Genomic DNA, 66,107 nt, shown 5'->3' on the forward strand with positions numbered 1-66,107 from the left:
AGGCTCCCTTCCTCGCCCCTGTACATACAAGCTATTCTCAACCTAGTGATTTATTAACACGTAAATCAGATTAGCACCCTCCAGGCTCCCATCTTACTCTAAGAAAAAGCCCAAGTCTTTTCAGTGATCTGTAAAGCCCACCACAATTCCACCCCCCACGTTTCGACCACATCTGCTGCTCTCCACTTCGTTCTCTCTGTACTAACTACATTGCCCTGTTGCTCCTCCTGCAGTTCATCCAGCAGGTCCCTAGCTCAGGACCTCCGTTCTTCCTGTTTTGTCTGCCTGGACTGCGCTCTCCCCAGATCTCCGTGCGGCTCATTCTCACATTCTCCAGGTCTCTAGTCTAAATCACTGCAGGAGGCTTTCCCCGAACACTTATTTAAATCGTAGCCACCACCTTCCACTCTCTTTCCTGCCCTTCGTTTCTGGTTGACCTTCTTTCCTTAGTACTTTACCTTCTCCTTATATTTATTTCACTTGTTAATCTTGTTTATTTTCTCTGCCCACTAAAATATTACTTCCATGAGACCAAGGGTTTTAATCTGTTTTATTCACTGTTGTATCTTCAGAATTCAAAATAGTGCTCAAATCTATGTGTTGAATGTGTGGCTAAAAGAATATAGTTGGAACTTTATAGCTTAATGAATTGAACAAGTAGCCCACACAACTTAGATGTGAATTGTGTCATTACCTAGTTCTTTGTCTTCACATAGATTTTTGTAACCACCCACTTGATAGAATTATTTTATTCCATTTTGCAATGCTTTAACTCTTTGTAAAAAAAAAAAAAAAACTGTAGATATTTTTTACCTTTATAGTTTTGTATTATTTTCATGGATCTTTTTTCATGACATTCTTTGGAAATACGACTTTCGTAGGTTTTAAATCGTGTACTGTTAAATTCAGGACCTCTCAAGGCTTTCCTCAGCCATTTGGTCACAACTCGGAACTGGATGAAAATGGAGCAATCAGGAGCTAGATTATGAAGGATGTCATATCTATGATGAAAAGATTTTATCCCGAAAGAAATAGGATGCTACTGAAGGCTTTCAAACATAGTGACATGGTCAAATTTGCACATTAGGAAAGGTTACTCTGGAGGTGAGCTGGAAAATGGATTGGACAGATGAAGCTACAAGCAGGAAGACCAGTTAGAAGTCTCGGACAACACTCTAAGGGAAAGGTGAAGAGAGCCTGCACCATTGGTTCCAAATTTTATATTCTCAGCTCCGACCTTTCTCTTGAACTCCAGGCCCATATGTTTATCTGCCCATTTGAACCTTTACTTGGAGGCCTAATGGGCATCTCAAATCAACATGTTCAAAATAGGGTGCTTGCTTTCCCTGCTAATCTGCTCCTCTCCTAGTCTTCCCCATTTCGATTAAATCCGCCATCCATCAAGTTGTTCTCAGGAAAATTAGGAGTCATTTTGTTTTCTCTCTTCCCATCATTTGCCCCCACAAATCTATACACATCAAACCCTCTGCCAAATTAGGCCGGCATATCTTCCAAACACGGCCCGCTTTTTCCCGCTGCCTCGTTCCAGCCACTGTCACCTCTGGACCACTCCAGCGCTGTCCTGACTCACCGGTCTTCCCGTCCTTGCCTCCTCTCACCCTGCAACAGTCTGTTCTCCAAAAAGCAGCTGAAGTCATGATCTTAAAACAGAGTCCCATGATCCCCTGCTCTTAGCCTCCACTGGCTTTTCCTCACTTAAAATAAAACCAAAGTTCTTGCCCACCTAGCTGATCTCACCTCAGAGCACTCTTCCCAACCCCATCCTAAGGTTCCTTTCCATTCCCGAAACACACCGAAGCCACGCCTGCCTTTTTTCAGCCATTCCTTCCATCTGGAACTCTCCCCCTAGCTCTTAGCTTCCAACTCCTTTGCGTTATTCAAGTATCAGTTCCAATGTCACTTCATTAGAAAGGCCTTCTGTGACTTTACAAGCTAAAGATTCTCTTTCCTATACCACCCTGTTTTATTTTCTTCCTAGCAGTGACCACAAACCGAAGGCGTCTTTAAGAATCTGTTAACTTATTTATTGTCTGTCTCTCCCCTTGGAATGAGAGTTCCATGAGAGTGTGGTTTCGTCTGCCGGGGTCCAAAGGTGCACTGCAATATCCCCAGAGCCGTGGTCGTGGTGTCTGGCACACAGTAGATGCTCAGCAAGTCTGTAACCAGTGGTGGAGAACGGAGTAGACCTCAGTTAAAGCAGCGACCTTGGAGAGAGGGAGGAAGAGACTGATAGGAGACACTTTGCATTGCTGGGCGGGGCTGTGAACTCCACAAGAGCAGGATTCAGTTCACTGGTGGCTCCCAAGCACTGCCTGACCCATAAGTGATTAAATATTTATTCCACGAACGAATAAAATTAGTGCGTTCCAAGGAAGATAAGCAAAGGGGGAATCAGAGAGGACCTCAGGTTTCTGGCTTCAGCTGGCTACTCAGGTGTGAGCAGAGGAGCCAGAATCGAAACATCGGTCTGTCTCACTGCATCTTCTTTCTGTGCACTGCCTAGATGGCTGATTCCGACCCTGGGGAAAGAAACTATGACAACATGCTGAAAATGCTGTCGGACCTGAATAAAGACTTGGAAAAGCTATTGGAAGAGATGGAGAAAATCTCAGGTAGGCTGTTTTCCCAGACAAGGTGCCTTCCCCCTTCTTTTCAATAGCTCACATTCTCCCTATACTTCTGAGCACAAATCAAGTGCCTTCTTCACAAAGCCTTCCCTGACCACTCCTCAACTTCTATACCATGTAACTATTGTGAGTGTCAATATTCGGTGACACTTACCACTGAATATAGCCTTGAATTGTTTTCTGATTACTTTATGTGTGTTTGTATCTTATTTCTACAACTGGACTATTATCTTCCTGAGAGCAAAAATAGTGACTGTGTCTTTTGTAACTGGGCACAGTACCAGACCCAAGCTCAAGTACTCAGCAAGTGACAAATGATGTTAACCTAACACCTGTGAACAGAACTGGAACATTCTCTCTCTGAGTCATTTAAGTGAAAAAGAGTTCAGAGTAATAGTGCTGAGACTGGCTAGGTTCTGAAATGGGAGGTACAGCTCAGTGGAATAAAGCGGAGATAGAGTTGAACAAATTTCTCCATTTTTGGAAAAGAATCTTAGTCTTTTATTTTGTTTTACATGTTTCCACTAAGTGGTAACCAGCAATGGTAGTGATACCATTATAATTTCTTTAATATGTTCTTTATTAATTCAGAATATGTACAATTCTTATAATAGGTAAGCCTAAGTTTTGCTAGAAAAAATCATAATGTAAAACACACTTGAGAAAGCACACATACTCTACTCAAATGAAAACAGACTATTTTTAAAGACATTATTCGTTTGCAAATAATCACCATTTATTACAACAGGCTTTAGAAAATTTATATTTAGAAATGTTTGCAATATTTTGGCCTGCATACTTGAAAGTTTTATATGTATATATACCTATTTTTAACTACCTTTTAAAAAAGTTCTATAATTCATTTTCTACTATAAGCTGTATAATTCCATCAGTCTAGTTAAATATTCTCTTATTTAACGGCATTTACTAAGCACCTACTACGTGCTATTCTAGGAGTATAAAATTGAATAGAAATGCTCCTTCATTAAATAAGTAGGTGGAAGCTGAAACAGACAGAGATGACTATAACTTAAATATATGAATTAAAGTTGAAACACATTTTAATGTTATATTAAAATGGTAATCTGGCAAATGGCAATGACAGTGTACACCGAGTACTAGGAAGGAACCAGAGATGGAGGAGCAGCTGACCGAGTATTAGGATGGAATAGAGACCAGAAAGATGAGGTAGGGGTTCTCGGGGTCGGAGGCAGGGCAATCCCACAGAAGAGGAAGTCGAGGCCATGTGAGCATGAGGGAAAGCCTGGCAAATTCAAGAAGCCAGGTTAGTGCATGGGATTCACAAGGTGGCAGGCCACAGAGAGAAGAGGCTAAAAGATGAGAAGAGTCTCCAATGCCAGGCTAAGGAGTTTTACTTTTCTTGTGTAGGTGAGAGGGAGCCCTGTGGGATTTCAAGGAAGATGCATGTGTTTTAGAAAGATACCTCTGGTAACGGTGTGAGGGATGGTTTGGAGAGGGAAGACTGAAGGCGGGAAGACCAAGGAGGTTGGGGGGATGGGTGAAAAAGATGAGGGGATTAAGGAGTACAAACTGGCAGTTACAAAGTGTCACGGATGTACAGTACAGCATAGGGAATGTAGTCAATAACATTACAATAACTGTGTGTGCTGTCAGGTGGCTACTAGCCTTGGGGGGATCGTTTTATAAGTTATATAAATGTCTAACCACCATGTGTCCACCTGAAACTAATATAATATTGAATATCAACTGTAAAAAAAAATAAAATAATTTTAAAGAAACACATCTGGAACAAGAGCTACAGTTGGGGTCACCACCTGATTGAGTTTATGATAATCCACGGTCGTTCTCCAGGATCTGTCTTCTGCACAGCCCAGATGGCAAGTTGAATTGGAATGTGGTGGGAATTATCCCCTGCACCTTTCAAGTCCTCAGTGGCAGTACTGATCTCTGCAGTCCTCCCAGGAGTTCAGTGTTGCGCTTGGTGTCCCACTTTCTTTCATAGGTAGAGCCAGTTCTAGTGGTTTCCACTTGGCCTTTCCCACCATAATGGCCCTTACTCCATGGATCACGGAACAAATGTAGGTATTCTCCCAATTGCTGGAGTATATAGAGTATATTCTAGAGTATATAGAGTAATAGAGTATATCTATATCAATTACGCATGCTGGAAATGGGGAAATTACTACAAAGTGGACTCAGAGACCCACCGGGCCCACTGTGAGACAGACCTGAGCTAAAACTCAATGCATTGATAACCTGACCTCCATAAGCTCCTATTATGACCAGTAGATCACTACACTTATTGGAAATGATATTTTGGGTCTCCAGGAAGTAGTGTCAGTTCAGAGCCAGTGTTCAGCAATCCCAAAAAGGTCTGATTATTTCCCTTTCTCCAATGTATAGTCCTTCAGCAGTACTTTTGTGGGGTCCCTATTCCTGAAGCTGACTGTCATGTAAGGAGGAAAATAAATGAGTAATTACAATAGATTTTGATGAGCGTTAAGACTGAATAATCTATGTTATGCTATATGATAGCCAAAAAGGGAGCCTGATTTAATATAAGGAGCCAAGGAAGGCCTCCTAGAGTAAATGACTTCTCAGCTGAGACTAAAATATGAACATGAACGAAAGAAGGAAGTGGAAAAGGGAAGACGTGAGAGTTTGGTAATACAGAAAGAGGAGCAGGTTTCGGAAGGAGGTGGGAAAAAAGCGAGTTCAGTTATGGACATTCTGAGTTGGAAGTACCAGTTTTACAGAGGTGGTGATATTCTATATACTGTCAAAAATATAATCACAGAGCTACAGAGCTCAGTGTAAATTAGTACAGCCATTATGGAAAATAGTATGAAGGTTCTTCAAAAAATTAAAAATAGAACTACCATATGATCTGCAATTCGACTTCTTGGTATATATCCAGGAGATGCAGATATCAAAGAGGTATCTGCACCCCCATGTTCACTGAAGCATTATTCACTATAGCCAAGATATGGAAACAACCTAAGTGTCCATTGATGGATAAGTGGATGAAGAACATGTGTTATAATTATACAATGGAGTATTATTCATCCTTAAAAAAGAATGAAATCCTGCCATTTGTGACAACATGGATGAATCTGGAGGATACTTCGTTAAGTGAAATAAGCCAAGCACAGAAAGACAAATATCTATGATATCACTTATATGTGGAATCTAAAAAACATCAAACTTATAAAAGCAGAGAGTAAATGGGTATTTGCTGGAGCTGGGGAGTGGGGGAAATAGGAAGATGCTGGTCAAAGAATGTGAAATTTCAGTTATGCAAGATGAATGAGTTCTGGAGATTAAATGTGTACTGAATGGTGAGTATAGTTAATACTGCATTGTATTCTGGAAATTTACTAAGAAGGGTGATCTTAAGTGTCCTCACCACACACACACAAATGATAACTGTGAGGTGCTGGAAATGTTAATTAGCTTGATTGTGGTGATTATTTTGCAGTGCATGCATATACCAAAATATCACATTGTACACCTTAAATATTTTTTAATTTTTATTTGTCAATTATACTTTAATAAACCTGGAAAAATATAATCCCAGTATTCAAAGAAACATCTAGACTTGGGGTGGGCGGTGTTAAATTTCCATTCATTCATTCATTCATTCATTCAATGACTACTCTTTGAATGACCACCTGCCAAGCCCAGCACTCAAGTTGCTTATAAGCTAATGGGGAAATAAATGTGCAAACACAAAAATTCAATACACTATGTTAATTGCAATAATAAAAAGATATTAAAATTTCAATGAGATTTCAGATGGATTTCAAGGAACCATGGAGTATTTTTCTGAAATATTGTTAGGAGCTTTCCAGACAGACAGGTGATAGGGAAGACTGCCGCATCCTCTTTCTACCCTACTGCGTGACAAGGTCCGGAGATGGGGACAGAGGCTTCAAGGAATGCATCGTCAAGAACGAGGACGTGGCATGTGTTTAGGGATAATTGGTTTCTTAGAAATGATCCTATTAATAAGGGGAATTTGGGTAGCACAAATTCTAGTAAGTGTAAACGCTATACAAATGGATTTCCTCAAAATTGGCTCTGAGGAAAGCATAGTAAATTCCCCGCGTATGGAATCAGCTCTAGTCACCCTGACGTGTCCAGAATGCGTAAACCCTTTATTTGAACAATTATTAAGGGAAATTCCTTTTGATGCGCCTCTTAAAGATATTATGAATAAATTATAACAAGCTGAATTACTAGAACCAGTTTATACTCCTGTTCCCACGCAGTTAGTAGAAAAATTAGTAAGGATAAGAAATTTACTCATAAGCCTGTGCCTACTATAGAAGGGCCTCCTTTTGTGGCCTAGTGGATAAATAGAAAACTCTGGTATCCACCTAGGGGGGCTAATAGTATGAAAAGATTACCTGATCTTCCTTTGCCTTATTCAGAAGCTTATAATAAAGATAGTATACATGTAGTGAATAAAGATAGAATTCATGTGCCTTATAGTAGTTTAAGTTTCATAGAAAGGCTGGCTAGGTCAGGATCTCCTTGGTGCTTAAAAACAAAGGAACAGAAACTTAGCTTATGAAAGCAGCTTTGTAAAACTGATTTTTATAAATATTTTCCTCATTACTGCACCAAGGAAACTTTTGAACAGCTATGAGAAAGGTTCAGCTTGAACTTTAGATATAACATAAATCAAATAACATTTAAAAGATTTCTTCAGACAGAAAGAAGAACAATGTCTGCCCACAAGCCAATGCTTGCTGTTATGAATACATCTATCTATCACCTTTACTTAAATCAAACTGTATCTTACGTAATAGATATAATAATTAAAAGTTTAGATTGTTCCATCAGGTAGTTCTGTTCTAATGATTGAGAGAAAAATGTACTAGTTAATCATGAACATCAATAATAATATACTCTATAAGATTTTCTGCTCCGCCTAACCACAGAAATTTAACTCCCTGCTACCTTAACAACAAAGTATAATCAAATGCCAAATAAAAAGTATAAAAGTTGTACTCAAATCACAATAAAACGGAACAGTGTCACACCGCCTCTGAGCTGTGTAGTCGACTGTCTCCCGCGCTGACGCCTTGCCCACCTTCGGGGCCCCCTGGATCCTGTCGTGGCTGGACCGCGGCAGAAGACTTTCAGAAAGGAAGAACAATTTGTGCCAAGGAACAAAGATGTAAGAAAACTGGTTGGACTTAGGGTTCAAATACTGTGTAATAAGCAGAAATGGTAGAGAATAAATCTAAATCAATCAAAGAAATTGGGCACCACACCACGAAGTCATTCTGTAGTCAACAGGGAAATAATTGAAAAAAGTTAAGCAGGGGATGACATGAAGAGATATGTGTTTTAGAAAGATTATGTAGCAATGTGGAGGAGATTGGAAGCTCAGTGCTGACCTCACAAATAAATATTACGAAACACATGAGATGATAAGCCACTGTGAGTGAAAGTTTGCAGAAATAAAAATCGACATCTTAAGATCTCAAAGGATAGTAGATTATGTCCAATATAGAGTGTAAATAGCTAAGTAATGAATGCAGTTACAAAGATGAACATAAAAGAAACTCAGGAATGAACAGATTTGAAAAAACAAATGGAGCTTCTGAAAGGGAAAAGTATAATTGTGAGATAAAAGATAAAATTGACAACAGTTGAAAATATAATTAACCAATTAGAGAATAATGCATCAGAAAGAGATTTCTTTATCAGAAATTGAACATATGAAGAGATTAAGAGACTTGTAATATAGGTCAAGAAGGTCTAACATGTATCTAATTGGAATCTCAGGGAAAAAAGAGACTATGGAACAATGGCAGTATCTAATAGTATAATGTCTGTGAATTTTCCAGAACTGATGAAAAGTTGAATTACAAATCTAAGAAACAAAATAAGATGATATCTATACCTAAACACATAATAATGAAATTTCAGAACACCAAAGACAAACTGCAGGGAGCCAGAGAGAGAGAGAGCATACAAAGGAATGATAATTTGAATGAATTTTCAGCAACAATCACGGGAACCAAGAGTTAGTGGAAAAATATCTAAATGTCATAAAAACACTACTGACCCAGAATTATGTGTCCAGCAAAATTACCTTTCAATAATGCGGGCAAAATAAAGACATTTGTAAATGAAAAAAAAATCTAACTATTTCTTACAAAGAGCCCTGCTCTAAAGGAGGTACTAAAAGTTGAACTTCAAGTAAAAAGAATATCATCCAAGACGGAAGATCTGAAACGCACAAGTCAATGGAAAACAAATAAAATGTTAAATGTGTAGGTAAATCCTAATAAATAGTTCATTAGGTACCTTTTTTAACTTCCGTATTACTTCCTGTGACAGTGAGACTAAACTTTCTGCCAGTACGTAACAAGGGTCCCCTTGCCTGCAGCTTCTAATAGGATTTTCCTCACTTTAAATCCTTATTGGCACTTCCTCAAAGGCCAAAATCCTGGGAGCAGTGTATTCAGGCACTTTAAATTGTCACTGACGCTCTCCTCAAAATCCTTACAGCTTTTCCAGCTTTCATCCACTGGCCATTTTCAAAGCCACTCCTACGTTTTAGGCTTTTTTGCTATAGCAGCACCATACTCTCAGCACAGAAATCTGTATTAGTTATCTATTTGGTACATAACAAATTAACCCAAACTTAGCAGCTTAAAACAAAAACATTTATGATCATATAGTTTCTACGGGTCAGGAATCTGGGAGTGGCTTAGCTGGGTGATTCTGGACACAGTTTTCATGAGTTTACAGTCAAGCAATTGGCCATAGCTTTAGTCTCTGGGTACTTGATTGGAGGCTGGAGAATCTTTTTCCAAGTTCACGTAGCTATTAGCAGTGGGCTTTCTATGTGGCCTCTACATAGGGGGCTGGTCATGACATAGCTTCCCCCCAGAGAAAGCAATCCAAGAAATAAAATACGCAATGGAGAAAGAGCCCAAGAAAGAAGGTGGTCTTTTGCAACAATCTCGGAAGCGCCATACCTTCTTCACTTCTGCTGTATTCCACTGGTCACACAGACCGACTGCACAGTGTGAGAGAGGAAAGCACAAGGGCGTGGCTACCAGAAGGCAGGGGCCGCTGGGGCCAGTTTGGAGGCTGGCTACCACGTTTATGTAGAACATGCTTAACAAATATTATTGGAAATAATAAAGCTTAGCACGGTGGCTGGATATATATGATCAATAGAAAAGTTAATTTATTACCAGCAACAAAGAATTAGAATACATTGTTCAAAGGCACCATTTACAACAGCAACAGCAACACACACACACACACACATTTTGTTAAGAACTTCTATTCATCAAAAGATAATTTCAGTGTCACCTTCTCAATGAAGTTTTTCCTGAGGACCTTCCTTGAAATTGCAAATCCTTTTTTATTAGCTTTCTCAACCATCCTTCACTGCTTTATTTTTCTCCTTAGCACTTATTACCTTCTAACATACTATGTAAGTTACTTCTTGTGATTTATTATGTCATGGTCATGAGGGCAAGACTTTCTGACTTTTTTTTCACTGCTTTATCCCCAGAGTCTAAATAGGTGTTAACGCATACTAGGCGCGTAATAGATGTGTGTGTGTGTGTGTGTGTGTGTGTGAGAGAGAGAGAGAGAGAGAGAGAGAGAGAGAGAGAGAGAGAGAGAGAGAGAGAGAGAGAGAGTGAATGGGCATCTTAGCTCTCTGGCTTTTATGCATTTTGAGAAAGCTTGTGTTTTAAGCTTCTTGGCATCTCTATTACACTGGTACAGGAAATAGGTATGGAAATGTGCTTGTTTCCCTTGGTACCCACTTGCCTGACACAGTGATTAGAGTGTAGTACGTTTTCAGTTTGTGATCAGTAATGGGATAGACTTTGTTTTCTGCCATAGTACATCCTCATTTGTTGTCTCCTAATTATTTTGGTTTTGTTTGTTAGTTTGTTTCTCTTTGTGATTCTCTGTCAGAGAGGTTGACATCATGCTTCTCACTTCACAGCATATTACCATCATTGGTTTGCATAACAATCCTCACTGGTTTTATTTATTTATGTTCTTCTATTTTCATTCCTTTCTTCATATATCTCTTTTTTATGTGTTTTTGCAAAGTGCGTACTTTTGTTTTTTATGCATGTATTTTTAAGTTATGTAACTATATTGTGTTGTATCTCTGACTTGTACCTTTTTAAACTCAAGACTATATTATGAGGCCTATTTGAGCATCCATGGATCCATCTTGCCTATTACCTTTAACTGAACTGTGGTCTCCCAGTAAGCCACTACTCTCTGCTTTGCCATTCTTCCCAGTGATGGACACCTAGATTTCCTACAACTCTGTCACTAAAGACAGTGCTGCAGTGAACATCTTCATGCATTTGTGCTCATGGACCTGTGTGATACTTTTAGGGGTACCACCAGATTACTTCCCGGAATGGGTGTACAGAATCAGACTGTACTCCCAGCAGCGGTGCCTGGGGGTTCTCAGATCCCACAAGTTCACAAACACTTGAGATCCAGCTTTCTAATTTTGCCAGTGTAATAGTCATAAAGTGATATCTGGTTGCTTTAATTTTTATTCTCCTGATGAGTTCCAGACTCTCTTCGTATGCTTGTTAGTCTTTTGCGTTCCCTCTGATGGCACATAAGAGTAGTGAACCACAGTTAAAAACATGGACTCTAGTATTGGTTACCTGGGCCAAATCCAGCCTGTGCCACTTATTAGCTGTGCGACCCAGCAAACTATTTAATCGCTCTGTCCCTCTGTTTCTACTTCTGAAAAGTGAAGATGATTATAGTGTCTAAATATTAAAATTTAAATAAGTTTTTTAAAGGTGAAATTCACATAACATAAAATTAACTATTTTAAAGTATACATTTAGTGGCATTTAACACATATTGTGCAGCCAACAACATGTTTTCACTCTCTATGGATTTACCTATTCGATATTTCATATAAATCAGTCATATACTATATGACATTTTCTTTCTGGCTTCTTTCACTTAGCATAGTATTTGCAAGGTTCATTCATACAGTAGCATAAATTAGTACTTTATTCCTTTATATGGCTGAATGATATTCCATTGTATGAATATATCATATTTTATCTGTTTAGTCACCCATCGCTGGATATTTGGGTTACGTCCATCTTTTGGCTGTTGTGAATAGTGCTGCTGTGAACATGTGTGTACAAGCATTTGAGTACTTGTTCTCAGCTGTTTAGGATATTACCTGGGAGTGGAATCGCTAGGTCATATGGTCATTCTGTTTAGCTTTCTGAGGAATGTCAAACTGTTTTACACAGTGGTATACCATTTCATAATCCCACCAGCAATGTGCAAACTTCCAGTTTCTCCATATCCATGCCAACACTTGTTATTTTTGAGGTTTTTAAAATTATTATTATTATTGGATCTCCTCTTATTCTTATTGATTTGAAGTGATTTCTTATTTATTCTTGATATTATCAGTTTTAGGCATTGTAAGTTTCTTCTATTCCACCGTTTGTGTGAACATTTTGCCCATGTTGTCCTTATTTATGAAAAAAAAGCTTTTTTGATAAAAATAAATTCACCAATATTTTGTCATGGTTTATGGTTTTCAAGCAACACCTAGATCTGCTAATTTTTTATCTACAAATGTTATTTTATCTTTCATATTTATGTCTTTAATCCATCTGGAGTACACTGTCTGTTTTTCATTGATTTTTGGTGTTCCTTTCATCATGTACTAAATTCCCATACGTAGTTAGGTCTATCTCTGAGCTTACTATTTTCTTCCATTGGTCTATTTGTCTGTACCATACTATTTTTTAAAATAAAGATTTATGAGTTGTCTTGATATCTAATAGGGCATATTCCCCCCTTTTAATTTTTATTTTTTAAAATTGACTTAGCTATTGACCTTTATTCTTTCACATGTATTTTGTAATTTACAAACACTGATAGTTTTATCTCTTACCTTCCAATCCTTACACCTCTAATTTCTTTTTAATTATTTTATTTCATTTACCAGCATCTCCAATATCAGTAACATTATCAGAGGCATCCTTGTTTGATACTGGTCTTATAGAGAACGTATCCACAGTTTCTCCGTTATGTATGTTTTTGGTGTATCACCTTTATTAAGTTAAAGATGTCTCCTATTCCTAATTTGTTAGAGTTTTGATTTTTAAAATCACAAAGAGGCATTAAACTTTATTAACTGCCTTTTTTTTTTTGCATTAAGTGGAATATTCCTGTGATTTCTTTCTTTTTATTAATGTGGTTTATTACACTGATTTTCTGATATTCAACTATCCTTGAATTTCTTTTATATTCTGCTTAATCATATTATCTTAACACACTGTTAGATTTGTTTAGCTCATGTTATATTTAGGATTTTACATCTATATTCATGTGAGATAGACCTATAATTTTTTTCAGATTGTCTTTGGTTTTAGAATAAGCCAGCTTAGGGAAAATTATGTTTTTATTTTTGCTTTTCAGTGTAAATGGAATACTTCTATAAAATGCTTTTCTTAAAAGGCTACACTAGCCCATATAGTGAGACTATCAAGTCTTCCCTCTTTTCCTAATTTCTGGAATCTCTCATATTCGATCAGTATTAACTGTTCCTTCAAATCATGGTGGAACTCACCTGTGAGACCACCTGGGGCCTGCGGTCTGGGGAGGTGGAGCTTCACCATTTCCATCGTAAGTGTTGCTTCGTCTGTTTTGCCAGTGATGGACATTGGCCTGGGAGCTGTAACCTCCAGGCTCATCTTCACCCCTTTGCCCTCTTGTCGTGAAGTATGTATAGTAGCTGCAGTGGTTGGAGGTAGATAAACACACAAGACCGAGTGTGAAAGGTGCTGTGAGGGAAATAAGCAGTGCAGGTTGTGACAGAGAATGGTACGTGGGGGGCTGCGGAGCACAGGAATCTCTTTAACCCGTGATTACAGCCACAGACATAGAAGAATCATCTTGTATTTAAGGTAGGAGTGTCATCAGGGGCATTTTCAACTATATCGCACTTCTCCTAAAATATACCTAGGGACAATTTTCCTTTAGGATAAAAGCGTCTTAAACAATGGGCTTGTTTTCACTTTGTCATCACTGGGTCTTATAACTAACTGCGTGTACTTCCTTTCCTGCTCTGGTCTCCGGAGACGCAGAATAATAATAGTTTCTCCTTTCTTGAGCACCTCATATGTGCTAGGCAGTTCACACATATCGTTCATTTAATCTTCATGGTGAGTCATGAGATTGGGATATTGCCTAGCAAGTTTGAGGCTAGCAAGTTTAAGTCACTTGTTCACTGCTAGCAAGCGGAGGGCCAGAACAAACTCTGCTCTGCGCCCTGGGTCCACCTGCTGTCTAGCTGGTCTGAAACGGCGGTCGGTAGGTCCCCCGCAGGAGTATCCACATGCTTATTAAGATGTACCATTCCCAACCGGCTAGGCAGGAACCTCTGTGTTATAGGTGGGGCCTGTAACAGGTGCCCCAAGTGACTGCCATGCTTCCAAAGCTTTAGGAATTCCTGCACTCGCTGTGTCGCATGCCCTCTGTCTGCTGAGGAACTGTGCATACTTTTTCTAACAGTTTCCCCACCCAGATAGCTGTTTCTTTTAGTAAAACTTCAAGTTTGCCATTCTGCCACCCTCGGATGTGTGTAGATATACATGTGCATTTACCATTAATCATTCTGCATAGCTCCTCTTTGATTAATTTCTTTGAGGACGTGGTTTCCCAAAGTGCCCAGCAAAGAGGGATTTGAAGGGCATGTATTTACTGTGTGGCTGTCATGCAGAAGACTAGGACCCTTGTGTTTTGTGCATCTAGAGGGTAAGAACACAGCGGTGGGGCGGATTCTGTGGGGAGAAGGGTGTAGAGGTGGTTTCTCTCCCCTTCTATTGAATTTGTACACACAGCACATGCTCATGTGTAGGCCCCGGGGACACTGGGACAGGCCGTGGAAGTTGGTCGGTGCGGTGGTGAGGACACCTAACATGGGCTGCAGCAGACATTCCCAGAGGAGGAGCCCCTGGGCTGGTGCCCAGGCCACTGAGCACGAGGCGACCTGAGGGCCTGGCTGGAGTGGGAGTGGTCACCTCTACCTAGCGTGTGAGCTTGAGTGGTATTTTGACTCCATAGGGGTCACTGTGCAAGCACTGGCTGTGAACTGTGGAGAGGGAAGGACTTGTGTTTTGGGACTTTTCCTAACGGTTCGCGTCAGACTGGCCACCAGCCTTTTGATGCCATGCGCTGATGTGCACAGGGTTAAGGCTTGTGTAAAATCAGGGAAGTTTCATTACTGCTCCACGTAGGGAGGAGTTTTAACAGGGGCGTTTCATGAGCCTGCAGCAAGTAGCCGACCTGCTTCTTGTCCTTAGAGTAATCGGGTGACTCAGTGGAGTCTGGTTCTGGGGTGCCCCAGAGCCATGACCCACCTTGTGGCCTGACCAGGGCCTGTCTGGCTGTTGCAGTGCAGGCCACGTGGATGGCCTACGACATGGTGGTGATGCGCACCAACCCCACGCTGGCGGAGGCCATGCGCCGGTTGGAGGACGCCTTCCTCAACTGCAAGGAGGAGATGGAGAAGAACTGGCAAGAGCTGCTCAGGGAGACCGCGCGCAAGCAGTAGGCCCCTGCCCGCACCTCGCAGCCACAGGGTGCTGTCGGTGGGACAGAAGCCGCTGGTGGGGGGGCGGGATTCTCTGCTTGGCACGGAACTGGCCACCCAAGTATATGGCTGCGTGCACTCCTTATTTTTCAATAAATTTATTTTCAGCATTTTCAGCACAACCTGAGGACCCCTTTCTGTCCCACCCAGCTGCATAACAAATCAAGCCTTGTGAACAAAACATGGAGAGTATAAGATGCTGTCGGTGAATTGTGTATTTAGTGTCAAGCATTGAAGAAAAAGCAAAAAAGGCCAGAGAGTTGTGGACAAGCCAGGTCAGAGGGTGGGACAGGAAGCAGCACTCAGATTTATTTACCTCCTTATGGAGGGCTCCAAAGCGGGGAAAGGGGACATCGTTTATTCAGTTATGTATCCCGGGCTGTGCCAGGTGCTCACATATGTGACCTGTGTTCTTGCGACTCTCCTGAATGACATGTCCATTATTCCTGCTTCAAGGGTGAGAAAACAAAGTTAGATGCCTTGTCTGAGTCCGCACAGCTCACAGGGGCAGAGCTGGGGCGCAGCTGGATCTCACTTAAGGGGGCGGAATGTGGGGAGGGGGGCGGAGGCGCTGACAGGCGGGGAGGGACCTTGCAGACTGCAGAGGGCATGAGCCTTAGTGGGCCTGGGGTCATGGGCAGGGGTTCCAGGCCCTTGAGGACCGATCAGAGAAAGGTAGGCTGAGTTGTTTCTGGGGAGAGCCAAGCCAGGCTCCCCAAGGCCTCAGGACAGGCAGAGTCCCAGAGGGAGGGACATTTTCCTGGGGACTTCTTTGCTCCCTTTTCCCCCTTCATGGGCCCCTTGTCCAGCTTGGAGCCATCAGGAAAGACGATTGTGTTTCCAGCCATGTCCTTCCTCAGCAGGCCAAGTCCTGGTCCTTGGGGACAGCGTCCGTGGCTAGCTCAAAGGGCACCAGTGTCCTACAGCAGGTCATTTCCAGGCAGTGTGGTGGGTGCTGGTCGCGGGAGCCCACAGAAGGGGTGCTCTGCCTGGAGGAAGTGTCCGTGAGCGGCCCAGGCAGTGGGCAGGACTCAGTGGTGAAGGCAGGAGGACCTGGGTGTGGTAGAAACGCCCAGCGACTGCTTCCGGGGGGCCGGGAGCCCCGGCGCTCTCGGGTGGAGGGGAAGAGCACAGGGCTCATTGTAACAGAGGAGAGTCGTCGGCAACCAGCGGCAGCCGCCTCCCTGTGCTGCCTGCCCGGGTGTTCCCGCAGAGCAGCAGCTGCAGTCCTGGGGCCCAGCAGCGGCTCAGAGGGCAGTCTGCAGCGGGTCCGCGGGGGGCAGGGTCAAGATGAACGGACAGAGGACCCCCTTATTCCCCAGAGGGAACGGCTGCAGCTCCTCGGCCTGGAACTGGGCAGTCCCCTCAGAGACTGTGAAGGTGGCCGTGACCTGGTGGTTGAGGCAGTAGATGGTGTTGCCCAGCGCGGTGCAGCGCAGCGGCACGGCGTCGGGCAGGGGCAGGGCGGCGGCTCGGCTCCAGGAGCCGGTCACCGTGTTGTAGCGCATCACCGCGGCGCCCACGCCGCGCAGCAGGTCGAAGCGGTACAGGAAGCCCCCCAAGGCCACCATGTCGCTGGAACGCCGGTGGCTGGCACTGTAGGGGCACTCATCCCACGCGTTCTTCGCGGGGCTGTACCTGAGCAGGCGGTAGAAGAGGTGGCCCCCGGTGACGTAGATGTCCCCACGGCAGGCCACAGCCTCATGCGCCACAGGGAAGGTGCCCGCAGGGAGGGGCGCGCGTGAGGTCCAGGAGTCCGTGCGGGGGTCGTAGCGCTCCATGCTGTACAGGCACTCGCCCCCGATGGCGTAGAGCAGCCCGTCCAGGGCCACCAGTTTGAGCTGCGCACGGGCCTGCAGCATGGGCCGCACCTGGCTCCAGACGCCGGTCAGCGGGTTGTAGCAGAAGACCTCGTTGGTGCAGACGGCCTGGGCGCCCGAGCCTCGGACGCCGCCCGCCAGGAACAGGTAGTTGTGCATGGTGCAGAGGCCGCAGCCCCGCAGCGCCGCTTCCTGCGGCACCTGTGTCAGGGGCCGCCACCTGTTCTCCCGGGGGCTGAACACGTGCAGGTGCGATGGAGGAAGTAGGGGCGCGGGCCCGTGGGCAGGAGCCTCGTCGCCACGAGGGCCCCTGGGGAGCCCTGAGCGGCTCATCGGGTAGAGGCTGGGCAGCACGAGGACCCCCAGCACGGCCTGGCCGCGGCCAGTCCGAAGGCTCAGGATTCGCTCCCTGTCAGCCCCGCTCAGCTGCCGGTACAGGCTGGAGTCCCCCAGCACGTGCAGCAGATTGTCGCTCATCACGGCGTAGGTCTCCTGGGCCAGGCTGGGCTCCCCGTGCTGCTGGGCGAAGGCCAGCACATCCAGGCAGCTGCCCAGGTCCAGCCGCCGCTGCAGAGCTGCCGCCGAGACTAGCTCTCGGGCCTGGGAGCTGGGTTTCCAGGGTCCCTCCACCGCCCCCCAGCTCCCCGGCCTCTGCAGAAACACCATGAGCCTGCGGGCCTCTTTCTGCCTCTCTGTGAGGATGTCCCTGCTGCCCACAGGGCTGGGCCTCTCTGCCGGCATCTGTCCTGGGGCCACCTGGCTCAGCTTGCGCTCAGAGCTCTCGGCTATTTCGCACACGCTGCGCTTCCGCGGCCTGGGGACTGGCTGTGGGTCCCGCCTGGCCGCGGGGGCGGGGCCGGGGGCGGGGCCAGGGGCGGGGCCAGGCTTCGTGCGCTCAGGCGGCGGCGAGGGGGCCGCGAGCAGCGCAGGTCCAGGCAGCTGGGAGTCCTGACGCTCCTCCTGCGTTCCATCCCGTGGGCCTGCAGGAGGGCCTGGGGTGGCAGTCCTGGCCCTGGAGCTTCTCTCTTGTTGCTGACACTCAGCCTCAGCCGGGCCCCATGTGCCCAGCCCCGTGACTGCCCCACCAGGGGACCCATGCCTATCCTGCGGGCTGGGGACCGCCCCTTCAGGGGAAGAGCCAGTCTCTCTGTTCTCAGACAGTGCAGAAGTGCAGGGCTCTCTGGGGCTCCGCAGAGCTGCCCTTGGGTCTGTCTCCTGGGGCCTCTCTTGCCTGGGGAAGGGGTGACTCCTGAGAACCATTGAAATGAGGTTTCCCCAGCTAGTTGAGGTCTGCCCCTCCTGCTTGCCCTTGCGGAGAGCCACACTGGGCTCCTGACATGTGGGCCTTGACTCACTAGTGGGGGCAGGCGCTGCGGCTGGGGCTGGGGATGCACCTGGGGCTGCAGCTGGGCTGACTGGGGGGGATGCTGCTGTGGCTGTGGCTGGGGCCGGGCCGGGCTGGGGCTGGGCAACTCAGAGCGGGGATCATGGCCGGGGCCAGGCCGGGCTGGATGCTGCTGTGGCTGTGGGCTGTGGCTGTGGCTGGCTGACCTGGCTGGGGCTGGGCCGGGGCTGGGGCTGCGCGGGCTTAAGGTGTATGGCCGCGAAGGGGCAAGGGCAGAGAGTCGGGTAGGGGCTGCAGCTGGTGGCTGAGCTGGGGTCCGGGCTGGGGAAGGGCAGGGGCAGGTGGGGGGCTGGCGCTGGGCGCCTGGGCCATGGCCGGGCAGCATTGCGGCTGAGATGCGCAGATGCTCGGAGACCTCTTCATTAGCAGGACCCCGGGCAACCCTGAGGGGCAAAGAGCGTGAGAGGCGTTGCCATAACGAGGCCACGCAAGAGGCCCCGGGGATGTGCTGAGGGTGGGGGGGCTGAGGGTGAGGGCTCAGGGGTGTGTGGGGGAGGCGCGGATGAGGGACATGCGGAGGGGGCACAACTGAGCTCATCTGCAGCTGGCTCCCCTGGGTCCAGACTGTCAGCCACCTGCCCACTGCTCGGCAGCCCCTGAGACCCTCCCGCTTCTCCACCACTGTGGCCCACCTGCTTCTCTGGCCTGCCTGACTCTGAGCCCAAGAGAAAGTGCTCTCCAGAGCCGCTCGCCCCGGCCTTTCCCACAATGCAGGCCGCTGTGGTCCCGTGCCCTTGCGACAAGAGAGGGCGTCCCCATTGCCGTCCCTCTGGCCGTGGGCCCATGGAGCCTGGGGCCTGGCTGGAGCTCCTGACAAGGACCTCCCTCCTCACCCAGGGCCAGCCTTCCACGGAGACTGGGGACCCCTGACACTCCCTGGGGGCCCAGGGCCCAGCCTCTCTGCTCTCACCAGCTTTGGTCCCTGGGTCCAGAGCTAAAAGTGGGGCTGCTCGGGGGCCGCTCTTCCCACGCCCCATCTCTGAGACATCTGTCAGGGGCCCGGTCTGCACGGTGTCCGATGGAGGCAGCTCCTGGGGATAAGGGGACCTCTGGAAGCCTGCAGAGAGGCTGCCAGCTGCATCCACAGCGTCCCACACACTCACCACAGTGCCCAGGCGTAGGGGGTCCAGCTTTGGGGGGCAGCAGGTTCTAGCTCCTGAGCTGTCATCCACCTGCCACCGCCGGCCACCTGGGCCTCTCCCCAGGAAGCCAGGTGGCCCCACTCCTTGTTGCCAGGAGGTAGCATATTGTTCCACTGTGCGGACCTGGGCCTGGCGAGCTGGCGCCTTGTCCAGGACACCGCCTGCCTCCACCCGCCCCTCCACCTGTTTGCTCAGACTCCGAGGAGTGAAGTGTATCAGGACAGGGGCGGAGGCACCCCCTACTTGGCTCTTACCCAGGAGGACAGCACCTGGCCCGAGGTGCTCCCTTCCTTTACCTTGGGGGGCTTCTGGGGTGGCATCGCCATGCCGCTGTCCCAAGGCCCCTCCGCTGGCCACCTCGCCAACAGTCTTGGGTGCAGGTACGGCTATGGCAGCCAGGTCTCCGCTTCCTGGGGGCTGCAGATCCTGGGTGCCTGCTGTCGGTGAACTCCCCTGGCTGCATCCTGGAAGGTCTGGCTCCCCCTGCCCGGAGTTCTGTCCCTGGAGGCCACCACTGACCTCGGACTCTGGGGGCAGGGCTGGCCCAGCTCCACCCGCCAGGGGCTGGGCCGAGGGGCCTGTGGACGCTGGTCCTGCTGCCTCTAGGTCCTGCCCAGAGCCAAACCAGTGCAAGGCCAGTGCGGTGGCAGCCACCACAGCCAGTGCCAGCAGGGTGAGCACGGCGCTGTCCCAGTCATCATCCCCGTCCCCATCCCAGCCCCAGCCAGGGCCAGCAGGCTCTGAGAGTCCCTGGATCATGGTGCCGGGCCGCAGGCCAGGAGCTGCGTGTGCCCCGCGCGAGCCCGTCCTGCAGTCAGGCCGGCTGCTGTCAGCCCAGATGGCACCGCGGAGCACCCCGCCCAGCACGCTGCCGTTAAGGTGGACTGCTCCGGGGCTGTCGCTCCGCCTGGCCTGGGAGGGGGCTCCCTGAGCCCGGACCTGGCTTGGGGGTTTGTCAGTCAGGCCTAGCCGGAGTTATCAGGGGACAACCTGCAACAGCTTCAGGAGTTCAGGGGCCTCTCTGGGCCCCCCGCCTAGCCCCTGCACCCCTCTCTGTAGTGGCAAATAGCAATGTCCCTCAACGCTGTCCTGCATCCCAGCCCACTGCTTTTGCCTGATAGACCCTCATACCCCCAAACTCCTCCCACTCCCCAGTGTCCCTCCTCCAAGCCAGGGTCCGGTCTCAGGGGCCCTGGCAGGAAGAGTCAGCCACAGGGAGATGTGATCTGGAGCCTGAGCAACACGATGCAGCCTGATACAGTTACCGGAAACCGGAGAGGACGCTGGGGAGGGGGAGGTGGGGACACAGCAGTGGTGCCAAGCCCACGGCGGGGCTCAGACCAAGGAGGGAGGCCATGGAGGGCATGGGCCTGGCACCGAGCACTGCCCAGCACAGAGATGGGCTGCTTGGTGGCGTGACCTCCCGTCACTCTCGGTGCGAAGTGGGTCCTTACGCTGCTCTCCCCCGGGACACGCCCGGCTGCTCAGGACCTCCACCTGAGTTCAGCAGAGACAGGACAGTTTTCAACAGCAACTTTCTAAGCCATTAGGAGAAAAAAATGAATGAAATAAAGAAAATCCAAAAGTTATAGTTCTCTTTTTATAGGCCCGGCTTATGACAACCCACCTGGCCCTTCTAGAGCCTCCTGGGCCTCCTCCGGCACCCCTGGACTGTCTTGGCTGCCCAGATGCTGCTCTCACCAGGCCCCTGGGGAGCCCTGAGCCCAGCCTGACCCACTCCCATTGAGCACGCCTGCCTGCCAGCCAGTCCCGGCGCCCTTCTAAAAACCTCTGGCCCTGTGTGTCTCATCTCGGTCCCCAACCTTCCCTCACCCCAGCCTCATCACTCCACCCCACCCTCCACGCTGGGACCCAGGCCCCTTGCAGGCCGGCATGCAAATGCCTCTGCTGGGCAGGCACCTGGCTGCCCCTCTGCATATGGCGTCTCGGGAGGAGACTTGTCCCTTCCATCTGTGTCTCACTTAAGCTTATCTCAGGAGTGAGTCTTGGGACAGGCGCCAGGTGAGGCCTAGACAGGAAAAAGAGCCTGGAGTCCCTGGAACAAAGCAGCACTCCCCCCCGCCCCCAAACATGTGTTTGTTCCTTCTGCTGGGACACAGGACTTTTCACTGACTCAAGCAGCAAGGCGATGGCCAAGGAGTGTCCCTGGCACCCAGCCTGGGCTCTGCCGAGCTTCAGATATCTCCCCCATTTGGTCACCTCTTAGCTCCCCGAGCATATCAGATGACAGAGGGTGGAAGGTGGGCCATGCTTTAAGGTGGACCTCAGTCGGGGGCGGGCTGTTTGGACACTGCCCTTATTCTCCGCCCCAGTCGCAGGCTCTGCCTCTTGGTTAAGTTTGGGGTCCAAAGACCTTGAGAGGATGATGACATCCCCACATGCACCCCTTTATAGGCCATGGAGAATGCCATCGGGCATCGCTGCCCAGCTTCCGAGGGCCCTTGTCGTCAGTCTGAGCCCCAGGCTGCTTCAGAGAACAGGAGATATGTCCACCAAGTGATACCTTCAAACACTGCAGTGGGGAGAACCGAGCACAGAAACTCATCCAAGCACGTGTGTTTTGTATATGTATAAACAAGTCTAGAATAATGTTTAAGGCTTAGAAAGTATAAATCCCAAATTTAATAGTTATAGCCAACAAGGAATATTTCATAAAGAATTGGGAAGTTTTATGCAAAAAAAAAAAGTTATTTAAAAAAGAGAAACAATACAATATGATTTATAGAGGAAAAATTAAAACATGTAAATATTTGACAGTATGGGAATGATGAAGAAAACATGCACATCACTTTAAAATGTGACGTCGACAAACTCATTTAAATAATGATTGATAATGTGGCTGTGAAGTTTAATACAAATATTAAGGGGGAGTCTCCTAATGGAAGAGGCATACAAAAAAAATGTTAAATAATGACTAAGTATGGAAAGGAAAAGAAAGAAAGAAATCATAATGGAAGTCGCCTCTTATTCCAAAGGGGAGAACATCTAAATTCTGTCTAAACCATTGTCTAAATCTTGAAATCAGTTGCTATATTCAGTTCAAATGTAAGTTAAAATGTTTCTTATTCTAAGTTGTTATAGACATTTGCCACATTCGGGGATTGGATAACTTAATGTGACAAAGATGACAACTGATGAAAGACGATTCAGAGGTTCAGAGGACCCAAAGCGTCTCACGCAGGAAGAGAAAAGGAGCCAGGGCCAACATCCGGCAGGTAAAACCGCAGCGAGCGCCGCAGACGGGAGATCCCCAGGGAGATCCCCAGGGCGGCCGGGCGGCCGGGTTAGCCGCAGGGAATGGCAGCCTTACGGTCGGCTTCTCAGCGACAGAAAGATGGAGGCCAGAGGACAGCGCAATGAAATTTCCAACTTGCTGAAAGAAAATAACTACCAATCTAAGATTCTAGGCTTAAAAGATACAGCTTTCAAGAACGAAGGCAAAATAAAAAACATTTTCAGACAACTAGTCTTTTTGAAAAGAAATCCTAAACTCTGTATTTTTTCAGGCATAAAGAAAATCATAGCAGACGAAAGGACTAAGGATGCCAGAAGGACCGAGATCAGCAGCAACAAAAGGTGGGAGCATATTATAAATCTAAATGGAGAGTAACTTCGTAAAACGAGGATAAGGTCTTGTGAGTGTCTTCATCGTGGAGAGTTCAAAGAAAACAGCAGAACCAATGAAAGCAACGAACTGACTTCTCTTGGGCAGTCGAGCTAAGTGTCTGACAAACACAGCTAGACTGACCGAGAGAAAAAGGAGAAAGACACAACTAAAATCAGAAACAAAAGTGGGAACATTACTACTGACCTTACGGAAAGAGAAGGGTTGTAAGAGAACACTGGGAACAATTATACCTCAACCAATTAGAGAACCTAGAGCGAATGGAAAAATTCCTGGAAACATGCCAACTACCAAAAAAGACTCAGAAGAAATAGGAAATCTTAACAGACCTATAACAATAGAGAGATTGTGTCAGAATCAAAAGCCCCCAAGAGAAAACCCAGGACCAGCCGGCGTCACTGCTGAATGTTCTCGCACATTTAGAGAAGAGCTAACACCATCCTTCTCCAACTCGTTCCCAAGATTGAAGAAGCAGGAACATTTTCTAATTTATTCTATAAGGCCAGCATTCCCCTGATACCGAAGCCAAATAAATACATCACAAGAATAAAAAATTACAACCAGTATCCCTCATGAACATAGATGCAAAAATCCTCAACAAACCCAACAGCATATTAAAATATTAGACACCATGGCCAAATGGGATTTATCCCAGGAATGCAGGGGTGGCTCAACATAGGAAAATCAATTACTGTAATACATCAATTAGAATACATTAATTTTTCAACTACATTAATGTACTAGAGTACATTAATAGAACAAAGTGAGAAAAGCACATGATCATCCCAACTGACACAGAAAGTACACTTGACGAAATCTGGTACCCTTTCACGATGAAAATGCTCAGAAACCAACAATCAAAGGGGATTACTGCAACATGCTAAAGGGCATTTTTTAGAAACCCGCAGCTCACGTCATATTCAATGGTGAAAGACTGAGACCACGCCCTCCCCTAAAATCAGCACAAAGAAAGACGCCAGCTTCTGCTGCTGCTGTTCAGCATTGTCCTGGAGGTTCTGGCCAGAGCTACCAGTGAAGAGAAAGAAATGAAAAGGCGTCCAAATTCGAAAGGAAAAGGTAAAACTATCAATTCACAGATGACGTGATCTTACACCTAGAAAATCCTAAAGAATCAACAGGAAAGCAACTTGAGCTAGTGAACAATTTTAGCGAAATTGCAAAACATAAGATCAACACACAAAAACCAGTCGTGTTTCTACACACCAGCAACAAACGATTCGAAAGGGAAATTAGGAAAGCAATTCCATTTACAATACTATGTAAAAGAATTAAATACTTGGGAATAAATCTAACCAAGGAAGTGAAAAACTTATATGCTGAAAACAACAAAACACTGCTGAAAGAAATTAAAGAAGCTCTAAAGCAATGGAAAGACATCCGTGTTCATGGACTGCGAGACAGGATCATTACGACGTCAGCGCTATCCTAGTGATCTACGAATTCTACACGACATCTCTAAGAATCCCGATGGCCATTTTTTGCTGAAATGGCAAAGCCCATCCTCGAATTTATATGGACTTGAAAGAGGCTGTGAATAGCCGAAAGAATCCTGAAAACGAACAAAGTTGGAAGACACACGTCCTAATTTCCAAACTCACTACAAAGCTACAGTATTCGAAGCGTGCGGTACTGGCGTTCAGGATAGACATATGGACCAACAGAATAGAACTGCAAGTCCAGAAATCACCCCGTGCATCTATAGCCAATTGATTCTGACAGGGTGCCAAGACCATTCAGTGGAGAATAACAGTCTCATCAATAAAAGGTGCTGGGATATCTGGATAGCCACATGCAAAAGAATGATGTTGGACCCCTACCTCACGCTATGTACAAAAGTTAAATGGATCAATGATCTAAATATGAGGTAAAACCATAAAACTCTTAAAATAAAGCATAGGAGTAAATTTTTATGATCTTGAATGTGGCAATGAATCCTTAGATATAATGCCAATAAAAATGAGCAACAAAAGAAAACTAAATAAATTAGACTTCGACAAAAAGTAAAACTTTTGTCCATCAAAGGACATTATCAAGAAAGTACCGACTTACAGAATGGGATAAAATATTTTCAAATCACATATCTGATAAGGGTCTAGTATCCAGAACGTATAAAGAACTCTTGCAACTCAACTACAAAAAGACAAACGACCATATTTTTAATGGGCAAAGGACTTGAATAGGTATTTCACCAAAGAAGATGTATAAATGACCAGTAAGCACATAAAAAGATTCTCAACATCCTCAGTTATTAGGGAAATGCAAATCAAAACCACAGCGAGGTACCACATCACATCCTCTAAGATGGCTATAAATTAAAACAGTAGTAAATGAAAGTGCTGGCAAGGATGCGGAAAAACTAGAACTCTCATATAGTGCTGGTGGGGATGGAAAATGGAAAACGACTTGGCAGGTATTCATAAAGCTAGACATAGAATTGTCATATGACCCCGTGTACACCTAATTAAAAACAGGTTCTCAGACATGTACATGTACACTCAGGTTCAGAACAGCACAATTCACAATAGCTAAGAGAAAACAGACCCAATGTCCATCAATAGATGGAGAAACAAACTGCGGTAGGTACACACGTTGCATCAGACAGAGAAAGGAAGGAAACTCTGACACCCGCTACATCTATCAACCTCAAACGCATTCTGCTAAGTGCGATAGGCCAGACACAAATGGACCAACGGTGTGATTTCACTTGTATGAGGTACCCAGAGTAGTCACAGTCGGAGAGACAGGCAATAGATAGGAGGTCACTGGGCGGAGAGAGGAGTCCTGCTTAATGGGTACAGACTTTACGTTGGGGGTGATTAAAACGTTCGGGGCACTGAGAGCCGAGGCGAATGTATTTAATGCCACTGAACTGTACTCCTACGAATAACTTAAATGATGAATATTATCCGACGGTCCCCAAGCTGTCATTATTCTGCAACACAGGCCAGTCGTAGATGTTCCAAAGGCACCACGTAAGGTCCCAGCAGCGTGGGTGACCAGGAGCCCTCATCACATTTTACTTTCGGAGGTTTCCCCAAAGAGGAACTAGGTATATCTAGTTTCTTGAAGTAACAAAAAACGAATGAGTCAAAGAATTTCCAGGCCCAGAAACAGCCCTCAGGAGTATGCGGGTTCTGGTGACAGGACACCAGGGTCAGTCGCGGCCTGGCTGTCTCTGGCAGACTGGCTCCGCCCAGCTGAGTCTGTCCTGGGCTAAGCCACCTAAGGAACATCCAGACTCACATCTCAACCATTTAGAAGTTCCGTTAAGAATCACCAGGCCAGTCGACATCAGCAACCAATATCTAATAAATAAGTCAAGAAATAATGGTTTGTTGGGGGGAAAAAAAAGGCATCAGTGTGTTATTTAGAAGTGTTTAGTACCAGAGTTGGTGGAGGAGGCTGCCTCCACTGGTCCTGATGACTGTGGAGGGCAAGTAGAAGTCAAATACCATATGTATTTGTTTTAAAATTTGTGGAAAAATAAGAACAAAGTACATCGAAAGAAATTAAATTCTTGCCAAACATTACAAAAAATTTCCCCGATGATAAACAAATACTGACTAATAGACAAACTGTGCCATTAACGGGGGTGGGGGGCGCGGTGGTGCAGAGCATGCAGAGCGCCCACTGGTGGTGGTTGCTGTGCACAGTCCTCCAAACTCGCCTCGTTTGTAGAAACGGCTCCAATGTACTTAACGTGAATCCATGTAAAATCTTAAGTAGCTATTTTAAAAGTGGATTACGATTTATATCCGTCAAAGACGTATATCCATTAATGGCTCAAGGCACATCTGTGATTCATTTGTGACCCCCCACTGCACCTCATCTCAGTGGCTGTTTTCTGCTATAATCAGTGAAAATGAATTAATTAAAGCTACATTAACAGTGTGGATGACTCTCAGCAGCATAATGTTGATTTGCTGTCACATGGTGGGAATGTAAAATGGTTCAACCACTCTGAAAAGTTTGGCAGTTTCTTTAAAAAGCCAAACATACACTTACCGTCCACCCTGCAGTGGCGCCGAGCACTCATCCCAGGGGAATGAAAGCTCTGCCCACACAAACACCTGGTCAAGATGTTCATAGCAGCTTAACTTTTAATGCCTAAGCTATTTTTAAATCAATAATATTCTTGATAAGAAGAATTTTGTGTATCAAAAACTACAGGTATAACTAAACCGTATTTAGGGGGAAACCATGACCATAGCTTTAAATGTCCTTATAATTAAATAAAGAAGATTGAGAAATAAGTCAGCTAATCCTGGGTTCCTAAGAAAGCTGTGGCTAAGTCTCATGAGCGCCACTGTACAGGGGCCCGACCCCAGGCAGCAGGCTGGCGGAGGGAGACCCCAGCTGGGCGCAAGTGCCACCGCTGGCCCGGAACACACTGTCCCTTCTCATGGCACCGGCCTCCAAGCGGCCAGGTCAGCTCATTCTCTCTCGATCCTGTCTTCCAGGGGAGGAAGAGGGCAGAATTCCGCCAATCAGAGTTCACGAGTTTCCTGCACTTCCGGGCTGACTGAGGTGAGGAGCAAGGTGCAAGTGGCCAGTCACCACAGGAAGTGGCTGACCTGTGGCCCTAGAGGTAGACCAGGCTACGAAGACCTAAAATGAGCCTAAGAGTGTCTGATACACGAGCAAAACATTTTTTTAATTATCGAAAAGAAAAGAGGAATAATTAAAAGTGGAAAATAAACAAAGCAAAAATAAATGCTTTTATATTTCAGGATCTACAGATAAATCACTGAACATGAGAAATGAGGGCAATCACCCCTTTTCCAGATTTCCTATGCTTAACATGTGATCTTTCAAATATATCGGTTGAGAAGCCACGCATGAGTCTGCGAGGCTTTTCTTCTTTCCCTTTATAGCTTCTTCTCACTCCGCTCATCCAGTCCCACGTCAGCACCTGCCACCCATTCACATCTACTGTGAACATGATTTTATTCTATAAATTGTACTGTTTATAATTTTACGTTTTCCCCTCTTCTCTCCACCTTTATTTGCAGGTATTATTTTTGCTGCTCTGTTTTCTTGCTTTTAATTTGGAAACTCTCCCAAACTTTTCTATTCCACCGCTGCTGGATTTCCTTTCCCTGCTCTTTAATTTGACACTTACGACTCTATTCTTGGTTATAAACAAGATCCCCTCCGCGAGACAAAACCTCTAGATTCCCAGTCCCCACCTCTCCTCTCCATTTCTCCCCACCCCTATGAGAAGTCTGGGATGAGTTTACCTATCACTCAGCACCTGGGTTTTGCTGAAATAGTTTAATCTTCACTGGAATCTGGGGGCGGGGAGAGAGAAAGAGAGAGAGCAGATTCCTTAAAGCGATTCTTTCCCCCATCTTGGGGTCTGGTTCTGTTTGCTGTTTGTTTTCATCTTTTCTTAGTATCTTCCTCACAGCGGGACCTGCGTGATCTGCTCTCTGACTCCTTGCACATCCCAACACCATTCTTTGCTCAGACAGGTGGAGGCTGCTTTGACTGAGGAAATGACTTTAAAATATTCAAATTCTGTAAAATATTTCACACACGCGATAAAGTTCGCACCAGCCAAACAAAAATATTATGCCTTACAGTTTGCCCTATTTCAATATTTTTAATTTTAAACACAAATAAAAACTGAGGTGGTCATTACAGAATTGCAATAACTCAGGTTGTTTCTTCCTTGTCATAGTCACTCTGGTGTCATGGCTCATCAGACCTGCTGCTTGAAGGGAGAAACTTGTGTTGTCACAGGGAGTGGAGATGGGCAGCCTAGCCTGGAGCTCCACAAACATTTACAAGTCTGAACCTGCCAACCAAAACTGAAGTCCTCAGAATTAACTTCCACACAGAACACACTGCTTACTAGAGGGTAAGTAATATACATTGCTCATGGAAACTTACACATATGCTGCTAAGACCGAGCAGTAATCACAGTATTGTTTAAAACTTGATCAAGAAAAACTTTGGGTGGAGTTTTTTACCTCTGACCTTTAGAATTGCTGGGCTCATGAGGATAATAGAAAGCAGATCAACTTCAGCACACTGAGTATTGTTTGAAAATTCTCTACAGAAGATGCCCCTGCTTCGGGCCGCCTCGTTTCAGCCCTTGGAGGCCCCAGACAAGTGGCTTCCAGCAGTCCGCCTTGGTCTTCACGGCACAGCTGGCACACTGGGCTGAGCTCACTAGGCAAAGGCCAGGAATTCCTACCAGCCCACTGGACACTCCCCATGGCCCCCTTACTCTTCTCCAAGTAGGCAGGTGAGTGGCAGAGCTGGGCAGAGCGGACCCATTCTTTTAGTTTACTCGACTATTCTTTTTTCTGACGTTTGTAAGAGAAATATCGTTTAAAATGTTTCTTTATTGATAACAGTCATTTTAAGGCTGTTTCCCTCTGCACACAGCTTTAGCTATGTCCTAGTGGTCCCCAAACTTTTTGACACCAGGGACCGGTGCTCCTATGAAAATCTGATGCCTGACGATCTGAGGTAGAGCCAAGGTGGTGATGCCAGCGCTAGGAAGCGGCTGCGAATACAGATGAAACTTCGCTCACCCGCCTGCCACTCGCCTCCTAAAGGGCCAGGACCAGTTCCAGACTGTGGCCCCAGGTTTGAGAACCCCTGTATAGAACTGGGTATGAAGGCATCTACCTCTGCAGTGTTGTATATAAGTTTTGAAACTTCGCACTTGAGTTTCTTTGACCCAGGAGTTTTTAAAAGAGATTTCGTTAATTTTTAGGTATTTACATTAGTTTCGTATTTTAACATTATTTCGTTTGCTTAGAATTGTTTCGAATTATGATCCAATTATGTGTCCCATTACACCTCTTTATTCAACTTGTGTGAGCTGTGTGTGTGTGTGTGTGTCCCAGCACATGATTATTTTTTGCAAATATTCCATGAGCTTAAATAGATGCAAAGTTCTCTCTACACATAATAATTAAATTGAACTTGCTGTTTGTATTATGCGAACAGCAGTGTATTCGAATAAGTGTCTTCATTCTCACAATTGTTTTTTGTCTACAAATTTGTCCATTTCTGGAATGGGCGTATTGAAGCCTGGAGAAAGGTGAGGCCAGCGTTCCGCGTTCCGGTCCGCGGCCCAGTCCGGTCCGCGGCCCAGTCAGCGGGACGCCTGCCAAAACCCGGCTCCACCCAGGACAGCAGGGCGGGGGCGGAGCCAGGGGGCGGCAGGTCCGGTTGCCAGGAGGCGGGAACCGGACACAATGGGGTCCGGGAGTTGGGACGGGCGGGGCGAAAATCCAGGCACCCCACCTTGCCCTCTCGTCCGGGAGCCACAGGAGCAGGTTAGTGCTTCAACTTTGGGCCCCCCATGAGACTTCCTCTCCGTGGTATCCTCGCCTGATGCCCCTAAAATATCCTGGACCCCTAGAACCTCGGGAAATTCTCTTCCCGCAGGATTGAGTCCAAACTTGGCGCGCGCGCACACCCCCTTACCGAACTCACTTTGGGGATGGGGGATGGTAGCTGACCTCCCAGCTGGGTGCCGGGTCCCTGCCCCATGCCCCTCACAGAGCGGAAAAAGCTGCCGTTTGTTGTCCTGGCTCCTGGGAAACCGGCTGGGCCCCGCCCCTGCGCTCTGGCTGAGCTGGAAGGGGCCGGGATGTGTGTCCCCCGCCAGTCCGGGGTGGAGGGGCCGGGGTCGCCACCTTCTGTCCACAGGTGCTGCAGACCGTAGCGCACCCACAGCGCCATGGGCTTGGACGTCTGGGTCGGCCCTTGGCGGCCGCACCGGCCCCGCGGGCCTATCGCGGCGCTCTACAGAGGCCCAGGCCCCAAATACAAGCTGCCCCCCAACACGGGTACTAGCGGCGCGCGCAGGCCTGTGCGGGTAGGGGTGGGGAGGAAGGGGCTAGTGAGGTCTGCGCTGGGAGTGGGGTGCTGTACGCCGGGGTGGAGAGCAGGAGGTCTGTTCTAGGGGGGCCGGGGGTCGTGCCCGGGGCGAGAGCACCCCGGCCCCGAGGTGACGACAGGACGCCCCACAGGCTACATCCTGCACGACCCGTCGCGGCCCCGCGCCCCTGCCTACACCTTCGGCTTGCGCCTCCCCACGCAGCAGACGTCGTGCGGCCCGGGGCCCGGCCACCTGGTGCCGGCTCGCATGACGGTGCGCGGCCCCGACGGCACCCCAGCCTACTCCATCTACGGCCGCCCGCGCCAGGCAGCGCCCTGCCTCACTCCCGGACCGGGTCAGGACCCCTGGGCCCCTGGCTTCTCCAACGCCAGCCGCCACCAGAGAAACCCCCCACCAGAGCCCCGACTCCCCCTCGGGCACCCTAACACTCCAAATCCGGCAGCCCATATCGGGGTCTCAAAGAACTGCAAGCCCCACCAGGCTTCGACAAATCGTGGCTCGGTTTTCCCCTAATCTCAGAACCCCAGACCGGTTCTGACCCACACCCCCGGTCCGGCCCACAGGCAGGTACTTCCCGGAGCGGGCAGGGAACGCGACGTACCCCAGCGCACCTCGGCACACCATCGCCCCCCGAAACTGGGGCATCCACACGGTGCAGCAGACCCCAGGTGAGACCAGAAAGGCCCGTTCCGGCCCGGAGGCCCTTCCCACCCCGGACCGGGAACCGCTCTGCAGGCGCTGGGACTACCCAGCACTCGAAGAGGCGGGGAGACCCGGGGTGGGGTGTCTGCAAACACCCACCCACAGAGCCCACTCCTTGCTGGCTCCTTCCCAGGCCCCGGTACCTACTCAGTGCCCTCACTCCTGGGCCCCCGGGTCATCGGTAAAGTCTCGGCCCCAACTTACTCCATCTACGGCCGCCACGCGGCGGGCAGCTTCTTCGAGGACCTCAGCAAGGTGCGGAAGGAGCGGGCTGCTGGGCACAGGGGTCGACCGGGAGGACCGCAGCGGAAGCGAAGGGGTGGGAACTCACGGATAGCGGGGAACAGAGGTCGGACCCAGCGCCTCTTCTGCCTTCCTGCAGACCCCGGGTCCCTGCGCCTACCACGTGGTGAACCCTGGGATCTACAAGTCTCGAGCCCCCCAATTCACGATGCTGGCGCGGACTTCACTCCCCCAAGACAACACCCTGAATCCCGGGCCCGCAGCCTACAACGTGGACCAGGTGATCTGGAGTTCCAGGTCGAGGGTCAGAGGCGGGAGATGAGGGTCCCGGTCCAGGACTGAGGGTCTGAGATCTGAGGTCTGGGACCAGGCTCTCTGGGGGAATGCGGGTCTCGACGCAGAGCCGCATGGCCGGCTCCGCTGAGTCAGCGACGTCTCCTGGGTCCGCAGCACCGGAAGCCTCGCGGCTGGAGCTTCGGGATCCGGCACTCGGACTATCTGGCCCTGAACATGACAGATGCTGTTGACTAATCGGCCGGCGGGCGCGGCCCTAAAAATGTTTGCTTAAAGATCCCAGAGCCAGTCACGAGTCTGCCTCTCTGTGCGCGCGGCAGGGTGGGGCGCCGGGCGCGCGCAGCGGGATGGAAGCCTGGAAGGACGCGCCTGTCGAGTCCCGGAAATTTCGCGTTCCCGCGAGCCTTTGTCATTGGCCGGGACAAAAGCGCGCGCGGGCAGCCCCGCCTCCCCGAGGCGGCGATTGGTTCAGAGTTCCGCTTGCCTGAACCCCGCCCACCTGCCGTCGTGGGTCCGCCCTTGACAGTCGCGGAACTGTCCCTTCCCTTCCTTGCGGTCCTTACCCTGTGGCCACGAACACAACAGGGCAGAAGCAGGTTGGGATCCGTAGCAGGTCGAGCGAGGCCGCTGTGCGCGACAGGTACGGGCCGGGGTCAAATTATGAGGCTAAGAAGTGGGAGCCAGACACGGAGAGATGCACACGGCCGCCACACACACAGGGGACGGGAAGGGAGGGACGGACTTGAGAAACGGGAACTGGGTGGGGTCAAATGCACCTGGTCGCACAGACGGGCACAGGGCGGCGGCAGGTTCCAGGTTCGTCTCGCATCCCGCAGGCCCAGAGCCATGGCAGCTCCAGTGACCCCAGGATCCCCGGCACCCATCCCAGTTGCGCCTGGCGACCTCTCGCGGGGCGGGCCCCGGGGCCCTCCTGATCTCCCGGCAGAGCCCAAGCAGCTCCCTGAGCTGATTCGCCTGAAGCGAGACGGAGGCCGCCTGAGCGAGGGGGACATTAGGGGCTTCGTGAGCGCTGTGGTGGATGGGAGTGCACAGGGTGCGCAAATAGGTACGTGGGCGACCCCTGGGCACCCGAGTCCTGAGAACACCATATCGCCCCACCACTGTCACTAACCCCAGGATGACCCATCGCTGCGGGAACGCCCCCTCATGTTGTCTACACCACCGTCGCCCTTACTTAGGGGCCATGCTCATGGCCATCCGGCTGCGAGGCATGGATCTGGAGGAGACTGTGGCGCTGACCCAGGCCATGGCCAAGTCTGGGCAGCAGCTGGAGTGGCCGAAGGCCTGGCACCAGCAACTCGTGGACAAACATTCCACAGGGGGAGTAGGTGACAAGGTCAGCCTGGTCCTGGCACCTGCCCTGGCTGCCTGTGGCTGCAAGGTTAGAAGATGCTTTCTCCAGAGACCAGAAACCTCAGAGGCTCACAGTCAGCTCCCAACCTCCAACGGCCCAGACAGAGCCCCAAGGCAGAACCCAGGCTTCTTGCCCCCCAGGACAGAACAAGTCTCCCTCCCCATCAGCCCCCCATAACAGGGCCAAGTTATCTAGCACCCACTCCCCATTTGGTACCCCAGAAAGGACTCCCAAAGGAAAAGCTGAGTACTCCTCTGCCTCAGTCCCCAGACTTGCACCCCATCCAAGGCAATGTTTTCCTTTCTCCACTAGCTGGATACCCCTCTCCATCCTTAGTAAACTTAGCTCCAGCTGAAGCCCTAACCTGGAAGGGACAGAAATGGGGACAGCCATTCAGTTGTCCTCAGCATCCCTGCCCAGCAGGTACCAATGATCAGCGGACGTGGCCTAGGGCACACAGGGGGAACTTTGGACAAACTTGAGTCTATTCCTGGATTCACCGTTATCCAGAGCCCAGAACAGGTACCAGGGGACCACTGGGTTATTGATGGAAATATTAACCAGTATCTCTGAATGATCCCTGATGGGTTATTAATCGGGGTCACTAATGGGGTAATTGATCAGAGGTCATTGGGAGTCCTGATGAAGGGGTACTTGGCCAGATGCAAGGTCTGCTGGAGCAAGTTGGCTGCTGTATTGTGGGTCAGAGCAAGAAGCTGGTTCCTGCAGATGGAATCCTGTATGAAGCCAGAGATGTGACAGCCACTGTTGACAGCCTGCCACTCATCACAGGTGACCTGACCTGATTCCAGGGTCCACCTTCTCCATGTTGGACCCCTGACCTCCCATCACAGTCAGGGTCTTCTCATCAGGTGACTGTGGAGCCTCCCCCAACCCCAAGAGTAGTGTCCCCTCATCACAGGATGCCTGACCAACCCGAGAGTGACCAGACTGGCACACACATACCAGGCCCTGCCTCCCCCATCATAGGGACGTGACCCTCTAACCCTTGAATCTTTGGAGAACTCCAGGCTCTCCTTTACGTCCAGCCCCTCCCCCTTCCACCCCCAAGCTTCTATCCTCAGTAAGAAGGTGGTGGAGAACCTGTCTGCTTTGGTCATGGATGTGAAGTTCGGAGAGGCTGCAGTCTTCCCTAGCCAGGCAGAGGCCAGGGAGCTGGCGCGAGCGCTGGTGAGCAGCAGTGCCAGATGGGGCTGTGTGGCCTCTCTGTGGGATCCCTTGTAGCTGAGGCCTCCCTGTCGAGGCAGATCTGCCCCTCCCGGCCCAACCTTCCCTTCATAGTCGGACAGCCTGCTCCACTCTGCAGCCCTTTTACCTTGGCCTCTGCCAGGACCTTGTTTCCCCCTGGCAATCCTGACCTCACTGAGCAAGGCTGACCTGGCTCTGCCCCAGGCTTCCGGCCGCCCTCTACTGCCAACAGACATACCGCCTGCTTCAGGTCCCCCACCCCACCCCTTCACTCCTGGGCAACCAAGTGTACAGCCCTGGCTAAACTTTGACGACACGGCGGGTTACAAGAGGCCGTGCGGGAGGCAAGGAAGGGACCACAATGAACCGTGTCTCCACAGGTTGGTGTAGGGGCGGGTCTGGGGCTTCGGGTTGCAGCCGCTCTGACGGCCATGGACAACCCCCTGGGTCGCAGCGTGGGCCACACCCTGGAGGTGGAGGAGGCGCTGCTTTGCCTGGACGGTGAGGGGCCGCCGGACCTGCGGGACCTGGTCACTAAGCTTGGTGAGTTGACAGGTGAGAGGTGTCGGGCCTGGGGCTACAGAGCCGCTCCAGCTGCACTTCAGCTCCGACCTGCCGGCAGGTGGCGCCCTCCTCTGGCTCAGCGGACAGGCGGAGACCCAGGCCGAGGGCGCCGCCCGGGTGGCTGCGACGCTGGACCACGGCTCAGCCCGGGGCTGCTTCGAGCGAATGCTAGCGATGCAGGGCGTGGACCCAGGCCTGGCTCGAGAGCTATGCTCCGGGACCCCCGCGCAGCGCCACCAGCTGCTGCCGCGCGCCCAAAGGCAAGAGGAACTGCTCGCGCCTGAGGACGGTGAGCAGTCGCAGACCTGCGTCCCTCCTCCCGGCCCCATTCCCCGTCCAGGTCTCTCCCCTTCCTGAGCCCCGGGCCCTGCCCCTGCCCCAGCCCCGCCCAGCACCCTCTTCCCGTAGGCACCGTGGAACAAGTCCGGGCACTGCCGCTGGCGCGCGTGCTGCACGAGCTCGGCGCCGGGCGCAGTCGCGCGGGAGAGTCGCTCCAGCCAGGGGTGGGCGCCGAGCTGCTGGTCAGCGTGGGCCAGAGACTGCGCCGCGGTGAGCACCGATCCCGGCCCCTCCTCGCCCGCGCTGGCCGCCCTGCCTGCTGGCCTCCTCTCCCGCTGACCGCCGGTCCCGCTGCCTGCAGGGACGCCGTGGCTCCGCGTGCATCTGGACGCGCCGGCGCTCAGCGGCCCGCAGCGCTGCGCCCTGCAGGGGGCGCTCGTGCTGTCCGACCGCGCGCCCTTCACCGCCCCCTCGCCCTTCGTTGAGCTCATCTTGCCGCCGACCGACACGCAGCAATAAAGCCCGAGAGCCGCAAAGCCGTGTCCGTGTCTGTCGCGCCGGCGGTCGGGAGCGGGAGGGCGGGAGGGCGGGAAGCGATGGTCGGCGAGGGGCGGGGCGCCCGACACGTGACCTCTGCTGGGCCCCGCCATCCCCTACGCGCACTGCCGGGTCCAAGCCCAATGGCGCATGCGCAGCGCCGTTGACGCAAGTGCACAGGCGCCAGCGCGGCCGAATTCCCGGCGGCTACGGATCCTTAGAGAACGCGGCTGGGTGCGCGGTGCCGTGTTCCCCGACGTGAGGCACAAACGTCGGACCCCTGGAGGTGCAGACGCCGGGACCCAGAGAGCCTGGGAGGACCCCGGGTGCGAGGGACGCAGGGCGGGCGGGTGCCTGGGGCGTGCTCTGTGGCCCGCGCTGGCGTCCAGATTTCTGACTTCACCATTGGGCAGACGGGCGCCTTCCTAGAGGGCACCCAGAGAGGGGTGCAGGAAGCCTCCCCACTGCCTTCGCTTGCAGGCACATCTCGTGCACTGCTTAGAGCCCATTTTGTAAAGGAGGGAGCTGGTAGATTAGCAAAGAGACGTGCCCAAGGTCACGCGGGAACCGTCCGGACCGGAGTGGGTGGGGTGGGGGCCACACGTTTAGGAATCTTCGGTAGGCCGGCTCAGCACCAGGTGGACAGGTGAGTGGGAGTCCTCAACACTACCTTGCGGTCCTGCAGAGGCCCCTGCAGAAAGGCACGGAGGTCACCGAAGCTACAGCAGGGCGTGGGCCGTGAGCCACCAGAGTTGCCATCAGAAACCTGGATGTGAAGAGGGTAGGACTTGGGGCAGTGGAGTCCTTGTTTCTGCACCAGGTTAGTGAGAGAAACTTCAGTGGGGATTGGGCGAGGGACGGAGCAGCATCGGAGTTGCCTGTGCTTCCTGTGGGCAGACTGGTGTGGATGACACCAATTTTGGCTGGAGGTGGGGGAAGGTGCCAAAGACCATGGTTGAAGTAGTCTCTGAACTGGAAGGCTGGCAGGCTGCAAAGGGCCACAGAAGCCAGTCTCTGGGGGTTAAAGCCAGACTCACACGCCTCCTGCCTGAAATGGGGGCTTTATTGCCGACAGATGCGCATGCTCAGAAGTCCAGGTAAGTCAGGCACTATAGGTGCAAGAGGGCAGCAGGATCACTGGCGGGCGGGGTGAAAGAGAATGAAGCTCTCGGGCTAAAGAACAGTTACAGGCATGGACGTTTGAGGATACCTAAGCTGGAGTTTGAGGCTTCAGAGGTGAAGCGGTCCTGAGCTCAGCTGAGAACTGGGTGAGCAGTTAGGGACAGCTGTGAGCCTAAGTGCGGGGTTGGTCCTTCGGAGCGATGGGGGATGCAGGAGGCCAAGGCACCTTCTGGCTCCCAACACCTTTGGTTTTTTGCAGAAGCATCAGGCCCATGCTGCTGCTGACTCGGACACCTGAGGCCTGGCACAGGCTCTCTCAGCTCAAGGCCACAGCCCTCCCTGGGATTCTGGGAGGCAAGGCCCTACATGTGAGGTGCCGGCTCTGGTCAAGGCAGGGCTCTGCGGAGACTGGCAGGCAGGGCCAGCCCCAGGGCCCTGGGCTGCAAACTAGGCTGCTAATCACAGCTTTGTTTGGGGCTGGCCTGGGTGGGGCCTGGCTGGCTCTGAGGGCTGAGAAGGAACAGTGGCGGCTGCAACGTCGGACAGAAGCCCTGCGCCAGGCCTCTGTGGGCCAGGGTGACTTCAGCCTGACGGATCACCGGGGCCAGGCTCGCTGCAAAGCTGACTTCCAGGGCCAGTGGGTGCTGATGTACTTTGGCTTCACGCACTGCCCTGACATCTGCCCTGACGAGCTGGAGAAGCTGGTGCAGGTGGTGCAGCAGCTGGAGGCCGAGCCGGGCCTGCCCCCAGTGCAGCCCATCTTCATCACCGTGGACCCCGAGCGGGACGATGTTACAGCCATGGCCCGCTACGTGCAGGATTTCCACCCACGGCTGCTAGGCTTAACCGGCTCTGCTGAGCAGGTCGCCCAGGCGAGCCGCAGCTACCGTGTGTACTACAGCGCCGGCCCCAAGGACGAGGACCAGGATTACATCGTGGACCACTCCATTGCCATCTACCTGCTCAGCCCTGATGGCCTCTTCACAGACTACTACGGCCGGGCCCGGTCTGCCAAGCAGATTGCAGACAGCGTGCGGGGCCACATGGCTGCCTTCCGCAGTGTCCTGCACTGACCATTAAAGCCGGTTTGAAGAGCTCTGTGTGCGTGTAAGCTGTCCCAGCAACCCCGAGGCCTTGGAAGGGCAGGGCCCAGGACCCGGTGGCTTGCTGGGGGTGCAGGGAAGGGGCAGCCACTGTCTCTGCACGGGGCGGGAGTCTTTTTAGGGACAGGTGGATGGCAACACCACTTTATTAGGCTGGGCCAGCCAGGAGGCGAGGGCGGAGTGAGCAGATGTGTGCCCATCCCTCAGCTCAGCGCTCCCCACTCAGGGCTGGGCCATGGAGGGGGCAGTGTAGGTCTGGAAGCGCGTGTGGGCCCGCTGGTGTGTGAGCAGTCTCAGGGACATGGTGTCCACAGCCGCCTCCAGCCCTGGCTGCTGGGTGATGTCCACCGTGTAGTCGTTGGCCTGGAAAGACAAGGCATTGGCAGAGTCCAGGCACCGCTTCCCTCCCAGGCCCCGTGGGCTACTCACCAGCTGCAGCGAGGCCAGCATGGAGCGGCACACCTCGAAGGCAGGCTGGCCAGCCACCAGCTCTGCAAAGGGACACCACTGGTTGAGCTGGCTGAACCTGGAGACCAGCTGGTCCCCATAAGTGTGAATGTCAAAAGGCACACGCTGCTCCTGCAAGGGGGAGAGGCGAGGTGCTGGGGCGAGGCTGGGGCAGGCAGCGGGACCCTGTCCCCCAGCAGAAGCCCGCCCGCCTCACCTGCTCCTGGAGCAGGGGCTGGACAGTGCCCTCCCATTCGCGGATGCGCTGGCTCAGCTCCGTCTCCTGCACGAACTTCTGAGAGGTGCTGATGAAGAGCTCCTGCAGGAGGACCGGGGCGGCTGCTGCCTTCTGTCGGGCCATGCCCAGCCCCCGCTGCCCCGACCCAGGCCTACCACATTCCTTCGGACCAGCTCCTCGTAGCTCAGGGCCGCCGGCATGGCCTCTGCTTCTGGAAGACGGGCAGCCATGAGCTGTGGGCCATCACCCCCCTCCGCCCGCAGGGGCCCCTCGTGGTTCCTGTCCAGCCCATTCCTAGACCTACCCAGGTCTGCAGCTTCCCCGGGCTCGGCACCCTCAGTCTCCACGTAGTCCTCGGCCTCTAGGAGGTCGTCTGCTGGGAGATGGAGTGGCCGCAGCGGGAGGAAGGTCAACAGGCGGAAGGTCAACGGGCCACCCGTCTTAAGCCACCAGCCCAGCCCACCACAACAGCCGCACCTGCTGCCCCCAGGTCCTCCAGGGAATCCTCCAGGTGGTCCTCCACAGGCCACAGCCCCTCCTCAGCCCTCGGCAACCATGGCTCAGCCACCTGCGCAGAGAGCATCTGTGAGGGGCACTGCTGTCCCCTCAGGGCCGCATGGGGTCCAGACTGGCAGGCACTTGCCTGCCTCCTCTGCAGCTTCCGGAGGGCCTCGAGTTGCTCCCTGACGTGCGTCCAGTACAGGACCTCCATGTCTGCACAGAAAGGCCTCGTGAGGGGTGCCGCATCCTGTCTAGTCCACCCAGGGACCAGAGCATGGCACTGTCACCCAAGAAGGGCACACAACGGCCCCACTCACCTGCAAAGGACGGGCCCTTACGCCGGGGTCTCCTTCCATCCGTGTGGTCAGCGTCTACAAGAGCAAGTGGTGGGCACGGGCCGGGCTCGGGCCCCGCCCGCCCACCCGCCCCAGCCCCGCAGGCCACTCACAGGCAGCCAGGTACCACTGGTGGAAGTCCTGCAGCTTGGCACCGCCCTTCCTCTTGCGCTTCTGTCCTGGAGCCTCCTCCACACAGGCGGGCACAGAGTAGGGCCTGCCTGAGGACACACCGATTGTGTCTGGACAGATCCCACGGGAGCACAGTCCCCACCAAGCTGCCCATGGGTATGGGGCACACCTCACCCACCACTTGGGCCCCAGCAAAGCCAGCCCCGATACCAAATGGAAGTAATCCTCCACCCAGTTACCTTTCTTGAACGGCCTAGAGTCCAGGGAGTTGAAGGGGTCCAGGCTCTCCCAGGGGTCTGGGCTCTCCTGAGCAAAGAGCACAAGCAGACACTGGGGAAGTGGGGGACGTGCACCCTCCCCCCACAGCCTGACACTCAGTGAAGTGACAGCCGAGGACTGGCCACTCAATCCGGGATCTGAGGGCGGCACACAGGGGCCTCAGGCAGGAGTGAAGGGTGGGTGGTGGGGCTGCCAGTGGGGTCTGGGCCCCCACCTCTCACCTTCAGCCGGCACGCGGGATCTAGGGCTTCTGGTCGCTCCCGCAGGGTGCACCCCATAGGCTGGGCCATACTCTGCAAAGAAACAGCCCAGGATGCCCCTCCTCTACCCGCCCCTCCTTCACCCAAGGCCCTGGGGGCGCAGCTCAGCTCTAGGGGCAGGAGGTTCAAATAGTTCAAGGACTAAAAAGTAACAAGACCTGTAGGAGAAATGTCAGAAGAACACACAAACTGGTAAATGCGTGGCCACGTGGAAAAACAAATAGTATGAACATTCATGCACCTGCCAACCAAAATTACCCATTACCACTGTTGCCTGTATGTGCTGGGTTTGTCTTTCAGTGACAATTTCTTAGCTCCAGGCTGGAGCAGAGCCTACCTGCTGGAACTTTAGAGGCTACCTGCCATCCTGGGTGGCACTGGGACAAAGGGCTGGGCGCAGGGCAGGTCTAGGGCTGGCTGGGGAAGCACCCACTGCCCTGACGAGCAAGGAGGGGGTCTGGGGGCACAGACCCGGCTAACAGCTCAAGCTCAGTAGCCTCTGTGGTCCCACCTGCTGCGGGCTCCGGGGCTCCTGGGGCTGCAGAGGGGCCTCAGGGTCCGTGGCCTCAGGGAGCTCTGCCACCCCCTCTGCATCCTCATCCTCAACCCCGCCTCCGGGCATCGGGCCTTCTGGAGAGGAGCCTGGGCAAGGGAGCAAGACACCTGTCAGCCCCAAGGAGCCCGGAGACCAGACAGCAGGTGGGGCGACACTCCCGCCCCAGGGAATGCAGCCAGCATCACGTGTGACACCCAGAGGAGGCAGCAGTGGTCCTCTCAACGTGCTACTGCAGTTTGGTGGGTGTTCTTAGCTACTTTCCTCTTTAGACGCTGCCACCTGCGTGTGCCCAGAAAGGACAGCTAGGTCCAAACCTCGGAGGCCCGAGACGGACATTCAGCACGGCAGCGAGGTGAGGGTGAGGCCTGGGTGCAGTGGGGCCAGCTCCAAGGCAGGCTGGGGCCGCTGGGTGCAGAGTCCCGCCCCCACCCCACCTGTGGGTCCACCAGGGTGCTCTCTCCTCACCTGGCTCCTGGGAGATGCCAGGCACAGGGACCGGACTCCTGCACACAGGGGCTTCCACTGGCTGCTCCTCCGCCCTCCCCGCCTCTGGGAGAGATGAGGGTTCGGCAGGACCAGCCCCATCACCATGACCCGCCTCCCAGAGGCCCACCAGAACCTGGGCACAGGACTCAGAGGCCTAGGACTGAGTCAGCTGCGGGCAAAGGTGAAACAAGGGGACCAGCTCCAGCAGGCGGGTCCACGGGGCAGGGACCAGGGCTTCTGGACACGGGACCAGGGCCACTGGACACAGGGCACACTACGAGGAGCCCAGCCTCGAAGACCCTCTCTTCACACCAACACCCACATGCGAGCCCTCACCCTTCCTCGGCTGCAGTGCCTCCACGGGTGACATGCCCACTGGCTCCAACATGAAGGCTCCTCTGGGGTGAGGCGTGCACGTGTTCATCCTGAAGTCCTTCCGGCTGGCCAGCACCTCCCCTTGACAGCTGTGCTTGCGGCAACACAGCAGCTGCAGAAGCTCTTCCCAGGCCAGTCCTGCCCCCACCCCCTGCAGGCCCAGGCCTATACCTGTACAGGGGGCTGGCATTCCTCTCCATCTCATCCAGGGCCACCAGGGCCATGGGCAGGAGGGGGACGATGAGGACCTCCTGCAGAGGCCGAAAGTGGGTGAGCTTTGGGTTCATGGGCTTTGGGCAGGGACCCCCATCCACGACCATCAGCCCCCATCTGCGGGGGGGGCGGCCGTACTCACACTGGGGGCCTGGTCGGTCCTCAGATCGACGTTAGCACGGGAATCAGGCAGGTCATCCAGCGACAGGAACTGCGGGGACAGTGAGAGCTCAGGGGCGGTGCCCAGCAAGCACGCAGCAGCCTCAGCCCGAGAAACCTCACCTCACTGTCCGCCTCCCGGGGGGCCCCGGAGCTGATGTCCCCACTGGCCCCATCTTCTTGGGCCGAGGAGAGCTGCTTGGCCCGCCTGCGAGAGAATTGGTGCGTGGGCTCCAGGAGGATGCGTGGGCTTCCGCCTTCCACGTGCGGACGTGCAGGCCTCCCCCCTGGGCTCGCACTCCAGGACTCACCTCTTGCCAGAGATGAAGTCGAGGGCCTGGTAGACCAGCGAGTAGAGGTACTCCACCTGGCGACCAGAAGCAGGAGGTAAGGACACAGGAAGGAGACGCAAGGTGCTCCATAGCCTCCCCGGGCCCCCCCAGCTGGACGTCGTGCACACGCAGGAGCCCGGCTGTCATCTCCAAAAGCACAGCACAGGCCTGCAGTGTGAGCTCCAGGAGAGCAGCACGCCTGGGAATTCCTCCCCCAGCTGGGCCCCCCACTCTGCCCGCACTTCACCGCGGCAGGTGGGGCCCTCCCCAGGCCGGCGTCCCCTGGCGCCCTGCACCACACCAGTGCCCTTGCGGGCTCCTGTCCCTTCAGCAGGCTCAGCCCGCTGCCACCTGTCCCTTCAGCAGGCTCAGCCTGCTGCCACCCCGCCTCTGGGCCCTGCGTCTCTGGCCACAGTCTGGCCCCACTGGGTGAGGGTCCATCCTCGAGATGCTGACCAGAGGCAGCGGGCAGTAGCATGTGTACGTGTGCTGCCTCTGGGCTATTTCCTCTGGGACAACAGGGACAGCACCCAAGGGCACACAGATCCCTCTTTCCTTGGCCCCGCCTTTCATTCATGCAACAAATGTCTGCTGTGCGTCTGTCATGCACAGCGCTCTGCACTGGACACCGGGTCCAATGGCCCCTGACCACATGGATCCTAATTACAAGGAACAAGAAGCATTAACTATTCGAGTGCTAGCCACACACACAGGGCCGAACTTGGTGCTTCCTGTCATGCAGAGTTTGAATTAGGTGCCATAGCTATCCTCATCTTATACAAGACTAAATCCAGACTCAGACACACAGCCACCTGGGTCAGCGGTGGGGCCAGGACCTGCGCCGGGACCTGGGGACCTGGGGCCTCCTATGCAGCACAGCCACAGGCAGCCACAGCAATTTAATTAAAATTAATGAAACTCAAAACTCAAAATCCCTTAGTCACACTAGTCACCTTTCCAGGGCTCAGGAGCCACATGTAGCTGGTTGTTACCCTCCCCACCAGCACGGACCGCAGACCCCCCCACCTCAGAAAGCCAGGCTGGTCCAGGCCGGCTCGCCCTGCCCACTCCCGCTTCCTGGCTGTGCCCCTACACTTGCCTCGGCCCCATCTGCCCACTGACTCTGCCCGCCACTCGGCTGTCAGTCACCTCCTGCTGTGCGTCCCAAGTTACAGCAAGGCATTCCTCCTTAGGACAAAGGCAGGATATGCCCACGGTGCGAGGACACGCGAGGTGCATTTAACCCCACGGGGCTGCCGCGGCGCTCCGGCACTCATCCACCTTGCACTCCCTTCGGCAAACGCTCCAAACTGCGGGGAATCCCTCCCCAAGCTTCCGACGCAGCGGCTACCTTCGATCCCCCACCTGGAAGTGCGGCCGTAGGCATCGCTCCACGTGTTCGGGGCCCGCACCCTCGCTTCCCTCCCTCCGGCCAGACAGGAGGCGTCTTCTTTGTCTTCTCCTTCCCTCAAGGCAGCCCCTGGCCGTGTCCCTGACCCACTCCTCACTGTTTCCTCCGGGACATCTCACAGTCTTCCTCTCCCTGCTCCTTTTCCTGCCCGGCCCCCATTCCCAGCTGCCCTTCTACCTGCCACCCCCGCTTTCAGTCCTTGCTGTCACTGCGGATCTGCACCCCAGCCTGCCTGCCTCAGGGGTTCCGATTTGATCAGTCTGGATGCAGCTGGGCACTGACGATGGTTTGGGTTATAGGTTGGGCTGGGAATGCTTTAGTGACACCCAGGCTCTCTCCCTTCCTTTTCAATGACACCTCTTAGGAAGAGTCCACTGACGATGGGTCCCTTCCCGTGTCTCAGTATGCCCTACCGGCGCCAGCCTGGCCCTCCTGTCACCAAAATCCCAGGAGACCTTCTAACCGCAGGCCCAGCAGATACCCGAACACCTTTGCCAGTGGGTCCACCTCGCTGGGCTCCACACTTCTGGCCTTTTCCTCCCGCTGGACGTTCTCTACTGCTCTGACTTTCCCGACGGGACATTTTCTCAACGCACCTGTCTGTCTTCCCTTCCTGCGGGCACTCCCTAAACACTGCCTCCCCGGGCACTTTCTTCCTTCTGCCGTTCCTCTTTCTCTACAGCATGGTCTCCTGGGGACCACCGACTCTGGGGGCCGGATCCCTCTCTGCACCCTGCGGCTCTCCTGCACACGGTCGGATGTTATAAGCAGGCCCGGCAGCTTTAAACCCAAGTTTGTTCTTCAGTGGTAAAGGGCAGTGAGGAATCCAGGAAGGGGATAGAAGATGCTCGCAAGGCAGGTCAGAGATGGGGTGAGCCGGCCACCCGCCCCAGCAGGACAGCGGACCGAGTCCCGCTTGGCACTCAAACACCAAGAAGAGCGCCTGGGAGGCAGGGCGGGGGCCCACCTTCTTACTGTAGACACAGGCCGAGCCCTGGATCAACAGCGCCGCCTCGACGAAGTTCATGGTGGTCTTCCCTTCGTCGAAAGAGATGCAGATCTGGTCCAGCTGCAAGACAGAGCGGGTGAGGGGGCCGGCGCGCGTCTCCTGGGCAGCCCACCCCCTCCTCCTAGCACCTCAGGCCCGGGGTGCCCGGTCACCCTGGGTGGCCCTCAGACCAACAGCTCTGGCTCTGCTTGGCACTCGCCTGCTGTCCATTGTTTTTGGACGGTCTCTGTGACCTCCTCCTTTCTGTAACCTCTGAGACGCGATATTTGGAAGAGGGAGACCCCTAGAGTTCGCCATCCACAGCCAGAGCCGCACACCCCGTCCTGGGGATACTCCCCACCGTGCCCACCCACGTCAGGCCCGACCCAGACAGATTCCTGCAGAAGGGTCCCTCGCCCCAGGAGAACGGGGGGACCCCAGGCGTATGGAAGACAGACACAAACACTGGGGGCTTGGTCCTTTGCGCAGAAAACTCAGTGAGCACTTCCGAGTGAGTCCTCCTGCTTCCTCAGTAAGGCTCCCCCAAAGCCCAGCTCCTGTCGCCTCTCAAATGTCAGGGCCCCTGACCAGGTGCCGGCCCTTCCGCACCCACCCGGACCAGCTCTCTGCACAGGTGCAAGGCCACGCGTGTGGCCGTCCACTGGGTCTGTCGGTCAGGACATCCAAACGCCCCACGCGTTGTACCTCCAGCTACTCAGGGTCTTCCCCACGGCCTGCCCTTCGCCAGCACCCTCTCACCAATGGCCCTCACATCTTCCAAGTTCTTGCCTTTGCTCCCACCTGCCCACCCTAGTCGGGCCATCTCCCTTGGACACGACTCGGGGTGTCCTGCCACCTGGGAGGGCGGTCTCGTCACACTACTGGAGGCCCCTCACTCAGCACACCGTGAGCGGACTGTGAGCGGCTGGTAACTCCAGCCCTGAGCTTAGCACCTGATGAGCCCAGCAGACGTGACGAACAAAACGGTGACGTCAGAGCTGAGCTAAAAGACGATGGACAGTTCTGCCGCCTTCCCAGGTGAAGGCGACGGCTTCTCGGGGAGGGCAGCCCGCGCACAGGGGCGGTCTGCGGACACAGGACGTGCGCAGCAGGCAAACCTGTCCAAGGCAAAGGCCGCCCGGGCAGGGAGGCAAGGCGCCAGGCATTCCTCCTTGGGTGGCACAAAGGAGGGAGGCTGCGAAGAAGCCACCAGGGGCCACTTCCACTACTTCCTGAAGGGTGGGGGGGTCAGGTGGTCAGGTCAGTGGGGGAGGGAGGGGTCAGGAGGAGAGTCAGAGCGTGCAGAGCACCTGGACTCAGCCTGAGAGGAGAGGAGAGCTGGCCGTCCCGACCCCGAGCTGATGAGGTGGCCCTGCTCTTCGATGGCACTCTTGGCCTAGGCTGGTCACACAGTCCACTCTCCTTCTAATGACTCCCAAGTGCACACTCCCAGATGTCCCCTCCCCAAACCGCAACCAAGAAACCCAGGGGCCTTGGCCGGTCCCCCCTGACCAGCTGCCCCCCCGCACGTGCCACTGTCACTCCACCGACCTCGGCACTGACGGGGTCCCCCAGCGCGTCACTTCCCTCCAGGCTACTCTCCACACACCAGCCAGTGCTGGCAGCGAGACGCTGGCTGAACTCCATGAGTGTCCTCAGACCCCTGACGGCTTTCGGCCACTCCTCTGTGGGGCGGCCACGCAGACCGGCTCCCCTCTCCGGCTGCCCGCCGGGCCCGCTCGCCGCACAGCGGTCGCACGGCCGGCACCCGGTCCTCCGCCTCAGAACCCCGGAACGGCGCCGTCTGCCCCTGCAGCCTTCTCCGGCTACGTCAGGCAACTCCTTCCATCCCCGAGTTTGGTCTCCCAAACTCTTCCTCGCAGCAGTTTTTACACGAAGACACACGGTGGGGAGGAGGGTGAGCTCTGCTCTGCCACCTACTAGCTAGGACTCTGAGCACGTCACTTAATCTCTCCGTAGCACCTGAACTAGCAGGGCTTCTGTGAGGAACACGTGAGTTTAAACGTATAAAGCATGCCAAACAGGGCTCGTAGGAGCAAACGCTGAACGCATGGTAATTATTAGAGCTCGGCGTGGTCACCTCCTTGGGACCCGTCTTCCCACAGGAGTGAAGCAGGAACTCAGTGCTTGCTTGCCACTGTCTTCTCAAGGCTTAACACAGTCCTTGACGCGCAACATAAACTCAACAACGAATAAATAAATGGATAAGAGAACAGCAACAACAGACACGATCTGTTTTTAAAAAAAAAAGAACGTTTTGGAAGATGTGTGGAAAACGAAAGAAGAATGGCAAATCTAGAGGCGAGGAGCTCAGGGCTTAGGGGGCAGAGGTTTGGAGGAGCAGAGAGACGAAGCCGGAGGGGAGCTGACCCGGCCAGGAAGCAAAATTACCAGGTGTCCCCAAGTACCGTGCTCGACATGGAAACCTGAAGCCACAGCAGCCCCGCCCAGCACAGCTCTCTGCAGTTTCTCAGCAGAGAGCACGTCCAAGGAGAGATCTATCGTCAGATCGAGTTCCTTTAACGAACATTTATTCCGCACCTACTAAGTGCTGGCCAATCTGTTGAGCAGAAGGAAGAGAACATAAACATGGTCCCTACCCTTGAAGAATTTACATTCAAGTGGAAACAGACTATAAACAAGTAAACAAGCTAAAGAACACCTTGTGATAAATGGGCTAAAGTACATAGGCATTATGTGACGGAACTATTTTACATCTAAAATAGTAGTTAGCTGACGTTTAAAACTGAGACATAAAAGACGAAAAGGAATGAGACGTAACAAAAACTGAGTGAAGAACACTCCCCAGTAGGAAACATAAATGAAAACATAAATGTTCTCAGCCAAGAATAAACTTGGGTGCTGCAGGCTGGCTGGCTCAGAAGAACAGGCAAAGAAGCCAAGTGAAGGCTACAACAGTGAGCAGGACCAGACTCAGGAGGGGAAGTCTGCACTTTATTCTGAAAGCAACAGAAAGCCACAGAGGTGTTTTAGGCAGGGCAGTGCCGCAGCCTCGTTTTAATTTTTAAGAGCCACCCTTGCTGCTGGATGGAGCATGGGTTGGATGGGACCAAAAACAGAGGGAGGGAACCCAGGAAGGAAAGTTTTACATGAATCTGAGCCAGATGGTGGCCTGGGCCACAATAAAAGGAGAAGAGATGAATTCAAGTGAAATTCTGGTGGTTTAACTGACCTGAATTCATGGGTGTACTGGGTGTGGAGCCATTCACTGGAATGGCTCTTAGCTTTCACTTTTGGTTGAATAGTGGTGACATTTACCAAGATCAGGAAGACTGGGATTTGAGCAGAAAATAGAGCTCGTTAAACATATTAAATCTGAGATGCTTTGTCGCATCTAAGTGGAATGTCAAGTGAGCAGCTGGATACACAAAATAGAGCCAGAGGAAAGATACGAGATGGAAATATAAACCTGGGAGTTGTCCTCATACAGGTGGCATTTAAAATCCTGGATATAAATGACTGTTGAGGGGAAATGTGCAAGATGGCCCAGGACCCACCCTGAGGAGCTCAACGCAGAAACTGGATATGAAAGAAAAAGTAGGCGATGAAATGGGAAGAAAATCAGAATACCAAAACCTGTTTCAAAAAGGAGGGAGTGGTCAACCCAACGAATGCTGCTGAGTTGAATAAGATGCTATGTCCAGTGTCCCCTGAATTGACAGGATGAGGGTTATTACTGATCAAGACAGTAGCACAGTAGCAGTCCAAATGGACTGAGGAGTGAAAGTGAAGTACAGAATTCAGCGAACGGCTCCTAAAGATCTAAACACAGCTGTGAAATATAGAAGATGAGATGCAGACGGGCTGAAACATGGCAGTAGCCTGAAAACGGGTTTGAAAATCCAAGACAGACATTCTTCTGGTCAATTACGTTGTAACAACTCTGTATGGTAACAGGTAACGGTTACTACACTTACTGTGGTGACCACTTTGTAAGGCACATGAATGTTGAATCACTACATTGTACTCCTGAAACTGACGCAATGTTGTATTTCCATTATATCGCAAAATAAATTTCAGAAAAAGAAAGAAATCCCTTTTGCACCGTGATCCAGATCTCTCAAACACTCAAACATGCACATAAATCCTCGTCTATCGCATTAAGGAAAAATGCTGGTCATCACCCACTAAACCGATTTCACAGCTCACTAATGGGTAGAGACCTGTAATGACCGCTCCGGGCTAGTTTAACACGGGGTGGTTTCAGGAGGCAGCGATGGAGCTGGGAAAAGAGAAGCGAGCACGAGGACCAGCGCAGCCGAGCGCCGACGGTACACAGACCAGGAGACCGCGGAGCCGCCCAGCAGCGCTGGGCCCGGCGCCCCGCCCGCCCGACGCCACTCCCCCGGGGCCGTCCTCACCTCCTCCAGATACTCGCCCAGCTGGGCCGCCACGTCCACCTCCCAGTTCTTGGTGAGGTCGCGGATGGGCTGCAGGAGGTGGGCGAAGCGCGCCTCCACGTCCTCCATGTCCAGGGAGGGCCGGGGCGGCCCGGGGACCGCGGGACTGGTTTCGAAGGGGGCCAGGGTCCTCAGCGCGCCTCTACCTCTGTCGCCATTTTGCTGTTCCCGCCCAGAAAAGCACGTAGCGCGGGGCGCCGCGCGCACACCTATGACGTACAGGGCCACGGCCCGCGTGGAGGGAACCCGGGTGCGGCGCAGCCGACGCGCGCCGGAAGCGGGGCCCGGCGGAGGGGCGGGCCCAGGAGGGGCGGGGCCAGGAAGGGCGGGGCCAGGGGCGGGGTTTGCAGTTGCCGCGGGCGCGGCCCCAAGGACCCGCGGGCTCCCGTCCAGCGGACAGCGGAGCGGACATGGCGGGCTCTGGGCTCCCGCGGCAGCTCTTCCTCCAGGGCGTGGCTGCCGTCTTCTTGTTCGCCTTCGCCTCACTCTACACACAGATTCCGGGTGAGGACGCCGAGCGCGGGACACCCCGCAACCCGCGTCTGTGCCCTCCCGTTTCCCCACGCGACACAACGCTGTTTTAGGGCGGGAGCGAGGTCCAGGCCTTGATTCGTGCAGGGTTCAGAGGGTTGGAGGGCTTACAATGGTCCCTTTCCCGAAGGGGTCCGAGTTCTGACCTGGGGCGGTGGCAGAACCCAGAGGGAGGTGGGCCCAGGCCTGGGGGGACAGGTAGGAGATAAAGCTCTGACCTGGAGGAGAGTGGAACTGGGCTCTGCAGGGTGGGAGATCCAGGCCTGGGGGTCCGGGTAGGCCTTCTGGGGCCTGACCTGGGGGAGGGGGATGGTCAATAGGTTCTGACCCGTTGGGAGTAGAGTCTGCATCTCTTGACCTGGTGGCGGGGTGGGGGCTGCAGGTCTTGACCTGAGGAAGCAGATATGCAGGCCCTGACTGGTGGCGGCCATCTAGCCTTTGAGGGCAGTGTTCAGGGCATGGCCCTGACATGCCCTCCCACAGGTCTCTATGGCACGGAGGGCATCCTACCTGCACGGAGGACACTGCGGCCGCAGGGCAAGGGGCGCTGGCAGCAGCTCTGGGAGATCCCGACACTGCTGTGGGAGGCGCCACGCCTGGGACTGGACACAGCGCAGGGCCTGGAGCTGCTGAGCCTGCTGGGCACCTTGCTGGCCCTGGGTGCGCTGCTGCTGCGCCGGCTGCGCCACCCCCTCGTCTACCTGCTGCTCTGGGCCGCCTACCTGTCAGCCTACCAGGCGAGTGGGGCTATCCGCCGCCCCCACACACCACTGGGGAACTTGTCACCAACTCGCTCCAGCCCCATCCACACTCCACTCCACCCCTGTCGCTGCCTTGCCCGCCTCCCTAGGCATACATCTCCTGCCCCCTGACACTGCTTCTCCTTGCAGGTGGGCCAGGTGTTTCTTTATTTCCAGTGGTGAGTGAAGATTACATGTGGGCCTGCAATTGGCCTGGGGGTGGGGCGAGGGTGGGGCAGGGTGTGTCTGCCTCTTTCCGGAGGACCCTCTGACAGGAGCGCCTTGATGGGGGGCCCGGGCCTTTTGTGCTCTTCCTGCTCCCCGTAGGGACTCCCTGCTGCTGGAGACTGGCTTCCTGGCCGTGCTGGTGGCCCCCCTGAAGCAGCCCCCCAAGGGCAGGCTGGCGGGGGCCTTGCCTCACGAAGACCTCCCCTTCTGGCTCGTGCGCTGGCTGCTGTTTCGCCTCATGTTCGCCTCTGGTGTGGTCAAGCTGACCAGCCGTTGCCCCGCATGGTGGGGGCTCACTGGTGAGGATCCCAGACCGGACCCAGGGCAGTCTTGGGTCCGCACAGCCCTGACCGCCCACTGTCACCTGCAGCCCTCACCTACCACTACGAGACGCAGTGCCTGCCCACACCTGCCTCCTGGTTTGCCCACCACCTTCCCGTCTGGCTGCACAAGCTCAGCGTGGTAGCCACCTTCCTCATCGAGATCGCCATGCCACCTCTGTTCTTCGTGCCCGCTCGCCGCCTGCGCCTGGCTGCCTTCTACTCCCAGGTGGGTGGGGCCTCAGCCATCAGGGAGACAGGTGGGACATGGCCTTCTTCCGCACTACCCAGCGGGTCTTGTTGGGGACAGGGTGGCTGCTGCCTCGTGGGCAGAGGGACGAGCTAAGTCACAGTGCGAAGGTGTGTCTGTGGGGCAGGGAGCAGCTTCGCTGGGGGGCATCATTCTCTGATCAGCAAGAGCACAAGACGTGCTGAGCTCGGGTTTGCTCCAGGTGGTGGTGGGAAGCCATGGGAGGTATGGGTAGGGAGTAGAAGACAGATAGATGGGACAGGACAGAGGCCAGGGGGTGCTAGAGAGGGGGCAGGAAGCCAGCAGGAGAGACTGAGGCATGCGCCATGGCTCCAAAGGGCTCAGGCGAGGGCAGCCTTGGAGCGCTGAGTGCCGACCCCTGCCCAGGTCTTGCTGCAAGTCCTGATTATCATCACTGGCAACTACAACTTCTTCAACCTGCTCACCCTGGTGCTCACCACTGCTCTCCTGGATGACAAGCACCTGGCTGCCGAGTCTGGCAACAGCCACCGCAAAAAGGCACCTGCCTGTGAGTGACAGCCTGCCCGAGACAGCCAGCCATCCTCACTTGTGTCCCCTTCCTTCCATCACCCCAAGTGGCCTCTACCCTAGGTACCCCCAGCTGGCCCTCTACCCTCTTCCCAGCTGACCACGACTGCCCTGCCCTACAGCCTGGCCCAAAGCTCTGATAGGCCTGCTGGCCTTGCTCCTGGAGCTGACTGTCCCCGGGGTGCTGGCCTATGGCACGGTGCACTACTTCGGCCTGGAGGTGGATTGGGAGCAGCACACTGTCCGCTCCAGAACCAGTGAGTGCCAGCTGGGCACCGGGGGGCGGGGCCGGGCCGCCCATCCTCACACCAGCTTCCTCCCACAGCTTTCACCTTCCACCAGTTCTCCCAGTGGCTGAAGGTGGTGACCCCGCCCACCATGTGGCTGGGGGTGGCCTCCCTCACCTGGGAACTGCTGAGGGCTCTCTGGAGGTGTGTGCCGGGGAGGGGAAGGGGGCGGGGGCGGGGCAGGGCTGGCTGTAGAGCCACCAGAGCAGGGCCGACTGCACTTCATCCCCCGCTCAGGTGGACCCAGGTGTGGGGGTGGCTGCAGAAGTTTTGGGCTGCAGTCCAGCTGTTCATTTTCGGCATTGCCACAGCGGCCTTGTTCGTGATTAGCCTGGTGGGTACCACTTCGCAGGGGCGGGGGAGGGGGCTGAAGGGTCAGCACTGAACCTCCACCCACCTGCCTCCAGGTGCCATACTCTTACATGGAGCCCTCCACCCACGGGCACCTCTGGACCGGCGCCCACCGCCTGTTCGGTGCCGTGGAACACCTGCAGCTGGCCAGTTCCTACGGCCTCTTCCGCCGAATGACCTGTCTGAGCGGGCGGCCGGAGGTGGTGCTGGAAGGCAGCTACGACGGGCACCACTGGACGGTGAGTGCTCCCGCGGGCCCCTGCTCGGGGCGCCCAGCAGGCTCTGTGGGGGTGGGGGGCTCAGGGGACCCGGGTGCAGCCGCCCTCATGAACTTGGCTGGGTACACAGGAGATCGAGTTCATGTACAAGCCGGGGAATGTGAGCCGACCGCCCCCCGTCGTGGCGCCCCACCAGCCACGCCTGGATTGGCAGATGTGGTTTGCGGCCTTGGGCCCCCACACACACAGCCCCTGGTTCACGAGCCTGGTGCTCTGCCTGCTGCAGGGCAAGGAGCCAGGTGAGGCCGGAGCGGAGGGGAGGGCAGGGGTGGGGCCTTGTGGGCGGGGCTGAGGGCGCTGGGCACTGAGCCCCGCTTCCTCGCAGTGATCCGCCTCATCCAGAACGACATGGCCAGGTACCCCTTCCACAAGCAGCCACCCACCTATGTGCGGGCCCAGCGCTACAAGTACTGGTTCTCACAGCCTGGGGAGCAGGGGTAAGACTGGGGCGCCGGGCAAGGGCCTGGGGGCTGGACTTGGCACTGCATGAACTCTCCCCCACCCCACTGCAGCCGGTGGTGGCGACGCCAGTGGGTTGAGGAATTCTTTCCACCCGTGTCCCTGGGAGACCCCGTGCTAGACACGCTGCTCAGGCAATTTGGCCTCCAGGTAGGAAGGCGTTAGCCAGGCTCGAGAAGGTGGGGATGGGTGGGTAACCCCACCATGGACCCTCCTCAATCCTGCGCCCACAGGACAAGAGCCCGCCCCGGGCACGCAGCGCCAGCAGCACCCTTGCCCGGGCTCTCCACTGGTTACGGAGACAGCTGTCGCCTCTGGAAGCCCCCACCTTGCTCTGGGGGCTCATTCTCACAGTCGGGGCCATTAGGGTCATGCAGGCCCTGCTGGGGCCCCAACCCTCCTGGTGGTCTTCTCCAGCCAGAGAGGAGAGGCCAGCCCCCAAGGACTCAGCCCGTGACCAGGCTGCCCCAGCCCCCAACAGCCGCAGCAGCAGCTCCCAGACCTCCCGGCGGAGAAAGTAGCTGTGTCCTGTGAGCCGCGTGTCCCAAAGGGCTGCGGTCCCCGGCATATCTGGCCTTCTGGAGCAGGACATGGCCTTAGCCAGCTGTCTTGGCAGACATGGGTCAGGGTGATGCCCTCGGGGAAAGGCTATGGCTGCCATGCTGTCTCGAGGGCCCACTTTTCCCCCGCGTCACCACGTCCCTTCCCGGGCACCCTCTGCCTGGATGACAGCCCAGGAGGCGGACGTGAGACCAGCTCAAAGTCCCTCCCAGGATGCTGCAGTCAGAGCTGTGGGAGTTTGGGATCTGATGCTGCAACCCCAGCACCTGCGCATGCGCAGGACGCGGACAGACAGAGGAGCCATTTGGGGTCAGGAGCCAATAAAGGCGGCTCTGTGCTTAATGTGTGCCTGCTGTTTCCCTCTCACTGGGGGCCTGTGGACAGTGGGCCTCCCTGCCTCCGGCGGGGAACCAAGCCCAGATGCTGACCAGCCGCCACTGTCCTGGCTTCTGGGCATCTGCTGTCCTGTCCTCAGAATCCCCTCTATACATAAAAAGGGTGCTCATCGAATCATCTCAGCAGCTTGTTGAAAATCAGCTGACCACATGCAGGGCTTATCCCCACGGTTTCTATTCTGTTCCATGCATCCATGAGTGTGTTTGCATCCTGGACCACTGTGGTTGATTACTGTAACTTCCTAGTAAGTAGGAAGTGTGAGTCTTACAGTTTGATTCTTTTTAAAGATTGTTTTGGGTCCCTTGAGATTCCATACTAATTTTAGATTGTATTTTCCTATTTCTGTAAGACAATCCATTGGGATTTTGATAGGGTCACTTTGAATCTAGATGGCTCTGGTAGTATTGTCATTGTAGCGATACTAAGTCTCCCAATCCATGAATTTTAATTTCTTCTCTTCATTTAAGTCTAGCAGGTTTTAGCAATAACTCCAAGTGTTCCGATTGTAGGTTATAAATGCCTAAAATGTTTTAACTACTTTACAAGTTTAATGTTAACTAATTTTTTAAATGTTCAGTCATCTGACCTAACAATCTTTTCAAGCTTCGAGGGAAAAAAAAAATGAATAAGCAAACAAACACATTGAGCCAACAATTCTCTCGAATGTCTCCCTGTCATGAATAAACTTACTAAGCTGACCGTGAGCAAGACCTTGCCACAGCTAGGCCTGACAAGGTCACACTGTGGACACAGCTGTGTCGGGCCAACTCCCTGGTTCATCCAGTGGCAGGTTGTGTCTAGCTCAAGGGAAGCTGTGTGTCTAGGAGGGCACGCTGTTCCCACGCTTCACGAGGCAGCGTGACCAGTGTCACTGGGACAGGCAGCAGCAACCTCACCAGGAGTCACTGGTTGCAGGAGTGAGAGGCCCTCACCCACATAGACCCGATGGCTCCTGGACACTGGATTCTGGGCTCGACGCACAGGGTGTTTTCTGCATCCTGACTCACAAGGGTGTTGTCTCCAAGCAGGCCCCACGGCTGGGTCTTCAACTGGCCAAGCCACCGTTCCATCGGGTCATGAGTTTGGGGGTCGTAGGGTGTGGGGTCTGCAGATACCAGCCTCTGCTTTGTGTCTTGCTCTGTGAAGAAGGACCTTAGACAGACACAGTGCTGCGCAGGCCACCTCCGTGACGGGCATCCTCTGAGTTGGTGGACAGCGGTGCTGGAGGAAGCACAGGCAGGGACAGCAAGTCCAAATACACACGAAGGGCTGCTAATGATGACAAATCACTGCCCAACGGGACAGACGGTGCCCACCATGGTGGCCGACTCGCCCCCTCGGGAGAGGTGCATGCTATGGCCATACTGAGTTTGGTGACAGCTAGCTGTGGTTGCACTCCTACGTGACCCCCTCCTCTGCCCTCATGGGGCAGAGGGCAGGGTTCCTGCAAAACGAAGTTGGCTGGGTCACCCGGCCGCAGGGCCTATTTACATTCTTTACGCTTATGGAGGACCCCAAAGAGCTTTCATTCACAAGGACTATCTCTGTCAACATTTACCACACTGGCAATAAAACAAAAAATTCTTTAAATACTTATTAATTGCATTTAAACATAATAAATTCATAACACATTACAATAATAGCAAATTTTTTAATGAAAAAGAACTATTTCCAGAAACAAGAAGTATGAAGAGTGGCATAGTGTTCTGTTTTGTTTTATCAAATATTTTATTTGAAATTGACTCTGGCAATTTTTAGAGTGTTCCAGCACACGGCTCTTGAGGCTTGGACTGTGTATCATTCTGCATTCTTTAGAGGCTGGTTGGTTTTAGGAGTGAAATCATTTTTCATTTCGAAGAGGCAAATTGACAAGTCGTGTGTGTGTGTGTGTTAATTATGGCCAGTTACACACTTAAAACAACTGGAGCAGGGCCAGGAAAGGAGAAGTAACATCCTAGGAAGTGACCGATCACTTCTTTTGCGAGACACAGACAGCAAAAGAAGGTCCTTTATGCAGGGACAACAAGCTCTGGTCAGCAACGGCGCTGCTGAAGCAGGAGTCTTTGGAGTGAAGCAGATTCTCTCCTATCCCGGTGGTACCAGAAATGCCACACTGTGCCACCGTGTGCCCCTTCCAAAGTCACAGATCCTGGTGCAGGGACCACAGACCTCTCCTGACTCCGGCTAACTGAACCAAGATGAGCATGTACCCCAAGAGCAGCCAGTCCGAAAGTTGGCTGGAAACTTTCTGTGGTCCGGTATAGAAAGAGAAGCTGGGCCAGATCCCACACCTTAGAATCTGAACTAAGAAAAACAGGAATCAGAGCACACAGCATCACAGGAACTTGTGGGAACTTGGAGGCACAGAAAAGAGGATGAGAACAGGCTACACAGAAGCAGAAGGTGGTAGGCGAAAAGCTGAGACATCAAGCAAGCGTGTGCTTCCATAAGAGTGGCACAGTTTTTCATTTTTGCAAAACCTCCTTAATGCCTGGATTCTCACAGGTGCTTCTGGTCAATCTGTTGCAATATGTTTTGGGTTGAAATATATGAAGAAAATCCGGCCTCACACAGATATGGAGTTGGAAAAAGGAAGGATGTTTAGAAAACGTTGCAAATCATTGCGAATATTCCTTTAATACCTCATCAGAACTGAGTGGTAGTTTCTTAGGGGTTCATCGCAATTTGGAATTTGAAACCATACCACTGAGCTTTTTGTCCTCTGTTGCATGAAAACCCTTTGGGGACTCTTTTGTGATTTTGGAACATCATATATTGTCATGTGGAAAATATTCGCTCATCGAATTATGCAGATCTCCTAAACATTGAGACATTCCATTGTACAGTCTCCAAACACTCACATTCATTACTATCACCATCGAGCTCATCAGAAAAATCTTTAAGTGCGAGTAAGGTGTCAAGTTCACAGTAGCAGAAACAGTGTTTCCTGTGGGCCTCAGTCGATCGCTAGTAAGGCTATCAGCTGGAAATGCTGGGGGGGAGGCACCCACCTGGACCTCTGGTGAGTTTCCCACAGACATCTCCCCTTCCCGAACCAAAGTTACCACTGGACCGATCCTTGGGGCTCTTTTATGATTGCAAGATGCCCTTCATCAATAACCATAAGGAAACTTTGAAAAAAACAGTTTGTTACGTACAGGCCCTCGGGTGTACAAGGCATGTCAGGGCACACAGTGAGGTCGGGGTAGAGAGTAGAGAGGAACACGGGCCTGGAGTGATGCCTTCATTGGTGTCCTGGTTGGTCCCAGAGTTGCATGGATTTGTTCTTTATTGGTGAGTTTAAAACTTAAGTGGGGTATTCGGAGTGCAGGAAAAGAGAAAAAAGACAAGTAACCAAAATAGTCAGTTATCAGAATGAACCAATATCTCTTAAAACAAAGGAAACTCAGTTGGGGGTAGATGGCCTGGATTTGTATCTGGTCCTGTGGCCACAGTGTGTTCGTTCCCCCCGATGGCCTGCTTTGAAGCAGACGCCTCTCAGTCAAAGCTTAAGTCAGGCACTCACATCCTGAAGCCAACTGTCCGGCTTCCAACACACACAAGTTTTCCCAAGTCCTAAGTTTTACTTAAAGGTGGAATTTTATCGGCAACAAATGCTGTCACTGTTTTCCTTGAAGCAACAGTCTTACTTTGTTAATTTTTAAGAAAGTACCTGCTGAATACCCAAGACAATATAGTTTATCACCAGTGGTTCTTCTAAGTAAACCAGACTGGTTGAGCTGAAAACTCAGTCACCCCGCGAAAGCTTAAAAAGACCATACTCAAGGATGGAGATGTAATAATATTAACAACTTTTACTACTTCAAAGACATTCTTGAGTAAAACTGACATTTTTTAAACTGGGCGTGTAGCGTCGAAGGACACGGGACCAGCATCCGGGGCCACCGTCTCGGGTTGTGCGTCTACCCAATCTTACATTCACGCCATCGTGTCAACTCAGCGAAAAAGGCTCGTAATGTCTCCGTATATTATGAAAATACCATTGACTTCACAGTCTCCTTAAAGGGTTCAGGGACCCCCTAAGCAACTGCAGACCATACTCTGAGAACTGCTGTTTAAGCACAATCACACACTCAGCCTTGAACGTGGGCTGAAATTGAGGGATTTGAACTTGTCATCGTGTTTTCTTGGGCCATTTGTGCCTTTAGAAGCAGCCACCCTTCCTCTCTTGCCTGCTCATTGTCCCCAAAGGTTGGCCTCTGTCAACCTTAAGCAAATAGATATTTCTTCTTGTGTATTTGGGAAAAAGGAAGAATTGCCATCCTGAACCTGGGATCTCAGAGCAAGCCCAAAGATCAAAAGAGAGGAAAGTTCTTTTATAGAGGAAAGGGAGCGTTTGGAGGGGCCGTTTTTTAACAGAGAGCCCATTGGAGGAAACTGGGAGCTAGAAGTGTCGTGGCTTTTCATTGGCTGAGCTGTAACCATCTCTCATTGGCTGAGTGGTTGCCAGGGAAGAGAAGCTCCTCCTTTTTCCTGCTGGAGGTGGAGAGTAGCCTCTTCCTGTTGGGGGTTCCCCCGGGCAGGCCCCTCTCCGCTCCAACCTAAGCGGGTTTCTGTTCATTAACCTTCCGTTCAGAGTGGCAAAGGCCGGAATTACCTGTTCTGCTTTGCAGGCCGTGGGCGGCTGGGTTTCCAATAGCAGCCGGCGTTCCCAACGTTCAGCCCCAAACAGGCCTGAAAACAAATTCTGGATTTCTCCATCTCACTTTCTCAAGGGAAACTGGCTCATTTAAAGAGAAACATTACTGATCAGAAAGGTGCTGGAAGGCCTGAGCCCCAAGCCAGGGAGACTGGTGGGGACGAGAGACTGCTGCCGGATGGCACAGGAGGCGCTGTTGTAGCCGCCAGCCCCCGATAGACACACAGAACACCAGAAACCAGTGAGTTATAGGAAACACACTCTTTATTCAGCCAGCTGGGTCTGCCAGGGGTATGCAGACCCCAAATTAAGTAGCCCTGAAATGTAGAGGTACAGGGTTTTTAAGCCCTAAATCCCATTTCTCATTCTGTCTGAACACAAGGGTCTATTTTGCTTCTATTTACTAACTCAACCCACAGGTCGGATGTGCAAGCGGGGGTACAGAAGCAGAAAGCTTATTGTTAGAATGTTATGTTCCCGTGGGCAATGACCTATGTTCTCATGGGCGATAGCCAAGCAGTAATTAGCTAGCACAGAGCAAGAGGGGGCTCGCGGGCAGAGAGGGCCACGGACCAGGGAAGTGGGACGCCAGCGCCAGCCAGAGGGGAAGCCAAGCCCTCCCTCCCTTCTGGGGGCTCTTCGGCTGTCCTCATGCCCTGGGGCCCCCAGTGAGGCCTGACAGTGCCCTGGGTGGACAGAAATACAGACCCCTGCCCCCACTGCCCTCCCCCCAACCTGGGCCTTTTTGGAGATGGCCAGGTTAGGATCTGCAAGGGGCGCAGAGAGGCTCCGGGGTGGCCTGGGGACAGGGGCGAGGGCGGCTGCTCCTGCTCTGCAGTGGGAGTCTCCCAAGGGGTGGCATCGGAATGGCGACATTGAACCCAGAGGGGCAGCCCGCCCAGCAGTCCCCCTGGCCCAGCTTTAGGGCTCATCCTCTACCCCACCCGTCTCCTCTGAGGCCCGCCTCCTCCTTGCTATCGGGAAGGTGGAGGTCTGTCCACCCTGGGGCACGCCCTTCATGGCCCCATCGCCAAGGTCCAGTCTACTCTGATACCTCCTTCCTGCCGCTCCGGCCCCCTACACGCCCCATGGAACAGCTCCAGAGAGGGACCCCCTTGGAGCCCTGCACCTTTCCTGCCGGATCTCACAGGCTGGGTGGGGCACAGGAGGAGGACGGCCGCCCGCACCGGGAAGGAAGGAGCCCAGGGCAGGCGGAGGTTGTTTGAAAGGAAACTCGTGACTGGGGAAGAGCTCGGGCTAATCTCCAAACACACCTGTGCCCATTCTCTCCCGACGCCAGCACACAGCTGGCGGGCTCCGGGGGCACAGACCACAGACTCCTGGGAGCAGCAGCTGACGGGGAGGGCCAGGGTGGGCTTTGGGCAGGACAGGCCTCGGGCATGCAGCAGCCTGAGCAGGGCGAGGAGAACAGTGGGCAACGCCTCCTTCGATGGCCACGGCCAGGGCTCAGAGTGGAGATGGAGGGTCAAGAGGCGATTGCGACTTCAGCCCCAAGCATGGGTTTGAAATGCCATTTCTCACTCAAAGAAACCAGGGCTCCTTGGAGCAGTTCTGGGTCTGCAGCAGCCTCTGTGGGAAGCTGATAAATGGCCCCCCAAAAAATGTCTGTACAAACCCCCGAAACTCGTGAGTGTGACCTTATTAGGAAAAACCATGTTGCAGGTATGATTAAATTAAGGGTCTCGAGATGAGATTATCCTGGATGATCTGGGAAGGCCCCAAATGTCACGACAAGTATCTTTATAAGAGAGAAGCAGAGAGACAAACACAAAAGCCATGCGGAGATGGGCACAGAGAGATGCAGCCCTGAGCCAGAGGACGCCGGCAGCCACAGGATGCTGGAAGAGGCAGGGAGGATCCTGCCAGGAGCCTCTGGGGGGAGCGGGGCCCTGCCGACACCTTAATCTCAGAGTTCTGGCTTCCAGAATTGAGAGAATACATTTCTGTTGTTTTAAGCCACCAAGTCTGTGGTCATCTGTTATGGCCCCGGGGGCACAGACCACAGACCACGGGAAACTGACAGTCTGGGTGTCTCGTCACACCAGTCAGCAAGACATCTCCAGAGGCCATTGAGGTCATGTCAGAGAGACCTGGGAGCCCACTGGAAGTCCCTCCCCCACTGGCGAGGATGGGCCCCTGAGCATCCTTGAGGATAACCCAATGACCTAATGCGCAGTCATGCCGAGATCCCTACGCTCCTACAAAAGCAGACGAGTTGATCGCCTTACAGGGACGCGAGGAGAACAACCCTTACAAAATTGACAAGGGAAAGGCTGGAGTAAAAACTTGCTGTTCCCATACAAACAGTAAGCGACGGCCCTGGAGCCTCACCGGAGGCGAGCGGAGGGCAGCACGCGGCCGGACCGCGGCTGTTCTGCCTCCTCGCGGATTAAGGGTGTTATAGATAAACCTGAACACGGTGGCTTCTGACAAAACAAGAGACGTGTGTCGCCTGATAGAAGTCACGCCAACAGCTCTGGAGGGCTCTTGCCCCCAACAAGCCACACCCGAATCTGATGAGGCCTCCCCATGCGTGAACTAATGAGCGGGAAATACGCGAAGCACTGATAGGCCCCATGGGCTGTCGTGGGCAAAACCCAACAGAAAGAAATTCTCTCAGGCAAATGACCCACTTTCTTCCAAGAATTAAACTGCTCAACTGAGCCCTGAGGGGTACACACGGGATAAACCCACTTAGGAACGGAGGTGACTGGCTGAGCCAAGGCGGGGGTACACCTCAGGGCACAGGGAGGGCCCTGGGGTATCTCATCTATTCATGGGCTGTGTTCGTAGCAACTAAGCTGTGCCTTTGTCATCTGATGCTTTCTGTAGTGAGTTCGTTAGCTAGAAAGTGTTCTTGTTTGTTTGTTTTTAAGTAGATTGAGTCCAGAGGACTTTGTGACAATTTTAAGAATGTAAGAGAGAGTCGGGTGACCCCAGGTTCTAACATTGGAGCTGGGAGGATGAACGAGACGTTTATGGCGACAGGCACAGCTGGACACACGTGTCCAAGAGGCCACTGACTGGACACAGACTGCCTGACTCCACAGGACACCACGGCCTTCATGAGGGTCAGACTCAAGCTGCTTCAAGGTCTTTATTACCACCGGGCTGAGTGGCCACGAGGATGGGGAGCACAGATCAAAGGTGGGTGTGTGGGGTCCCAGAGGAGGCAGGGGTGGGTTGTCACTGAGCTTGGCAGTGGCTGTCACCCTGGGGCACTCGGCCAGTCTCAGCAGGGTGGGCAAGCACATCACCAGCTCAGGACCCCAGGGCAATACTTGTCAATGAGCGCCTGGTAGTAGGGCCTCACCTTTTCCACGTCTGGCAGGTCGGGACACTTGGTGTACAGGTCAAACTTGCTGCATTAAGGGAGGGACAATGCGTTGTGGAAAAGCCCCTGATACTCTATTCCCCCTCCCCCTTCCCCCTCCCAGTCCCCCAGGGGGATGGCCGCACTTGAACTCCTGCACCCAGGGCAGCATGGCCAGGTCCTGCTCGCTGCACAGCTGCCGGTAGTCACCTCCCGTGTGCCACGGATAGAAGGAGTGGAACCGGATCATGTAGAAGGCCTGGGGACAGGAGGAAGCCACGCAGGGCATGCTCAGGGCACGGCGGGGCTGGGCGGGCTGGACCGCTGGTCCGGCCTCCCCACCGCACCTACCTTCCGCGGGAGAGAGAATTTGTTGAACTTCATCACCTGGTACATGTACTCTGCGGGAGAAAGGGTGTCACTGCCAGGCACCCAGAGGGACGGCCCCCACCGCAGGCCAGCCCTGGGCAGCCAGCCTCCAGCGGGCCTCACCGTCGTGGCCCCAGGACATGAGGACATTCTCAAGGCCGCAGTGGGGCTGGTACATGCCGAGCTCCGTGCTGCAGGGAGAGAGAGTGGGTGAGGGCTTCTGGAGCGTGGGTTTCGGGGGGCAGCAGTGGTGGAGCAGCACCTGTATCGAGGATCCTGGAGGTCCGGGTTGTCCTGGAAGGTGGTGTCACGGAAAACCACAGACGCCTGGGGACGGCAGCCGACTGGGAAGGTGTCTCCAACAACCGCCCACTGGGGACAGACAAGCAGCTGTTGGTGGGCGTGACTGGCTCGCTTACCGAGGGGGCCCCCCCACACCCCCAGCCCAGAACCGAGGCTGTCCCGCCCCACCCTGCCAAGCCCTCTCCATCCCTGCCCTCACCTGGGGCTCCCCCGCCAGAGCCAGGACCTTCCCCAGGTCGTGCAGGAGCCCCACGAGGTGGAACCAATCTGGGAGGGAGAGGAAAGGCGGGGCTGCAGGCGGGGCCTGCTGGGGAAGCGCAGCCCCCCACCGCGGCTGGGGCGGGGCGGGGGCGCACCCTTGTCTGGGTGGGCCTTGCGGATGCCCTCGGCCGTCTGGAAGGCGTGGAAGGAGTTGGGGAAGTCCACGTCCGGGTCTGACTCATCTACCAGCTCGTCCAGCATGTCCACGGCCTCCATGACCGTCATTCTCTTGTAGGAGAAGCTCCCGAACTGGGCGTGCTGGGCCAGGAAGGGACAGGTCAGTGCGGCCACGGGCCACTGGGCCAGGCCCAGTCCCTCTCTGCCCCCTCAGAATTGCGGCCGAGGAGCCGGCCGGTACCTTCTTCCTGACGAAGTCCACCGTCTGCTGCGTGTGCATGAGCTTGTAGGTGGCGAAGACGCGGTCCAGGAGCGGGCCGGACTGCAAGCCGGAGGGTCAGCCAGGCCTGGCCGGCCCCGCGCTTCCCGCCTCCCCCAGGCCGGGCCTCACAGGTGTGACCCTGGGCGTCCCGGGGGCAGCAGCTGGGTGGAGGGTGGGGGCGGGGCTCCAGGGGGGACGAGCAGAGGGACGAGGGTGTGGGCACCGAGTGGGTCCTTACGGTGTAGTTCCGGAAGCTGCCCTTGTCTTTGGCCGCCTCCCCGTCCAGCTCAGGCCGGTAGGCCAGGGAAGGGTCTGGGCCCTGGTTGGGTGGGAATCGAACCCACTTCGCCATGATGCTCCATGAGGAAGTGCGACACCCCCGCCATCCGGAGCGCAGGGCTAAGCCAGGGGTCACCGAGGCGGGTGGACACCCCAGAGCACAGCCCCTCCCGAGCACACCCGTCTCTGGCCTCTGCGCCAGGCAGCGGCCTTGGCAAGGCCAAGGCGTTGTTGTGCCTGGTGTCCTTGTGTGCAGGTGGACGGCAGAGGGTGTCTGCCTCCAGGGAACACAGCACCCACAGGCCATCTCCTCCTCAAGACCCGGGCCACTGGGAGCCGAGGGGTTGACTGCAGACCTGCCCCAGCTGGACCACCGCGGGAAACGAGGAGCCCTTCCATTGGGGGAGCGGGCAGGCAGGCACCAGCTGGGACGGGAGCTGCGGCCCCTTTCCACGAGGGACAGCCGCCCCCCCGCACCCCAGGAGTGGGCAGCAGGGCCACCCAGTGTGAGGTCTGGGGAACTCACCATAGCGACCTTCATCCTGAGAGGAAGCAGAGCGGGCAGGTGGGTAAGAGTCCCACAGGGCGTGTACCCCTATATATGCCCACACGTTACATAAGTGACTGGACACCACTCAGCCCCTTGACCTGGACCCTTGGTAATGAGTGACCATCCACCGTCCTCCTGGACTCAAAAATTAATGTGTCAGCACAGGAGCGGCCCCGCCCCTCTCCCAGAGCAGACTCCCAGGCCAGCCGCTCAGACCGTCCTGCCACTTTGCCCCATGGGCCTTGACCAGCCAGCCGCTTAGGTCGGGCCAGCAGGTGGTGCAGACCCTAGACACCAGCGCCAGAGCCACAGGTACCCCGGACCAGGCAGGGCAGGGGCTGGTTTCAGAAGGAGTCGTTCTGACACTCGTTGGAGTGAAGGGCTCCTGAAGGCCATCACTGCAGCCAGGGCCAGCAGGCCAGGCTCCAGTGCAGCAAAGACAGCTGCGGGTCACGGCCACCAGGGAGCAGGGGCGGGGTATCCGTACAGCAGACCCAAGGGAAGCCCGGAGGCTGGCCATCTACCTCTACGCGTGGAGGGCAAGGAGACCCAAGGAAGAGGCTGCCTCCCCTCGCCCCGCCTGTTCTGGTCATCGGTGAGGTTTACTCAGGGAGACTGACACGTGAGGCGGTCATGGTGGCCGAGTGGGTCCCGTGGCTCTTGGCAGGCACCAAAGAATTACACGGCGGGGGGAGGGGGGTCACGGTACCAGTGCACAGATGCTGCCAGGTACAGAAGTTCCTGGACACATTGACCAGGTCAGGGAACATTGACCAGGTCGGGAGGGCAGCCTGCTCCAGGGGCCAGCACCGAGCAGGAGGCAGGGCTGCTGACTCGTGTCAGAATGAGCATCGGCTCCCTCAGACGGCCGCTAAGTGGGGTTTGCAGGAAGCACTCCCCCCTGCCCAGGGCCAGCTCACAGCAGGCAGTGGGCAGTCACGTCATGGAACAGCCGCTCATCCTCTCATCCTCGGAGGTGGAGGTCGGGGGAAGTGGGCGGGAGGGATCTAAGAGGAGCCTTCAGGAGTAGGGGGATTCTTGCCGAAGGCAGGGCGGGCGGATGAGATCTCAAAGGGTGAGGACTGCAGAGGGCATAGAGGAGCCTGACCGAAGTTCGGTCAGGGAGAGGTCTTTGTCAGGCTCCTGGGGTGAGGGGCTTCATTTCAAGCCTGGGCAAGGGGCATTCAGATAGCAGTGGTCATGTGTGGGCTGCGTCTCGGGACTGTGGACACGGAGGGGTCCGAGCTGACAAGC

The 66,107-nt window shown here is 53.7% G+C and overlaps 8 protein-coding genes across 19 annotated transcripts; 5 read left to right on the top strand and 3 right to left on the bottom strand.

The window, feature by feature from the left end:
* Window positions 1-2,497: 2,497 nt before the first annotated feature.
* Window positions 2,498-15,251, top strand: SYCE3 (synaptonemal complex central element protein 3). The gene is made up of 2 exons (XM_039863094.1): window positions 2,498-2,633; window positions 15,089-15,251. The coding sequence occupies exons 1-2, from the start codon at window positions 2,525-2,527 to the stop codon at window positions 15,244-15,246; spliced, it is 267 nt and encodes an 88-aa protein (XP_039719028.1). The 5' UTR covers window positions 2,498-2,524; the 3' UTR covers window positions 15,247-15,251.
* Window positions 15,252-16,409: 1,158 nt separating this feature from the next.
* KLHDC7B (kelch domain containing 7B) lies at window positions 16,410-18,447 on the bottom strand. Its single transcript, XM_039863063.1, has one exon. The coding sequence runs from the start codon at window positions 18,363-18,365 to the stop codon at window positions 16,533-16,535; it is 1,833 nt and encodes a 610-aa protein (XP_039718997.1). The 5' UTR covers window positions 18,366-18,447; the 3' UTR covers window positions 16,410-16,532.
* A 12,055-nt stretch (window positions 18,448-30,502) lies between these two features.
* Window positions 30,503-32,713, top strand: CIMAP1B (ciliary microtubule associated protein 1B). 2 transcript variants are annotated; one of them, XM_039863091.1, is made up of 7 exons: window positions 30,545-30,617; window positions 30,994-31,133; window positions 31,317-31,520; window positions 31,750-31,854; window positions 32,022-32,143; window positions 32,271-32,411; window positions 32,582-32,713. In XM_039863091.1, the coding sequence occupies exons 2-7, from the start codon at window positions 31,025-31,027 to the stop codon at window positions 32,660-32,662; spliced, it is 762 nt and encodes a 253-aa protein (XP_039719025.1). In that variant the 5' UTR covers window positions 30,545-30,617; window positions 30,994-31,024; the 3' UTR covers window positions 32,663-32,713. The 2 variants fall into 2 exon arrangements, with proteins under 2 accessions (XP_039719026.1, XP_039719025.1); XM_039863092.1 differs by having other exon boundaries at window positions 30,503-31,133; window positions 32,271-32,435.
* Window positions 32,714-32,901: 188 nt separating this feature from the next.
* Window positions 32,902-36,388, top strand: TYMP (thymidine phosphorylase). Of its 2 annotated transcripts, XM_039863071.1 has the most exons (10): window positions 32,903-33,065; window positions 33,262-33,491; window positions 33,625-33,827; window positions 34,224-34,322; window positions 34,463-34,592; window positions 34,873-34,991; window positions 35,390-35,552; window positions 35,632-35,862; window positions 35,982-36,122; window positions 36,214-36,388. In XM_039863071.1, the coding sequence occupies exons 2-10, from the start codon at window positions 33,272-33,274 to the stop codon at window positions 36,369-36,371; spliced, it is 1,464 nt and encodes a 487-aa protein (XP_039719005.1). In that variant the 5' UTR covers window positions 32,903-33,065; window positions 33,262-33,271; the 3' UTR covers window positions 36,372-36,388. The 2 variants fall into 2 exon arrangements, with proteins under 2 accessions (XP_039719003.1, XP_039719005.1); XM_039863069.1 differs by having other exon boundaries at window positions 32,902-33,065; window positions 35,982-36,388.
* A 129-nt stretch (window positions 36,389-36,517) lies between these two features.
* On the top strand, window positions 36,518-38,607 carry SCO2 (synthesis of cytochrome C oxidase 2). Of its 3 annotated transcripts, none has more exons than XM_039863087.1 (3): window positions 36,518-36,675; window positions 37,075-37,209; window positions 37,771-38,607. In XM_039863087.1, exon 3 carries the CDS (start codon window positions 37,784-37,786, stop codon window positions 38,582-38,584), a length of 801 nt encoding a protein of 266 aa, XP_039719021.1. In that variant the 5' UTR covers window positions 36,518-36,675; window positions 37,075-37,209; window positions 37,771-37,783; the 3' UTR covers window positions 38,585-38,607. The 3 variants fall into 3 exon arrangements, with proteins under 3 accessions (XP_039719021.1, XP_039719022.1, XP_039719020.1); XM_039863088.1 differs by having other exon boundaries at window positions 36,536-36,715; XM_039863086.1 differs by lacking the exons at window positions 36,518-36,675; window positions 37,075-37,209 and having other exon boundaries at window positions 37,680-38,607.
* Window positions 38,608-38,728: 121 nt separating this feature from the next.
* NCAPH2 (non-SMC condensin II complex subunit H2) lies at window positions 38,729-49,968 on the bottom strand. Of its 7 annotated transcripts, XM_039863068.1 has the most exons (21): window positions 49,730-49,955; window positions 47,739-47,907; window positions 45,306-45,407; window positions 42,907-42,962; window positions 42,719-42,803; window positions 42,579-42,647; window positions 42,395-42,474; window positions 42,185-42,312; window positions 41,828-41,911; window positions 41,318-41,448; window positions 40,768-40,839; window positions 40,507-40,573; window positions 40,249-40,356; window positions 40,118-40,171; window positions 39,943-40,013; window positions 39,777-39,867; window positions 39,604-39,675; window positions 39,455-39,510; window positions 39,279-39,380; window positions 39,044-39,193; window positions 38,729-38,977 (listed from the first exon to the last, which is right to left on the bottom strand). In XM_039863068.1, the coding sequence occupies exons 3-21, from the start codon at window positions 45,363-45,365 to the stop codon at window positions 38,837-38,839; spliced, it is 1,677 nt and encodes a 558-aa protein (XP_039719002.1). In that variant the 5' UTR covers window positions 45,366-45,407; window positions 47,739-47,907; window positions 49,730-49,955; the 3' UTR covers window positions 38,729-38,836. The 7 variants fall into 7 exon arrangements, 5 of the variants coding, with proteins under 5 accessions (XP_039719002.1, XP_039719001.1, XP_039718999.1 ...); XM_039863067.1 differs by lacking the exon at window positions 47,739-47,907 and having other exon boundaries at window positions 39,455-39,507; window positions 39,604-39,672; window positions 49,730-49,968; XM_039863065.1 differs by lacking the exon at window positions 47,739-47,907 and having other exon boundaries at window positions 39,604-39,672; window positions 49,730-49,968.
* A 147-nt stretch (window positions 49,969-50,115) lies between these two features.
* Window positions 50,116-55,260, top strand: LMF2 (lipase maturation factor 2). Of its 2 annotated transcripts, XM_039863049.1 has the most exons (14): window positions 50,116-50,272; window positions 50,783-51,036; window positions 51,190-51,218; window positions 51,367-51,566; window positions 51,638-51,816; window positions 52,225-52,366; window positions 52,509-52,643; window positions 52,712-52,817; window positions 52,911-53,007; window positions 53,081-53,263; window positions 53,373-53,541; window positions 53,628-53,739; window positions 53,815-53,911; window positions 53,995-55,260. In XM_039863049.1, exons 1-14 carry the CDS (start codon window positions 50,179-50,181, stop codon window positions 54,280-54,282), a joined length of 2,085 nt encoding a protein of 694 aa, XP_039718983.1. In that variant the 5' UTR covers window positions 50,116-50,178; the 3' UTR covers window positions 54,283-55,260. The 2 variants fall into 2 exon arrangements, with proteins under 2 accessions (XP_039718983.1, XP_039718984.1); XM_039863050.1 differs by lacking the exon at window positions 52,509-52,643.
* Window positions 55,261-62,477: 7,217 nt separating this feature from the next.
* Window positions 62,478-64,909, bottom strand: MIOX (myo-inositol oxygenase). The gene is made up of 10 exons (XM_039863089.1): window positions 64,830-64,909; window positions 64,263-64,343; window positions 64,004-64,084; window positions 63,741-63,903; window positions 63,584-63,651; window positions 63,344-63,453; window positions 63,205-63,272; window positions 63,064-63,113; window positions 62,859-62,971; window positions 62,478-62,761 (listed from the first exon to the last, which is right to left on the bottom strand). The coding sequence occupies exons 1-10, from the start codon at window positions 64,842-64,844 to the stop codon at window positions 62,653-62,655; spliced, it is 858 nt and encodes a 285-aa protein (XP_039719023.1). The 5' UTR covers window positions 64,845-64,909; the 3' UTR covers window positions 62,478-62,652.
* Window positions 64,910-66,107: the final 1,198 nt, after the last annotated feature.

This window comes from Pteropus medius, unplaced genomic scaffold (genome assembly GCF_902729225.1).
Source record: "Pteropus medius unplaced genomic scaffold, Ma_sr-lr_union100, whole genome shotgun sequence".
Taxonomy (NCBI): Eukaryota; Metazoa; Chordata; class Mammalia; order Chiroptera; family Pteropodidae; genus Pteropus; species Pteropus medius.

Bases quoted from the DNA above. Each gene is read 5' to 3' on its own strand.
- SYCE3 (XM_039863094.1), top strand. From the start codon at position 2,525: ATGGCTGATTCCGACCCTGGGGAAAGAAACTATGACAACATGCTGAAA. The intron at 2,634-15,088 runs GTAGGCTGTTTT...TGGCTGTTGCAG, and splicing joins AGAGATGGAGAAAATCTCAG to TGCAGGCCACGTGGATGGCC.
- SCO2 (XM_039863086.1), top strand. From the start codon at position 37,712: ATGGGGGATGCAGGAGGCCAAGGCACCTTCTGGCTCCCAACACCTTTG.
- TYMP (XM_039863069.1), top strand. From the start codon at position 33,272: ATGGCAGCTCCAGTGACCCCAGGATCCCCGGCACCCATCCCAGTTGCG. The intron at 33,828-34,223 runs GTTAGAAGATGC...CCTGCCCAGCAG, and splicing joins TGGCTGCCTGTGGCTGCAAG to GTACCAATGATCAGCGGACG. The intron at 34,323-34,462 runs GTACCAGGGGAC...GTACTTGGCCAG, and splicing joins TTATCCAGAGCCCAGAACAG to ATGCAAGGTCTGCTGGAGCA.
- KLHDC7B (XM_039863063.1), bottom strand. From the start codon at position 18,365: ATGGTTCTCAGGAGTCACCCCTTCCCCAGGCAAGAGAGGCCCCAGGAG.
- CIMAP1B (XM_039863092.1), top strand. From the start codon at position 31,025: ATGGGCTTGGACGTCTGGGTCGGCCCTTGGCGGCCGCACCGGCCCCGC. The intron at 31,134-31,316 runs GTACTAGCGGCG...GACGCCCCACAG, and splicing joins CAAGCTGCCCCCCAACACGG to GCTACATCCTGCACGACCCG. The intron at 32,144-32,270 runs GTGCGGAAGGAG...GCCTTCCTGCAG, and splicing joins TCTTCGAGGACCTCAGCAAG to ACCCCGGGTCCCTGCGCCTA.
- NCAPH2 (XM_039863064.1), bottom strand. From the start codon at position 49,837: ATGGAGGACGTGGAGGCGCGCTTCGCCCACCTCCTGCAGCCCATCCGC. The intron at 42,313-42,394 runs GTATAGGCCTGG...CCGCAAGCACAG, and splicing joins AATGCCAGCCCCCTGTACAG to CTGTCAAGGGGAGGTGCTGG. The intron at 41,912-42,184 runs GTGAGGGCTCGC...CATCTCTCCCAG, and splicing joins GGCACTGCAGCCGAGGAAGG to AGGCGGGGAGGGCGGAGGAG.
- LMF2 (XM_039863049.1), top strand. From the start codon at position 50,179: ATGGCGGGCTCTGGGCTCCCGCGGCAGCTCTTCCTCCAGGGCGTGGCT. The intron at 51,219-51,366 runs GTGAGTGAAGAT...TGCTCCCCGTAG, and splicing joins GTGTTTCTTTATTTCCAGTG to GGACTCCCTGCTGCTGGAGA. The intron at 53,008-53,080 runs GTGGGTACCACT...ACCTGCCTCCAG, and splicing joins CCTTGTTCGTGATTAGCCTG to GTGCCATACTCTTACATGGA.
- MIOX (XM_039863089.1), bottom strand. The intron at 63,273-63,343 runs GTGCTGCTCCAC...CTCTCCCTGCAG, and splicing joins CTCCAGGATCCTCGATACAG to CACGGAGCTCGGCATGTACC. The intron at 63,114-63,204 runs GTGAGGCCCGCT...TTTCTCCCGCAG, and splicing joins CATGTCCTGGGGCCACGACG to AGTACATGTACCAGGTGATG.